The sequence below is a fragment of the Ornithodoros turicata genome, chromosome 1, assembly GCF_037126465.1.
Source record: "Ornithodoros turicata isolate Travis chromosome 1, ASM3712646v1, whole genome shotgun sequence".
In the NCBI taxonomy this organism is placed as follows: Eukaryota; Metazoa; Arthropoda; class Arachnida; order Ixodida; family Argasidae; genus Ornithodoros; species Ornithodoros turicata.
In genome coordinates, this window is record NC_088201.1 from 67,921,536 (window position 1) to 67,993,193 (window position 71,658).

General features: G+C 45.6%; 4 protein-coding genes across 5 annotated transcripts; 2 read left to right on the forward strand and 2 right to left on the reverse strand.

Moving 5' to 3' along the window:
- Positions 1-3,067: 3,067 nt before the first annotated feature.
- LOC135400170 (uncharacterized) lies at positions 3,068-5,849 on the reverse strand. Its single transcript, XM_064631909.1, has 2 exons — positions 5,077-5,849; positions 3,068-3,797 (listed from the first exon to the last, which is right to left on the reverse strand). Exons 1-2 carry the CDS (start codon positions 5,805-5,807, stop codon positions 3,248-3,250), a joined length of 1,281 nt encoding a protein of 426 aa, XP_064487979.1. The 5' UTR covers positions 5,808-5,849; the 3' UTR covers positions 3,068-3,247.
- Positions 5,850-9,007: 3,158 nt separating this feature from the next.
- On the forward strand, positions 9,008-10,048 carry LOC135400177 (GPN-loop GTPase 3-like). The gene has a single exon (XM_064631917.1). It carries the CDS (start codon positions 9,150-9,152, stop codon positions 9,978-9,980), a length of 831 nt encoding a protein of 276 aa, XP_064487987.1. The 5' UTR covers positions 9,008-9,149; the 3' UTR covers positions 9,981-10,048.
- Positions 10,049-15,443: 5,395 nt separating this feature from the next.
- On the reverse strand, positions 15,444-27,224 carry LOC135378358 (leukocyte receptor cluster member 1 homolog). The gene is made up of 7 exons (XM_064611371.1): positions 27,054-27,224; positions 26,803-26,902; positions 26,562-26,732; positions 22,524-22,641; positions 19,702-19,765; positions 19,415-19,529; positions 15,444-15,828 (listed from the first exon to the last, which is right to left on the reverse strand). Exons 1-7 carry the CDS (start codon positions 27,074-27,076, stop codon positions 15,559-15,561), a joined length of 861 nt encoding a protein of 286 aa, XP_064467441.1. The 5' UTR covers positions 27,077-27,224; the 3' UTR covers positions 15,444-15,558.
- A 205-nt stretch (positions 27,225-27,429) lies between these two features.
- Positions 27,430-44,096, forward strand: LOC135400188 (small nuclear ribonucleoprotein Sm D1). 2 transcript variants are annotated; one of them, XM_064631928.1, is made up of 4 exons: positions 27,430-27,532; positions 27,935-28,011; positions 42,982-43,173; positions 43,876-44,096. In XM_064631928.1, exons 1-4 carry the CDS (start codon positions 27,519-27,521, stop codon positions 43,944-43,946), a joined length of 354 nt encoding a protein of 117 aa, XP_064487998.1. In that variant the 5' UTR covers positions 27,430-27,518; the 3' UTR covers positions 43,947-44,096. The 2 variants fall into 2 exon arrangements, with proteins under 2 accessions (XP_064487998.1, XP_064488007.1); XM_064631937.1 differs by lacking the exon at positions 27,430-27,532 and adding an exon at positions 27,698-27,839.
- The last annotated feature ends 27,562 nt before the right edge of the window (positions 44,097-71,658 follow it).

Genomic DNA, 71,658 nt, shown 5'->3' on the forward strand with positions numbered 1-71,658 from the left:
ACCCGAGCACCACCCACCGCGCGCTGGAAAAAAAAATTCGTGCGAGAAGTCGGCCCAGGTTGAAAGATGCCCAACAGTAAACGAATTCCCTCAGCCAACTCCACCGATCACTTCATAAGAATCTGATTGTGCCATATTGGAATACTAGCTGCTGTGCTTAAAGTTACGTACATCTGTCAGAACTTTGTAATTAAAACTCTGCTATGGTGCTCACGTATAATAATGTTAGGCTTTTTATAATAAAACTTTTAATTTTGATTGTAACAGTATTGATTAAAAATATCTTCTTTGATTAAAATGTTCTACCCCTTCTGCTTAAAACTTGCGTGATTATCACTAATAAAAAATATTGTGTGTGATGTGTGATACCCCTTCAATGCTATTGCATCATGCCTGTAATAGGTACAGTCATGTCTCGATTATCCGGACAGCTCGGGAGTCGTCGGTTTTGGTCCGGATAACGAATTTCCGTATAACCGAACCAAGCAAACTTCCGGGGAAACCCGAAAAATTTGGGAGACTTCTTTATAGTTCCAGAAATGGAAACAAGGAAAAGATCGTTACTTCAAAAATTCATGCGGAATGAGATGCTTAAAATTAGTAGACACGCGTGTGACAAAATTTTGGCTACAGCCACGATATCCGTTGCGTCACCCTGCTGTTCAAATGTTATCGAAAGTTCGTCCGGCACACATGTTTTTGTCTTTTTGAAAATGTCTTTGGCTTAGGCCAAAAGACAGGCGATGCTTTCAGACGGCCTGGACGTTGACGGTCAGATGTTGATTTCTTGCGCCCAGTGGATACAGCGCACCCCTTCAGCTTATCGTGTAACATCTCTACCATGTGCCTGCACACACCAAAAGGGAATGACCTCTGAAGAAAAAGGTTTCAGGCAGCGCAGAATGTCCCAGTACAATTTCCTGGTATTTTGCCGGAACAATGCGAACACAGCACATGCCAGGGACAGAGGACGTTCACACTTTTCCGGACAAGCGAATCAGAATGACCTAGGTCTTGGAACATTGGGCCCCGTACTTCCTGTCCGAATACAGATAACGAGTTCCGGGTAACCGAGACAAAATCCAATGGTAACAGGTTCGTTCCCGGTAATGTAGTCCGGTTAACGAGTTTTCCGGATATCTGAACTCCGGATAAACAAGTGATGACTGTATAACCTTTGTTACGTGTATCGTATTGTGTTTCTTCTGCATCAGGTTTTTTGGCTGGGTTTTTCTCCTTCACACAGAGTCATAACATAATTCCCGACACTAATGACTAATATATTTTCACTTGTACTTTTGTAAACCGCCTACTGCACACCTGTTGTAGCGGGGAAAAATTTACGATTGAGGTCGGCCCAGGCTGAAAAATGTGCGAGGGTAAGCGCGCACGCAGCCCTGCGGCCGCACGCCGCACGCCGATAAGCGCGCGGACAACCCTGCACCCTCGCGCCGCGCGGGAAAAAATACGCGAACGGACCAGACGCGACGGTGGCGCTGCCCTGGCGAGGGTGCCTGCATTTCACGTTGCCGTAGTTTCTATTCCAAATAGTACTAGGTACTTACATACTTACGAATGAAACGTTATTCCCATGACAGAGCTGCTTTCTGTTGAACGACAGCCGCAACCGCGGTAAGAACACGTTAACAAAATGTTGTTTCCGCAATGACTTTGGAAGAGCATATAAAAGCACGGAAACCAGCGCGAGCAACAAAGCGTTGCTAAACCGAAACTTTAGAGAGGATCACGTGGTGGACAGGCAGAAATGGCGGTTTTGACAGGGGCGACCACCAGAGGTGTCCCACGGAAATCTGTTCAAAACGGCCGCTCCTGTGTTACCTTCCTCCATGCGTCAGAGTCGTTGTTGCACCGCCCAAAAAGCCTGAATCCAAGTGGAATCCGCTAATCAGCCAGCAGGTGGGCGCCATTGTGATGCAGTCCGCTAGCTAGCAGACACATGCTTTGTCGCGCTCAACGTAATCTACTCAGAATCGCCGGCTTGTGACATGGGGGCTTTGTTGCCAAACTGAAAGAATTCAAGGACGAAAGGGTTCTCGCAGGACGTGATACGCACATGTATTCCCACTTGCATTGTAAACAGCGTTCTGCGAACATTGCGTCGGCGACGGGACAACAATAGAGCACGACGACGGAGGTCGTTCAGCCATGACGTTGCATGACACGCTTCAAGTTAGGCTCCTCCTAATGGCCAAACTATTTCTATATATGGCTCAGACGTTGGAGAGACGTTGGCATTAGGAGAGTTTGGCCATTGGGAGGAGCCTGTGTCAAAGCGTGTCATTTGCTATCAAATGACGGGCGGCGCCAAGGCCAGTGCAGCCATTTTGGATCAGAGCTACCGCCTTGAAATCTCCCATTCCCCCATTTTGGAGCAGAGGTACGGCCTTGAAATCCCCCCCGTACCGCCACGGCTCGCATTTCATTCCGGCTAAGTGGGCGGAGCGATGACATCTCTGATGTCATGTGCCCACAAATAGACCTCTCCCTGTTTGTAAACAAATGACGTCATAGTGTTCGACAGCGCCACCAGTTTGGTAGAGTTGAACTGGGCTTGAAGCTATGGGGTGAACAAGGCCGCGTGTGAAAGCCATGGTCTTGAGGGGATTACGATGATCCCTGAAAGGGACGCGACCTTCGGTGCTACTTTTCTTTCAATAGGAGGCAGCGAACAAGTGCCCATTCTTGGAACTCCTTTCCCCTTCCGATCTGATTCGGTCTCTCTACCAACGTCATGATGACGTTTCTCGGGTAGAGGTTTATTGCGATGATGCCATGTTCTGGAGAGGGCACTCGTCTCCTAGCAACGACTCCGGCATTCGGAGAGGATGACGTGGTGGAGAAGTCATGTGAGGCTGATCGATGTTATGTTGTAGCCATGCTCACTCCGTGGTGTCACCGTGAGATTCCTTTATTCACGCACGTGCCAAGTAAGCACTGCCTCCGGGAACCTGGGGAGCCAGGTACATAAACTGTGGGGGGCGCCACTTCTCAACAATTATACCTCTGCTAGTGGCACCACTTGTAATACATAACATGCCCCTCTTTTTTCTTTTTGTAACAAGGCAAGCTTTCACAATCTTTCGAACGCTAATTCAAACAGTAATAACAAACACTAGACCAACAACAGTGAGAAGGACAGCAAAACAACATTGGAAAGCACAGTGGTTAAAACTAAGCAATACACAATTTCAAAAACAAAGCGATTATGGATATATTGAGCAACCATTCAAAATGCACTTTGGTATCTTGCAGGTGGTACACTCAAACGACCACTGCGAGTAACGTATCCACCTTGACTCCGCGTTTCATCCCTGCAGAGTTCAGTATCTGTGTGCACAACAGACGCTGGTTCCTCATGCACAGCACGCTGTTCATCTTCAACTTGTTCGTTTGATGTATCATCACCTAAGTTGTAGTCATTCGCTGTTGATCGGAAGGCTGGTTTGATGTGAAAACGATTGCGACGATACCAAGAGCCGTCCTGTGACTTCATTATGTATGACCTCGTTCCCGGCCCTGCGCACGCCACAGTACCTGAACAGCACTTATTGTTGTGTCGAAACCATACGTCCTGGCCTTGAGTAACGGGACGAAGCGGCTTGGTCTTCAAATCACCGTGTATGTGCTGACGCCACTGGCGCTGCTGCAAAACTTTTCGGGTGCCCTGACAGTCAAATCGAGGCGAAAGGTTGCAAGACAAAGTTGGCACCAATGTCCTCAGCCTCCTCCCCATCAAAAGTTCAGCTGGAGACTTCCTTCCACTGATGGGGGTACTTCTGTAATCCAAAAGGGTTTCATGTAAATCTTCGCCGTCTTCGAGCGCTTTAATTAAGGACGTTTTAACTATTTGAACAGCTCGTTGCGCTTGACCGTTAGAACGAGGGTTGTATGGCGAACAGGGGGTGCACGCGATGTCCCAGTTCTTCAGGAACAGACGAAATTCGGAAGACTCGAACGGTGGGCCATTGTCACACACGATTTTGTTCTGGTATGCCAAATCTTGCAAACGATGCTTCTAATCCATTAATCAGTGGCTTCGCATGAGTAAACGACATTTGCTGAACATCAACGAACTTACTATGATAGTCAATAAGCAAGAGATACGTCACAGTCCGCAAGTGGAAAAAATCCATCCCAAGTTGTTGCCAAGGTCTTTCGGCCAATTCCCGGTCCGCAAGCGGTTCACGCTGGTTACTTCGCTGGTGCCTCTGGCAAACTTGACACGCTCGAATCATGTGTTCAATGACGCGATTCATTGAAGGCCAGTAAAGTGCCTCACGAGCTCGATTTTTACACGACACTATTCCACGGTGAGCATTGTGAAGCCGTTTAAGGGCATCAGGTTGACAAGCCGATGGCAGCACTAGACGCTGGGCTCTACACAGGAAAGCATCTGCTACGTGCAATTCGTCCTTGACGTCATAGAACGGTCCAACTTCGGATTCTACTTGAGACCTATGGCCTGGCCAACCATTTTTAATGTAGCCAATAACACCCTGCAGGACTTCATCGTTGGCTGTGGAGACACGTATCTCCTGGAACTTCGGCGTCGACGCCGTCGCAAGGGCACATATTGTGATGGGGTATTCACAGTCACTAGATTCCACAGTACATGAGGGATCAGGCGCACGAGATAGTACATCAGCAATTGTCAAATATTTCCCAGGAACATAGGTCAGCGCAATGTTGTAGTCGTTCAGTCGTAGCAGTAGTCCTTGTAACCGTGCTGACATTTTGTCATATGGTTTCTCCTTCAAGCCGATCAGAGGTTTGTGATCCGTTAGAACTTCCACACATCGGCCAAAAATGTAACAATGAAAATGTTTACAAGCAAATAAAACAGCATTGGCAAAAGTTCTCCACTAAATATTCGTACTTTCATGGTCGTGGGCTCAATTTTCGGCCTTCTTAAGCAATGCTGGAGTAGTGTGTACGGTATCACATTAACATCAGCACCGGTATCCAGCTTAAAATTAACATCATGACCGTCAATGCTAACGACTTGTGTCCAGTCAGCCAAATATGAATTCCACAAAGTGTCAACGGTTAGCTCACCCAAAAGCAGTCCGCTGTTCACCGCTGTCTCGTCGGTGGCGTAATGCAGTGCAGCAACCTGACGAGGGCTTGACCCCGAATGTCCTGTCTTTCGGCACATCCGTGCGAAATGTCCAAATATTCCACACGAGAGACAATGTGTTGCATATGCAGGGCACTGTCGCGGTCGGTGCACTAGTCCACAGCGTGAACAAGGTATCGCCTGTGGGTTGCCGCTTTGCTGCTGGTTGAAGCGACACTTTGAAGCTTGATAGAATCGCTGCGTAGCAGCTGAATATTGTGGCGAACGTGTGGCGGACAGACTGTATCCCTGTGGGTGATGGTCCTTGTTGTTGACGTAGCACATCGACAGATAACGGGATGTCGTTCTTCCTCGTATTTTCGATGTCCTGCAAGTGTCTTTTTGATATTTCAGCTGCTGTGCAAAACTGTATAGTCTTTTCTAATGTGAGGTTGCTCTCCCGAAACAACCGTTCACGGAGAGCACTGTCTCGAATACCAAGAATGATTCTGTCTCCAATAACTCGACTCGCCTTTTCCCCGAAATCACACTTTTGCGCCTGAAGTTGAAGCTCCATGACGTATTCATCAATGGTCTGTCCTTCGCGCTGTTTCATCATATTAAAGATGGCTGCACCGTGGGTCACGTTCTTGTAAGGCGAATAAAGTTCATCGAACTTCCCTAGAATATACCCTACAGAATCTTGAGCTTCATCTTTCTTTGAAGGCATCGGTTCGAGCTCGAACGTGTCACAAATATTTCTTGCAGCAGGTCCAAGGGAGTGAAGCAACAAGGCACGCCGAACGTTATCTGGCTTTGCTGAGAATTCACACGCTGCTTCATAAATCCGATAAGAACTTTTCCATTCATCCCAGGCTTGTGCGGGATTTCCGTTAGGCACAAAATGTTGCGGCGGTTGCACAAAAACGTTCGTCATGGTTAACGTTTGCACTTACGGCCTTGTGGGAGGTGGATTCGATGAAACTGACACTTCTGACACCATGTTATATTGTAGCCATGCTCACTCCGTGGTGTCACCGTGAGATGCCCTTATTCACGCACTGCCTCCGGGAACCTGGGGAGCCAGGTATATAAACTGTGGGGGCGCCACTTCTCAACAATTATACCTCTGCTAGTGGCACCACTTGTAATACATAACAATCGAAAGAGGGGAAAATTGGAGAGATGATTTCTCCCTCCTTTGTGTTTTCGCGAAGGCCGGAGCAGTCGGATGATATCTCACGGGGGGCTCCGCTAACGAAGTGCAAAAAGTGAGTCTCCCCCGGGAGACGCGAAGGGTAACAACGTTGCCAGATGAGAGCAGGGCGCTCCGTGGGAGCCTAGCATGACGTCACAGTTTTCAAAAATACAAATTAATTTTCTCTAGCTTTCGCGTCACGTAGAGCCGAAATATTTTGTAGGAATGTAAAGTGAGGCAAGAAGATTTGAGTGGGAACTTTCGTAGGATTCTGAGGACACGAGATGTAACCCCTAGTAGCACTTTAACTGAGCAAATTTCGGTATTACATGCGTAAAAACAGCGATCATAAAGCTGAAATGATAAAGAAACAAGTGCGTGCGCACATTCCCCGACACCCCTCCTCAGAAAAATTCGGTATCGTCTTGAACGTGATTTCCATTGTGTAGCGCAGAGGACAGGCCAGGCTCTAACTGACTTCATAGCTAAGGACGTCACACTGCCGGACGCCCCTTGGTCTCTGCCTGTGCCACCAACCTTCGTACGTCTTCCGGACCTCAAGGAACGAAGAGATCAGGCTTCCCCTCAAGTCGATCCTTCCAGCCCATTTTTATGCTCTGGTAGACGCGAAGTTTTCTACCTCTGCCGCAGCATACATCGATGGCGCATCTCAAAATGGCAAGTCCGCCTTGGCGTTCGTCATCCCATCCGAAGGCGTGGTGGAAGGACGTCGCTTTCGCATCAAACCTCATCCACAGCTACGGAACTGTATGCCATACTTTTCTTTCTGCAGCACATCGTTGATTTTACCCCGCAGGAACGGGTCGTGTTCACTGACTCTACATCTGCGCTGAAAGCAATTGAAAATTCTGGCATCCGAGGCACATCCGCACCGTTGGTTATGGATGTGTTAATGGCTTACAACCTTGTCTACGAAGCAGGGCTGGTTCTCTAATGGGTCCCAGCCCGTTACGGTGTCGCAGGGAATGAACTGGCCGACAGTGCCGCAGAAGCAGCTCTTTCGTCTCATAGACGGACGCGTATTACGCTGCTGCGAGGAGATCGCCGTTCGACGTACTTCGACTCGTGACTCCGCTGTCATCCCGCCAATAGACCGCTGATATTCTCCCCCCAGCTATGCTGAGCACAGCTGATCCAGCGCTCGCTTTTCTGCATGCTTAGGGGCCTGAGCCCCCCGGAACTTCCCGGGGGGGGGGGGCAGGCCCCCTCCGGCAAGTCTACCCAGCTGACACTCAAGATGAACGTTTCGAGGGATATCCTAAGAATCGAGTGTTTCATGCGAGTGATCATGAAAATTCTGTAAATATATGCCTTACAACGTCACAACACGGAATTCCCGTCACCCTGCACGACCTCTGTGGATGAAAGGGGGTTGTGCTAAGTCCCCTTCGTCAGATTGAAAATTATGCTGACCAGGGAGGATTTAATGGGGGCAGGGGGGCGACCGCCCCCCCCCCATACGGCTGTGTTCCCTATGTAAAAATCCTATCTCCTGGATGATGCTGTGCCGCAAAGCACGAAATTTCATTGAGCCCCCCCCCCTCCCCATGACAGACTCTTAAATCTGCCCCTGATGCTGACGCAGCTTTCAATCGCTCTCCACAGAATGCAGAACGTAAAACTTTGCAACTGAGTGATTTCATTTTCGTCTTTGCAAAGACGCCGGCAATAATCTTGCACTGTTTTTAAAAACAGTCATGTTGTCAAAAATTGCTCTATGGGCCTGATGACATTCCGCAGCAGAGGCGGAGAGTTTTCATTTTCCCAAGGGGGGCAAGGGCGCACCGCGAAATAAGTGCTGTGGCGGGGGGGGGGGGGGGGTATGTTTATTAAGAAAAAAAAGAAAGGTAAGCCAGATGGATGTCGGTGTGTTATTCCAAAAAAAGAGTGAAATGGGGTAGACAAAAAAGGCAAAGAAAAAGAAAGCAAAAGGAAACAAAAAGAAAAATGAAGAACACAAAACTAAAGCTGAAGAATCACACACTCTGGCGGGATCTTATGATGTATGCAGAACTGGTATAGAAATAAGAGGAAGGAAGAACAGAAAAAAACAGAGAGAACGCAAACAGTGAACATGTGCACAACTGAAGGCATTACGCCTTTGAAAACTGACTGCAAAAGGAACAAAACGCATTGAATCCTCGGTGTTTGACCCGAAATGCGCGCCATATTATGAATATGGTCAATGAAATGGAGCAGCGGGAGTTCAACCCGCTCCCAACGGATATGCGTTCCGAAGATTCTACTGTTACACCTCACTGGCAGCTGCTGGTACCTTTTCGACTGCTTCGTTTCATTGATCTGATTGCTTTGGGCGAAATTCAGGATATGTGTTGTGTTTTTCTTTCTTGTCTTACTTTCTACTGTGATGAGTATGGTGGGCGGATACATATTTTACAAATTGCAAGATGCATTTTGGGGGTTGGTGCCTCTTCGCTCTTTTGACCCGGGCGCGCCGAGCCCCAAAGGTTGGTGTCAGTCTCTTAGCGGGACTTCCCGGGGGAGGCGGCGCCCCTCCTAGTTCATGTTCCGGGGGGCAAGGGCCCCCGAGCCCCCCCGCAGTCGGCGCCTATGTTCCGCAGCATACTAGCTGTACCAAAAATGACGTAGAAGTACGACCCTGCGCTGTGCGCAAAAGCTATGCCTCCATGTATTTCAGCCGAACTTCTCGTTGGAAACGTGCAGTGGCGCTACAGTAGACAAATGTTGTCTCTACTCTCCGTAATCGTGTGCTACAGCAAAAATGGCGCTCCCCAGACGGTAGCATGTGCGCGTTTCTCAAGTTGTTTACTTCAGTCTTTTAGATCGCCTTTACATATCGCTTCTTTGGAGCGAGTGTGTTACAGCCTGATTATGAGGTACGCGCAGCTCGTCATGGGACCCGCGGGGAGCGGGAAAAGCACTTATTGCAGCACGATTGCCAAACACTGCGATGTTATCGGCCGCACTGCTCAAGTGGTGAACCTCGATCCTGCTGCTGAATACTTCAACTACGACGTCGCATTCGACATCAGGAATCTCATACACGTCGACGATGTCATGGAGGACGAAGACTTGCGTTTCGGCCCTAACGGAGGGCTCGTGTTTTGTCTCGAATACCTCGTCGAAAACAGTGAATGGTTAAAGGAAGAGTTGGGTGAAGACTCCGATGATTACTTTCTCTTTGACTGTCCCGGACAGATTGAGCTGTACACACACCTCAGTGTGATGAAGAGATTGGTGGAAATGTTGCAGTCGTGGGAATTTCGCGTCTGCGGTGTCTTTCTCTTGGACTCACAGTTTATGATCGAAACCTCAAAGTTCTTTTCGGGTGTGTTTGCAGCACTTTCTGCGATGGTGAATTTCGAGATACCGCATATAAATATTATCACTAAAATGGATCTTCTCAATAAAGCCGGGCGACGGCAGATCAGTAACTTCTTGGAACCAGACGGCCGTACGCTACTCGAAGAAGACAGGCATTTTGGAACTAAGTACAGTGCTCTGACTGAAGCCATCGCTAAAGTAGTTGACGAATATAGTTTGGTGAAGTTTATGCCCCTCAATATCAAGGATGAGGAGAGTATCGGCGACCTGTTGCTCGTTATTGATAACGCCATTCAGTATGGTGAGGATTTAGACGTAAAGGTGAAAACTTTGGAGAACGAGAGAGACGAAGATGTGGAGGACAATGTCGGTGATTAATTGCTGACGCTAAAGTTCTGTACGGCACTTTAAAAATGAGATTACAACGTGGTATGTTGCTATGCTCAGTGCACTGATTCTTTGTATCTGTTTATAATGCTGTTGCATGAAGACCAACCTTTTAGACAGGTCGCTGTTGGCACATCCAGAGACAAACAAGAAAGCATGCATAGTATGCCTACAGGGAGGTTTCGTGTGGCTGCATCAGGCCCAGCATGGAAATTGTGTCAGCATCACTGAAATAGACGTGAAAATAGGCATCACACTTGCGTTCTTCGATGTGACTGCACAACAACACAAAAAACATAAAAATAAATTAAATGACTAAACAAATGAATGCTACTTACTTGAAATGAACAGCAATTATTGCCGTTTTTCTCCTTCAGGATTTTGGAAACATATTTTAAACCCTAGCATGAATTAGTCAGCAGTTCCAACTAGGGCTACGCAAGTGGAAGGTCATGCTAGTGGAATCAGATCTTCAGTAGTTATGTATGTGCACAACAAAAACACATTTGTGCGATTGTTCGGGTAATTTGTTGATTAACAAAAACTGCATCCTACTGTTCGGCTACACATCATAGTCAAGGTCGATGCAATATACTGTATCAGCAATAATTTTCACAAGGAACCAATTTTCTTGAAAGTCACAAGCGTTCTTTTCTTCGCGAATTTAAACTTCCGTGAAATATTCGAACCAGTGACAGAAAAATATGCGAACGAAATGTGTAAGAAATTTGACCCAGGACGCTGGAGGCAACTTATGTACACATTTACACTGCATTGCCTCACAAAATGTTCAGTTCTCTGCTGCAAGTGGAGAAGGTAGTCCAGCCTTCACGAATCATGTGCGGGTGACGGCGTCCTGGGACTCCAGTTCTGTGTAAGCCTGGACCATCCAGCAAGCATGTATGGGTTTAAGCACTCTGCCACGCAGATCGGCCTTTGTAAAAGTTGCAGCACGACTATCGAGTGGCAATCGTACCTGCTTGATGCGGTGACAAGAATGACGGGAGACTGGGCAATTTGGTAATGACCTCGACACCAGCCAAGTGAGGACCCCCTAATTGCAGCCCTCTCAGTGAGAAGGGCGATACGTTTTGGTGGAGATGGAGGGCCCGTAAGATGCCTGATGCAGAGTCAACACTCCACGGTACCGCAAATTTAAGATTCCGCAAGTCGTTGTCTAGCGTGGTGCCTCACAAATTAGCGAATTATTGAGCCCGCGAATTTAACCACTTATACAGTAAGTGCACATTTCTGCGGTTGCATAAACAGCAGTTTCACCTATGGCTTAATTCAGTTACATTGTTCCTGGGCATTGCTAATTTTTAGCCACAGAGATTACCTAACTTTGTACCATGAATGTTGAGATTTTTAATGTTCAAAATAAGAACTAAAAGCCATAAGAAAAGTGCTGATCCATTCGCAGCAGAACCATATATTGCACATTCTACGTGGCAAAGCCAGTTTCCATTCCATAATTGTTTTCCTGATCAGAACATGTTCTGACACCCTATTACTTGCAAATGCTGTGGGCCTGAAGGAGTTCACCATGGAAAACTCAGTTTTCCTTTTTATCTTTGCTTTCTGAATTGCGAACCGAAGAAAAGAGAAGGTCAAATGTTGACAACGAACTCCTTTTTGCTCTTGGTCACAGCAATGCTCCAAGACGTGGATCATCAAATAAAAATTTAGTTGCAAAGACAGTAAAAATATGTGAATTTTGTGTGTTTCCTTGACACTGTGTCTGGACCACAAAGATGTGGCTGCCTCGTCTTTGTTGCAGCTGTGTTGCGGTTTCAGTCATAGGGGTATGTGGAGTTACTTTGTCCTCATCTTAACAGCCTTATCAATAATTAATAATAATTAACATGCAGGGACAACTGGGAGACATTGCCCAGCATTTTGTTTCCCCCAAGGGTGTCAACTTTTCAGTAATAAAAATATAAAGAACAAGGTTAGACAGTTCAATGCTGAAAGCATGCAATTGTACAACTCGGTTACCCAGTTTAAATGGAGAAGACTGCTTGAAAGGTAAGGGTGTCGTTGATTAAGGTTTATGTCTAAAGATCTAAACCTTAAATTTTTGCACCTTAACAAATACTCTTTCCAACACTGCGGGATCAAATTTAACTTCAATATCGATGTAAGTCTGCTAAGTACTCGGCCTATAGGGACATCAGTCACATTTGTACATATATTTTCATTCTTTGACTCTTCAAAACACTGTCATTTGCTGTGGCTTAGGAGGAGTTTATTAGTGAACAAATGGATGTGACAAGAGCATACAAATGTGAAAAGTTCACTTTTTTAGACCAAACTACATGTGTGCAACTATCTTGAGCAGTAAGTGCATAGTGAGGATTGGTACAGTTCTAGTATAGTGATGATATATGGATATTTCCTGGCAAAATGGATTGAAATTTTCAGTCTGGTGCACTAGTACAAATGGCATACATGAGTACTACTGTGTTTACTAGCAGATAATTGACGAAGCTATGTACCTTCATACATACCTCCCCAACAAACAATAACTGACTGCAGAGCTGCACTTTGATTGTTGCGTTGTATTGCTCCATCATTATTTGTGTTTTTTCAAAAGCTTACTAAAAATATACCACTGATATTTTCATCTTGAATAAGTGTTTGTCTGCAGCTAGTATGGAGGCCTTTCCAGGAAATTGAGCATGATAAGATTTCAAATACTTACTGCTACTGACACAATAGCTGGAGGCACGTGGCAATATGCAGGGGTGGATTTTGGGAGGGGATCTGGATGTGAGCCCCCCTCAATTCCAGTCGTCACATAGAGTTTTTATTGACCTTGGTAGTGTAATAGCATGCTGTCCAAGGCAGGACCCCCCGCAGAAAAATCCTTGATCTGCCCCTGGCAATATGTAGTACCAAGTGACAGACCGCAGGTGTACGCACAATACTTACTGCGACCTTGACCTTGAGACGGCAGCAAGTGCAATATGAAGTGCAACTGCAGTGAACTAATCCCTGAAACACAGTGCAAAACCGAATAAAGTGATGAAAATATTGCCTTCACTTCGAAATGTTGCAACACTTGCATACAAAATACGTAAAACAATATAAGAACGAGGTAATGGAAGTAAAGGAGACAAAACGTAGGACACACCGAAAGACAATTGAGCAGCGTCAAACGAGCATGTCGCTGGAGAGTTGCAAAGCTGCGGAGTGCGGTGTCAACGTTGGCACACACAAACGACACTGTCACAGAACGACACTGACATATTCTGTGTAGTGGATGTGTCCTCAGCACTGCTCTGCCCGCATTTCTTTTTACTCCTTTTTTTTTGCCACAGTTTTACACCGCTGTCCTCAAGCGCATAAAGTCATGCCAATCTTTCCAATGGCCGAAGCCGACACCACCACGACATCTCCTTTAGCACCTGTAGCAAATCCATTTTGCGTAGGCATCAATCTGTTTGGGTCCCTAGCCCATCACTGAACAAAACAATCATTGGGTTGTGATGACCATTGATCGCCCAACACGATACGTCGAGACAGCACCACATCACCGTCAGGAGATACAGCCATGTTCTTTGTCCGTAACATACTTCTTTGTCACAGAGTTCCAAAATATCTTGCCCATTTGTTTCATGAAATGCAGTAAACCCCACAGTGCTGGAGACAAGACTGACACAGCATGCACACACTGATGTTTGCTTGAGTTCTTTTACAATGATACAGCAGGTTAGACATGTAGATAAATCACAATGTTTCTTTCCACATAAGTCGGGGCTGCAAAATTCTACAGAGCTTTGACAAAAGGGCTATGCCACTATGGCATAGGACAGGGGTTCTCAAATTTTGTGGAACCCCTTTGCATTTTTTTGGCAGAGCGAGGAAACCCCCCCACCCAATCCAATGACATGTTTGCAAAGGATAACATGCTAAAATATATTTCATGAAACAATTAACAAAATGGACATTTCTACACACATTCATACAACGATTTGCTAAGACCTCACTGGAAACAACACACTGTGGGTTCTTTTCATGAAGCATGAATCCATACTTAATGTACCCTTCACAGTATAAACCGCAAAACCCGCATTTAACGACACATCATATTACGATGCCCCTCATACAACATGTGACAGGAAAGGGTGAGGTTAGATGCTCACACCAGTTCCTAACCAATCCCAGACTCTTTCTTGATTCTGTGACTGTGGCCAGTCGCAGTACACAGCTTGCTCCTCGCAGTCGTGCTCTTGACGGTACGTATGAAGACACGTCGTATGCTTACTGTTATGCACACTCCATAATGCTGGATGACCGGTAGCAGCAGGACACGTTGGGAGTGGTAGTGCCACCTTAGCAAATTTTTCGATAAATTTAGAGACTTTCTTGCTGTGCTTAGACTTTTCCTCGTATACTGGGATTAGCCACTGTTTAGCAACTTTTCACTGTTTATTGTGAGATTTTTGGCAACACCATGGACTGCAAGAACTCTGGATAATATTTGGCGTGTACACCTTCCAAAAATAGTAAGTGACATTCGATAAATTACATACTTAAGTGCAATATAGGGCAAAGTATTGTTGCACCTGCTGACAACACGGCTATGTACTACACCGTGCCGGAGGGCTGCTCTCCCACTGGCATGCAACTGATTTGCGGATGCCATAAACATGCACACTGCAACACTGCCAGGCATTGTGGCACAGAATGGGAAACAACTCGCATTAAAGAAAATAAAAAAATCTGCGAGCCTTCAGGTTGTAGTGTTCATTGGCTTTTACGTAGCCTGTTTCTCCTTTCCTATGTATAGCAAAGGTGGATTCACACCACTGTACATGTATTTATAATTTCAGAATCCAGTCGTAAACTAACTATAGCATTATCTACCTCGTGTGTAAAAGTGCTATTGACCATCACAATATCTAATCAACCTGACTCACACTACATCGTTCTTGCCTATTTAGGTGTAGACTTGATACTTGGTGATTTCTAGCGACTTTTTAACTCGATTTTGGCTACTTTCACTCCTGAAAAAGTGGTAACACTGCTCAGGAAACATCACAGAACCCACTCTGTCCACCAATCAGAGCAGTGTGGGTTTGAGTTCCAGTGTCCAGGGGCAGATTCAGGATTTTTCTGCGGGGGGATACAGTCTAGCACAGCATACTACATACACTTACAGTGTATGTAGTATGCTATGCTGCTAGTATACTACATACACTTACAGTGTATGTAGTATGCTGTGTCATCAACATTTTGTATGCAAGTGTCAAACCAATTGGAGCACATGGTGACAGCAGAAATTGATGGGGGAGAGTCAGGCCAAAGATCCACCCCCTGGCTTGGCCCCTTTTCATCAACTGCCATTCTCTAATATAGTACTGTTTGTTTTTGCATGAAAAGTGTTATATCACAACATGCAGTGAGGCTGCAATATGTCATTTTTCCAATTAATGGGCTGTTGAGAAATGCAGTTGTTCTTGTCTTTTATTTCACGTAGTATACGTTTTATAAACAAACAGTATGTACAAATATGCTCTTTTTACAGCTTCTTCCAGTCCATTAGGTGCTTCTCTAAACACCTCTACTTTTTAGCGAGGTGTGGGTTATACTGCGAGTTGTATCCTCGTAGCCGCTCATCCACGATTACCTCTGGTGCTTGCTTCGCGTCTTTTTCGTTGCGTACCCTCCTCAGCAGCTCTTCTGCCCTAGCCTTTTCCGCTTGTTCTCTGCGCAGTCGTTCAGATCTCAACTGTTCCAGTGACTTCTGAAGCCTCTTTGCCTCCTTCTTGTGCTTCTTGTGCTTGTGCTTTCGATGTTCAACATGCTCCGTAACTGGCTTTGCCATCAGCTCCTTCAATGTTCAATAAAAGCTTTATGAGCACCATATTTTAGACACGTTTAACTCACTAACACAGTTGTCCAGTTCTGTGCTTGTGCATTTAAAGGGACAGTTCACTCACCAGGCATCAATTTCTAGATATTTCTTTAATCGAGCTCTATAATTTATCATATTTACTCGCGTATTTTGCACACCCCTAGTTTAGCAGTAAAAATGTCAAGGAAACAAAAAATCTCGGAATTTGGGCACCCGAGTTTTGATTGGGTGATGAACGATTGGGCAAGTTGGGCGATGAACGATACTGTCACTCGAACTACAAAACGCGGAAAGAAACGTTGGACAAACACGCTACGACAAACCTTAAACCACAACATGGTAAAGTTGGCGATCATAGCGTGCTTTCGGTTTTCGAGTGCGACTAGCGGAGTCTTCCAGTAGCATCTCGACATATTTCACGGGTGTACGAGCAGTAGTGGGATGCGGTGTGTTGCCTCCCAACCGTCAGCAGTTGTGCAGTATTTGGGTACTTTCGTGCTTGCACAACGCAGGGATAATGTCAATATCAGCTCTACCGAGAGCCTATATGACAGTCATACTAAATTTTGCGTCGTCTGAATAGTGTGACGAACGTTCCCGTGTAATCTTTTTCCCCCAAACTTTTCAGACTTTCTTTGGGGACAAAAAGTGTACAAATAATGTAAGTAAATATGGTATTATCGGCATCATACATCACTGAAAGCCAGAAGGATTGGAATTTTGCATTCAGAAAGACGTATGCGCAGCGTCAGGGTGGATTAATGTGGGTGCCGCCTTTGAAAACCTGAAGTACCTTACGAGCATTGAGCCCTGCTCTCAGGAAGTTACAATGTCAATGTTACAGAATGTCGCCTGTGAACATGAAATTTTAAGCATGTAAAAGAGGCAAACAAGCCTTCTGTTTTAGGGATAACCTTTCTTGGGGTTTCCATCATCGTCACTTTCCAGACTTTCCAGAAATTGGCCAAAGTGTAAACTCAGCTACTAACATAGGCACTGGAGAATGCTAAGCACTGCACATTCAGCATAGCCACTTGGCATCTCATGTTTATCTGAATGTGAGGAGTGATGTTTTATTATTAGAGTCGACCCCAGTTTATCCGGATCTTGTGGTTCCCACCGAACCCACCGAACCAACCGAACTTGAGATGAGATGAGCCATCAGCTGTGAAAAAAGCACGTGTTTATTTCGGAGTGCATAAGCAATCATCCACCGTCACGCGTGTAAAATTACTGCAGACATTCAGCTCCTGTAAAACTGCTATATATTATGTCGTTAACTCGAGAAACATTAGTCTTCCATTCAAAGAATGCTAAGCCGTTTCCTGTGCACTTCGTGCACTGTCATGTACCACATCACTGGATTCCCCACTCATTGATCCGGAATCTTTGTGTGTGCACGTCATTTCTTCTTGCATATTGCAGCTTTGCTTACCATGCTAGTTACTAATCTTTAATGCTTTTGCTGACAAGTGGCATGCATAGAATCACTCCAAGATAATACAGCATAGGTGCAGGCAAGCTGGTGAATAAATTCCATAGTTGAAGAAACCTGAGCTTGGGCACTTGGAAGAACGACAGACACACCTTTCCTAACGATGTCAAACACTAAACTGGTCAACGTGGTGCACGATGGGAAAGGTAGAAATTTTCTGAGGTTATCGCCCTGTCTTGACGAACTGTAAGTCACACACTGTCTCTGATTCAACACTCAACACAAATGCAGCACACTTTGGTGCTGAGCCCTTGTTACAAAAGGCCTCGCCAGGGGTCCCCTAATCCATTCATTCAACCATCCCAATAAATGAAGGCAAACTGCATTTACTCGAATTTGTCAACATGTTTTTGTCCGGATAGCGCAGGAAGTCCGATAAGTGAAGTCCGGATAAACGGTGGTCCACTGTGTTATTAGTACCGTATTCCCCTGCATTAGCCAACATGCCACATACAATCGGTGGAGACCAGCATGCCACACATCCCCGTACTTTGCAGCATGCCATAAAATCCGAGGTGAATTTCCCTTGGTGAGAAGTGATAAAGTAGCAAGCACCACAGAATGTTCCTTCCAAAGAGGGTTGTCCCCAGGAATGACTATGTGACGCATGCAAACACATTTGTACGTCACTGATTAAGGTCGATAGCCACAGTAACATTTCCGCCTTTCAAGTTCAGTGCTAGCACAAGAAGCAATGGAGCTGGACGGCAGAGATAGCTCTCTTGACAATCGACAACACCAGCATCAGAAACATCGGCTATACTAGATGGTGAGCGGACATGTGGGAAACAGTGGGGACGATCTCGTATTCAACACTGAAAAGACAAAGAAGCCTAAGGTAACATCAGTGCTTCTGCAAGAGTGTTTGGAATTCGTCGTCAATGTGTGCAAGACTGGGGCAGATGTCAAGAGCAGTTAAAGGCTCGCAACGCGGCCAACAACTTTTTCATTCGGAAAAGAAGGAACCTGCCATCCAGCAAAGAAACGCAAAAAAAGCAAGCGAAGTTTCCAGAGATGGAGGAGGATATCGCTCCAACGAAAAAATGATTTTCACTGGGAAAAAAATGAACCTCTAATTTTGCAGCATGCCAATGAAGACCAGCTTTTGGAAACCTCAAAGTTGGATTCCCTCCACTTTTGTGGCATGCCAGCTGAAGTGGGAGAATACGGTATTTTTGTTGTTTTTTTCTTCCCACTAGAAAATCTGCTTTTCTACCCAGTATGGCCCGATTTTGAGCTCCTGCAATAAAACCCCAAACCAAGGTGATTCCATCTGGGTGTCTAATTTAATGCGTCAAACTGAAACATGTACTGATTCGCTTTTTGCACGGAACATATCCAAACATTTGCCTGACACTCAAGTATTTGCGGAATTACATTTTAAAAGTTCCCTGGAAACATTTTTTGTGCCTCTGATTTCATCGCACACCGCAGATCCCATTATACAAACTGATCCCTGTCTTAATTGTTAGATATGCATAAACTACTGCAATGAAGAACAAAATCACCTAGTTTTTGCCTACCTTCTACAAGCATTCAGTAAGAAAATTCACTTTCCAGGCCAGACAGTTTTCCCGCCTCCCAACATCATCTTTTTTTTTAACTAGATCTTCCATTTCCGTGAAAAGTATTTCTACAAAAAGAATGACTCCCATTATTGACAACACTCAGCTCTGTTCTAAAGATATCCAGTGGGCCCACCAGCCACACTGCACTGCCAACTTCACAGTTCTTTTTTTCTTCTAAAGCAAATCTGATAACAAAATGACACAGGTATTCAATTCTAGAAAAATTCTACATTTACTAAAAAAACGTACAGTCCTCCCAATATCTTACGGCCCTCCCAGTTATATTACGAATAAAAAAATGCAGCCAGCATTAGCAGTGCATGACTTCAACACAGCTACACAGTCAGACAATAACATCATGCATGAGCTGAAAATTAGACATCCAGTGCAACAGCAATCGTTTCACGCCCAAACAACTCCTGTAAAATCTCTCATGCATTCACAAAGTTCCAGTAATAATATTATGAACACTCTTGTGTAATTATAGACCAACATTCACCTTAAACTGTTTAATTTTCTTGCTATTCTCCTGCAGCCCATGTTTTGCATCTACAAAGCGTTTGAACACCTTTAGTGGGTCCATACTGTCTTTCAGTTTCGTGTCTTTAGTTGACCTGCCAGAAAAGCAGAATTATAAGAAATATCAGTATTGCATAATACACTGTTCACACGTGGTTAACAAGAAAAGTGCTGCAATCAACTTAAACCAATTGACCTGCGCATAATTTGCCACACACTAACTATTCCTAACGTGAAATAGTTTCAGTCGACTATGGTACTACCCACCTTTGTGCATCATAGAACAACTCCATGCGTTTCTCGTGGGACTCGGAATACCATGATGAGCTCCCTGTTGAAAAAGAATAGTACAGTAAGATGATATGCTTTTTAGTGTTTTGATTGAAGTTCAACAATATTTTCCAGGTATGTCACTGAATTTCTAGAAACTTTGCATTTATTACTTTAGCACTCATTGCAGGGCCATTCTAGGCCAGATGGTCGAATAGGGCCGCTCGACCGTCTCGGATACTTTTTTTTTAATTTGCACACGTAGAGGGACTCCGCCGATAAGTAGTTGTGGAGGTCCCAGAACAAAATATATTTTCCACAATGCTTGGAAGAACCCTATAGGTAGCACAATGTCAAAAATGTGCATCCGATATTTTTGCCATTTATTCGCCCATGCTTTTCAACAAACTACCTGATTATGTCTATGTCATTAGAAGCTGCAGTACTACACTCTCCATAACATACACAAAATTTGCCTGCCATTCACCATGTAAAGCTGTTTACGGAAGACACAATTTTCTATCTCTCTAATTTTTTCTCATTTCTTTTTCCGCCATCAACATGGTCGAGTGGATAAAAGCATCCGCTCATTAGTGGTTACTCCAAAGGTCTTGCAGTGGGTGGCGTTGGGTTAGAATCCTACCACTGACTGTGCAGTATGACGTCTGCCCTGGGTTTTCCAGCAGACTTTCCAGATGAATGTCAGCAGAGTTCCGCTGCACTGTCCCGCTGCGGAACCCCGGTTGAGAAACACTCTTCTAGGACATGAAGTGGGCTGCCTACACCCCTATTCCAAATAACATATGACAAGATTCTTTTTCTTAAAGCGGTTGCGACAGGTCATCCCAAGTTATCCCAGATAAATGTAAAAAACGGTGCTTTGCATCGATGTGAACCTCCAATGAAAGCTTCACAGCGAGGAGGACAATAGAAATGGACAAAATAGCAGATACCGAAACTCACGCGGCTCTGACATCACAGACCTCACCGCCGCCAGGGAGGCAGCGCACAAGAAGTCACGTGCTTACAGTTGCCAATGGGAATGGACGCAACTGAGGTCTGTGACGTCTGCGCTTTGCCCAGGAGTGCATTCGAGGGCTTGTATCTCACTATGCACGACACGTAGAAGAATAATTATTTTTCCTCTGTATTCTGGCGTGCAATACAATGCGCCCATAATGTAATGAACCACATCTCTGAAAGTGTCTCAACCCCTTTAAGGCTTCAACTATGTGTCTAGGACTGGTTGCTATGCAAGCATCACCATTAATGGAAGGCACTCTTCCAATGTGTACAGGCATTGGTGAAAAAAGAAACATAGTACTGCTCGGCGCTTCCAGCATTTCACAGCGGGTAGATTCTGGACGTTCAAGCTGTTCAGCACAACAGACTGGTCATGGAGAAACACTGTATTAAGATAAATGGACATGATGTACTGTGTTCATGCTATTAACCGCTGGGACGAGAAGTAGTAGCCAGAGAAGCCCCTTGTGTTGGAATAGTGTGCTATACAAGAGTTATTTTGTGAGTTGCCTTCACTATGTAAATGGTGTGTACCATTCCCTCTCACCGTAGTGGTGAGTCTTTGCGATATGAAATGTCATTTTTACTAAAAAGACAAAACACACAAAGATGGACAAGACAAACACAAAGTATTGATTTAGGGGTCAGAGTGAGATTGCAACACCCAGAACTTCTTCCTTGCACAGTTGTTCAGTATAGGACATGTTTAGAATGCAGACTCCAATGTATTCCTAAAGTGCCAAGTCCAGAGGGAAAATATTTACTCACATATTTGAAATGTAGTACTTTCCAAGCTTTTTAATCTCATGTAGTAGGACCCCTGTTCTATCAAATGAGGTACTGCAGTTATAACAGAACCTCGATGATACAATCACAGATTATACGAATTTCAGGATGATACGAATTATTTTCCAGTCCTGTCCAAAATGTCTATTCTTCCCATGGATTACATTGCGGATTATAGTGTTATCTTGCCTTCACGGGTGATACGAACGAGCCGAGGAGGCGACAGAGGTCGTTCCCACATGACCCGCATGCGCCAGTGTGAGCGCCAACCACGAAGCCGTGTGACGTTGCACTGGTTTAGAAAAAGAGCGACCAGAACATATGAAGGAAACATATCAGGACAACTTCCGGCAACATAAAAGAGCCTTGGGCACTCCTTTGCTAGGCGTCATCATTCTGCAGATCAGCTTCACCTAATGCCTGCGTGCTTTATGTGAAGCTCGCTTTACGGCACTGTTGCGCAACTCGCGAGTGGAAAGCCTTGGCCTTTTGAATCATCTCGCTAATTTTGGCAACGCTGACCAAAAACAGAGACGCAAAAGAAATTACAAAAGACCTCATTCACCGACAGTAATGGAAAATGAACAGTCACTGTCTATTTTCTTGGCTCAATTTTTATACTTGGTTTCACTCTTTTGATACGAATTTTGGATTATACGAATATTTTACGTCGTCCTGAGAGATACGTATCATCAAGATTCTACTGTATTTTGTCGAGACTGCCACATTACAAAAATTGTGGAAATTCAAATTAGTTCATTTTCAAACATTTTATTAACGCAAAAAGAATTTGTCATAGAAGCACAAAGCTTTCTGCAAACACTCCTGAGATGCCACTGAATAACGAGCAGCACGAGTGGAATATCTGGCGCGGAATAGCCTTGCTTTGACATGACTGACATGTCTTTTCATATTAACCTCCACTTTTTTTTTGTCCAAATTGTCTCTACAGATACACTACCAGAATGACCCAAGTCCTGCTGGTACATTTTTAAAAAAGCCTCAATCACCTGAAGCCTCTGAGGAGCCTTGTCCAAGGTATGTCAGTAGGCCAATCTTCTTTTCATACGTTTCCTGTTCCTCCTTTTTCTCTCTCTCATGGTCAGCATTTTTGCCATGCAAGCTTCTCTGCAAGGTGATGAAGGTGACACTTTGTTCACATGGCTTTTATAGACTGCTGATGATGATGTTTCAGGGTTTAATGGCACAAGGGCAACTTAGGCCATAATGCATCAAGACAGATGTTGAGTATGACCTTAAACTAAAAATATGATGATTATATTAAAACCAAACAAGACCAAAAAGGCACAGTGAGAGAAATTGGATGGGTTACAGATTATGCAGTTGGCCGACGTCCAATGTAAGAATAAAACGAAGCCGCTCCAACTTCAGCAAACTTGGTCTCTATTGGTGCATCGCACTGCAGGTCAATCGTTTTCATTTGTTAATCAGGAACACTGTTAACAACTGCGGAAAACGGCGAGCCAAAACCTTCCGTTGCAAGTCTCCAGCACTCAAAGAATCTTTGCCCGAATTCACTCGGGAGATCACAAAGCCTGTGACTGAACTGGTCCGTTTCTGGTGGCATTGAAGGTGCCAATATTACAAACTGGCCATGTAGGGTTTGCTCAGAAATTTTGGTAAGAATATACTAGTAATATTAATCGTGTAAACATAAGACGCAGGGACAGGTTTAGAGACTCATCAGTGAAGATGACGAAAGCAACAGAGAGAAGACAGGCAACGTCAAAACTTTCAACCTATTGTCGCATGATTAAAGGTTGAAAGTTTGAGGTTCCGTGGCAGTCTTTGTGTTACTTTTGTCGTCTTCGCTGTTGTCATGTGCCAACCAGCCCCGCTCACCTCTTATAGTGAGAGAGTCATCAGCTGTTACAGGTCAATGGCAACAGTTTTCTATCACTGACTAATGCCAGATAAGCTGCACGAGTACAGAGCCCAGTGATAACGCTACAACCGTTCATGAAGCTTTGGCCGATTATTATTATTATTATTTTTTTTTTGGCTCGAGGGCCACACAGGCCGCCACTTTGGCACCCCTGGTCTAAACAATCACAGCATGTAGCATTGTTTGGACTTCAGTGCTTGGCTAGTTACCTTCACTACATTTCTACTGCGTGCGATACCCGCTCTGCATTGGAGTGGTGCCAAGAATACGAGGATGTTAAGTACAACTCGTGGCAAACATTAAATAAAGCAATGAATGTGTGCACACAGAAATATATACAGACAATACACTAGAAATGCCTCCATTTAATTCTGCACACCTAAAAAATGCAGTGAAAGAACATTCAACAAGTGGTCCCTGCTCAAGTCATAAGCTACGTGCTCCCGACTCTGGGAAGGAGATAGATGCACATGCAGAATAAAGGCGGACCTCGACAAACATTTTCTTTCATTCTCAAAAGAAAAATTTCTATTTTGTGCAAACATTTTCAAATTTGCACCTGAACAGGTGTGTGACATCCCTATCCAGTGCAATATCCTGGCATTGCACCAGTGCTCACATTTGTACTGTCAGACAAGATGTACAACAAGCCTCGCAAATGTACTGTTCCACAACAAATTTCTCTATGGTGCTAGTAAGGAAGTGGGGACACAGTGAAGTAATAATGTATCACACAAACACACAGTTTTTATGCACTGCTCAGTCTTGCGGATTGTAGTTGCCACCACTGGAGGCACTGTGGACAGCCTCCAGCACCGCAATAGATGTGTCAAATTGATTTCGCTCCGCGACGAGTTAAATGTTATTTGTACCAAGGACGATACAAAGCTACGACTAATAATTTGTGGCTTTACGTCGCGAGACAACTGTGATCATAAGCCTGTGGATTAATTTTGCCTACCTGGGGGTTCTTTAAGGCTGGTGTACAGTCTGGCGGAACGAGGCAGCACAGCGTGCGGCGGGGTGCTGCGCGATGCCAGCGGCCATCGTTTAGTTCATAGTTCAGTGGTATGAAGCAAAACGCTGCGGGACAGCGACATGCGACTACGCCAGCTGTGATCCAACAACTAGAACACGTCTCTACTTCTGCCGTCAGCCGGCGGTAGCTTCAACTACAATGCACTGCTCTTGCCGTCCGAAGCCGCAAATGATCATCAAAGTCTGCACGAAACACGCCGAGTGAATGACAGAGATTTTAAAAAATGGAAGTAATGCAGAAAAAATGCGAACGTGAAAGCTGTGCACCCTGTGACTCCGCCTTCAATTGCATTGTAAATACGGTCATTGTCCATCGTCGCTGTTGAAGTAATGACGTGTCATCCCATCAATTCACGGATGCAAGAGGTATTGGAAGGCTGTTTGGGACAGGTTTGTCAAAGGTTTGAAGGCGAGGGATGCTTTGACAAATAAAGTGGTACGGATGGAAAAAACAACATCGTGGCGCTCTATCTCGTCAGACTATGATGAAGTGACGACGGCGAAGCGTGAGGAACTTTGGCGGGTGCCGTGGAATGCGGCAGCAACGACGAAACTTTGCGTCGGACTGTAAACCAGCCTTTAAAGTGTGACAAAATCTCAACACACGACACACTGTATTTAATGTCCCTCGCGAAAAGACAACGTGTCAAAGTAACTTGTACACTTGCCACCAAGGGCCCTATCCTGGTCAAAGTAATCTACCTGGATTACTTTAAATTTCTTCTGTGATTGGTGCACAATCGAAAAAGGCGTGAACATTAAAAGTGGTTGGAACACTAAAAAAACACCTATCAACCAATCGCCCCACGTGTTATCTTGGAAAGCGACCCGCCTTATCGGTGTTTCCTCCTGAGAATCCGAAGGCCACACCTGTGATCTGCCCGCCCTGCCTTGTTGCTTCGGTTCTTTGGTGTCGGAAACAGAAAACTCTATCGCCGTAAAACTGAATTTTGTGGAAAATGCGCGGAAAAGCACGCTCGTAATTTCCTTTTTTGCTGTTTGTCATTTTTCTTGACGTACAGGTGTGCAAGACGGCAATGTTTGTGTGACACCGTGACTGTACTTGGCATTTATAATTTGGTATGTGCCCGTGAGATGGCGCTGATGGCAGGCAACAAAACGATAAAAGCGTGAACGATCATTGCAAAGTGTCGAACGGACAGTGCGTCGCGAGCTGTAAACGCGTTTATGAGAAATCGGTTCGTGCTTTAAATCTTGAACTTTATTATGAGCTTTTCTTTATATTTTTCTGTGTGTTCGTGTGCTCAATATGCGAAATGATAATTCGCATTTCAATATGCTTCTTTTGCTTGTGAGCTGTGGGGGTGGTAATGATGCTGCAAATGAGCGTTGATAGTTTTACTCAACAAACAGTGAACTTTGACCGATGAGATTTTTGTGTGCAAACCGCTATGTTGGAATAACATTGATTGTACGACGGCTGTGACGACGCTTCGAAAAGCCCGCCACTTTGACGCATACGATGTCGTGATCGGTGCAGAGAAACAATGTTACGCAGTGCTTTTCTATCGTTATTAAACAAAAACGAAGAAAGATATGAATTTTTTGTTGTGACGAGCATATACAGACTTTATAAACACAATAAACGGAAATGCACATGCGGACCCATCATGAAACCCATCGGCGCTCAAAGTAATCGACCCTCTTTCGCTACATTACTTTTCAGCTTTGAAACTAATCTTTTACGTCATTGTTACGTCAAAATGACGTAGGGTCACGGTCCGAGATTAGGGCCGAGGCAGCCCCGCCCTACAGCTCGTGACGTAAAGTAATCGAGGTCGATTAGTTTTGACGAGGATAGGGCCCAAAGTTGCTAGCGTCCTCGGCCGGGTCTGAACTTACATCCTTGAAATCACTAGGCAAACACGCTACCGAATAGGCCACCTATACCGGTACAAAGCAACGGTAACATGATATTTCTCTGCTACCTCTACACGGGGAAACAGATCACGCCATAGCTTTTGATGTAACTGAAACTCTGGGTTAGAAAGTAACTTTGATAGGACTTTATCCATGGTACATGTTCTACCGGTCAAATATGCCACTCGAACCCAATAACTATCGCCGTGAAATTGTTACTTACTTGTGCGCTTTCGACATCATCGAAAAAATTCACATGTTCTTTCTGCTTCCGCTCATCTTCATCTTCCTGTGACAGAGACTCGCGCTTGGCACCGTCTACTGCTGAATGACCCTGTCCACCACTGCGAAGCTTTGCCTGTTCGCGGAGTAGGTTAATACGTGCTTCCGATTCCTGCAAGGATGCAATCCTGTATTTGTTCTGCAAGCGGTCCTATAAAGGCACTTTCAAATAATACACGTACTGCGAGCTGAACACGTCTCTGCTGTTCTTTCTCCTCTTCAGCTGCAAGCGCTTCATCCCTTCGAACTCGTTCGATGTTCCTCTTTGTGCGAACGTGCCAGCTGTAAATTTTATCAGAGAAAATTTGAATGTATTTCCGACATATTTTAACAGCCCTTAACGGTAGCTGGCGCTTGTACCACTAGTATGCTACAACACAAGCAAAGATCTGTTCAATAAACCTGCAATGTGCAGAGTAAGGCAAAAATGCACCTTTTCTTTGGCAATATATTCATGGTCTTCGATGTTGAACAGATACCGTAAGCTTAAAGGCAGCACAATGATATGTCACTCTTCGTTTAATGGCTAGCTTTTTAGTTTGCTACTATTTTTTTCATGAACGATTCTCGATTACGTTTGCTTCGTTCCACCATCTTCGTGTATTTTCTGTGTACGAAACTGCGTACGACAACCCCAATAGCAATACATTCTTTTCATAATTCAATTTAATATTCCAGTATATTTACATTGCTTGTACACATTAGCAGAAATACTTGAATAATTTGTTTGCTACACAGCTAATTGTTTTAGATTTTGAACATGCTGTTGAATTGTTGAATGTTTCACATCTCTGACCACTAGAGCACCGGCGCCATTTTGAAGCCGGCATAGTTGTAAACTGTCGTTGTTCTTCATATATGCTATCTTTATAATCCAGGGTTTCAATCGCATTCAATCATGAAATTAGTGCGGTAAGGTGCTTGTTATTCTTTTGAAGAACTATAATATAAACATTGTGTGTCTCAAATTGACCGATCGTTTGAACGTTTGTGCACCGATGGCCGCACAAAAGCGGATTGTTTGCCGGCTCTAAGATGTCCACTAGCTACAAAAGATGTAGGGTATCTATCAGTTACGGCTGACTTCGCCCTGACTGATGGGTATCACACAACTTTTCTAACTAGTTCGGAAAGTGAGCACTTGTTTACATTGGCATCAGGGCTGAATATACATATATGCCAACCTTCCGAATACTATTTGTCTGTTTTGTCGTTAAATGTATGTACACACAGCTTCGGTCAGCCGCATTTCACCAGGTTTTGCGACGGGAGCAACTTCATACGCGTAAGATCGGTGTAATATTTCTCTTGCAGATTTTTGATGAAGTTGAGTCATGAAACTGTGACCATCGAGTTAAAGAATGGAACGCAGGTCCATGGTACGATAACAGGTTAGTGAAATTGTTTTTCTTGCTCATTGTCGCGGTATTGAACTCCACATCACACACGTTGTACATTACAAATTGCATTGCAAATCGATGAAATATTTCAAGCACACGCACAGAAGTGCCTGTTAGGGTATGTGGCATGCATCTGTGATGCTTTCCGCTCACTGGTGAGACAACCTTATGATTGGAGAATGCAACTGGAAATGATCAACCCGTTTCTCGCTGCACCCTTCAATCATGAACAGCCAACCTGAAAAATATAGTATATGTTGAATTACTCTGACATGCTTGAAAAACACTTTACTGCATCTTTTTGTTAATATGTGCTGCCATGTTTATAGTGATCAAAACAAAGTAAGATAATGCAATCAACTCTTTAGCTTCTGTTACGTGTGTTGTGCTGCTAAGATCCTTGGACAGAGTAGTGACAAACACCTATACCAGATGTAGTACATGTTGCCATCAGCATGTTGCACCGCTTGAACCATTTAACAATAACAAAGTTTCACCGTCTGCAGCAGAGCCACCTTAGTGGCGCTTGGGAAATTTAAAGGAATTGCGTCTTTAGGCTAGGTCACTCCCATTGCAGGAAAGATTGTCATAGCTGGGTTTGCTGCGTTCTGAGCCAATACATTTGGTTCACGATGGACTCCTTTCTGACAGGAGTGTCGTATGCCAGACCCTCTCTCCTTTCATCTTTCCCAAACGCCGCTAGGATGGGTCTGCTCCAGTACTGCCTGATGAAACTGCATTATTTTGGGGCACTGTCTATTGTCTTTCAAAATGATAGTTATGTGGGAACATCTACCTGTAGTAGGCCCCTGCAGATGTAAGCCCTTGCGTCGAAGGCTCAGTAATGGTGCTAGAGTGCTTAACACGATTAAATCGTTATGAATATCTGTCTGCTACAGTAGGGGGATATCAGAATCAGTTCATCATTCCCAAGGTAGATGTGGTCAGAGGCAGACAAATGCTTTCTCTGGAGCTCCTGAAGTGCAAGGGAGGAGCTTCTGAAAAGCAAGGAAGCACCAAGAAATGGAAAAAGGAATGAAAACAAAATTGGTGGTGTGTCTGAACGGTTTGTGCTGAACCCTCATTGCAAAGAGGCCTGGCAGTGGTGCCCGTACCAAACATCCATCGAGGCAGACGTCGTATTTGGTATTCAATGGATGCTTGTAGATGTATGTTGTGGGTCACCATGCGTGGGCACTGACATCTGGTATGTCAAAGCGTTTACGTACTTCCACGTGACAAAAAAAGAAAAAAAACTGTGGCAATAGCTGCGGGCCCTCGGTACTGCGTCATATTTTGGAACCCTCGACTCATCCCACGACTTGTAAAAATGTGCTGGACCCATCCTGCACAAAGACCGCAGGCACCCTGTTCCGTGTGCAAGGAGACTAATTCAGTGACATATTGTTCCTTAGCATCCTTGACTAACCAGGTTCGATACACTTCCCACGAAAATGGAACGGCTGCCAGTTTTCCTGCATGAAGTGTGGTGTCTGCAGGACAAGTGCCAGCAGGTTGTGTACATTCCCTCGTGACCTTCGTGTGGCTTTATTACTCATCACAGGACACTGTAGGTGGCATGTGGAGGGCAAAACCTGAGGTTTGGAGCTACTAGCATCTCAAACATGGCCTTGTTCTTCCACTGGAAATGGAATTGGTCCACCAGTTTGTGTGTCAGCTGATCTTGGCAGAATTACATCCACATAGCTTCCTATGGCTCGTATCATGCACACACTTTACACAAAGCTTATGTGCTGGTTCGTGATGTATGCTCTCTACGTGTGTGTGTGTGTGTGTGTTCGTGTGCTTGTACACGCCATAAGAGGGTATGCAATATGTGGAAGAACATGGCAGCGACCCTTGTTGACTAACAGGTGTGTGCAAGATGCTTTCGCAGCTGTCTAGCACTGCATTGCTCAGCTTGGGTGTTTCGCGAGAATTGACATGGTCGCACTTTTATTTCGAATGTTTCTATTCTCATTGAAATGTTTCAACCATCAGAGGGATGTGCTATGGCTCGAAGGGTCCATGCGGATCCCATTTCTGGGATTTGTAAATCCGTGGTGGACACACCACAGCCCAGCATGTGTGAGCTTAGTTGTTTTTAAAGAGCTCATGTGTATAAGTGCCAGTGAAAATAGTAACATGAGCATTGATAACAGGAATCTTGTGGAAACAACTGCTGCATCATCTGCTAAGTAGCAGCACTGAATACGTTTGGGTATGGTATCTGCTACAGCAGCACCAGCGGCATGACCAAGTGGGCTAAGACGGCCCGCTCTGTGGTGGTAGCTAGAGTCATGTTGCGACGTGGGTTCCGAGTCTACATGATCACGAGCTGACACAGCCAGGAAAGGAAAACTATACAGGTTTATTTACAGTGACATGTTAGTATGCGAGAGAGCAATACAAAAAGGCGCTCAGCGCTTTTAAAGGTTTGAACAAAGGAGCCATCGTTGACCTTCACTGGATATGGCACCATGGTTTCCCAGAAATCCCTTGGAGCTGTGGAAGCACTTGGACTGTGTCCCTTCCTTTCCAACTTGGGGTAGGCCTTAAAAAAGCATCTGGCAGGTGCGTGTCCTTGTCTTGCCGAAGGTTCGAAGGACCTCTAACTTCTATTCCTTTCACCTTGGCTCTTTCGTAACATCACCCCGCTCCAGGTGGTCCATCAAGAGGAGGAGTGATCTTGTGTCTTGCTCCTTTGGATTGATGCAGAAGCGCACTTTATTTGCCAGGATGTCCAATCGTGGCACGAGGGAATTGGATGCTCTGTTGCCATGCTTTCAATTTGCAGAGGTGTTTGGCGTCGAATAGGCCAGATCAAGAGACCTCCCTGCTGTCTTCCTTCTTCGAAAGGCGACTCACTCATGTAGCAACTGCAGGTAGAATGAGCACACAACAAAGGTAGAACAGTGACAGAATCGACGACTCCAAACTACAATCCCAACACAGACATGTGCCGAGTTTCTCGCATCGTCCGCCAGACAAATCCTGCTACATTCCCAGCTATCCCCAATGATCAAGACATGTCCCATCAGTGCGGATCACAGCCAACCTCCCAAAGTGAGACAGTTGTCTGTCAAAGCATGCCAATGCGGGATCCTTTCAACGCAAATGCAAAAATGCAAACATTCCCCCAACTATTTACAGAATTTGGTCCACTCGGAGAGCACGTCTTCTGAACTAGAAAGAGCGACAACCATTGTCAGCTCCCTTCTTATACTTTATCTGATTATAAGCCCGTAACGCTAAGCTCCGTCGGAGCAGTTGACCATTCTTCACGGACGTGTTTTTCAGACATGTTAGCGGGCAGTGGTCAGTCTTAATTACAAATTTGGACCTGGTCAGATAGCAAGAGAGCTCTTGAACTGCCCAGATCAAGTACGCGCACTCTTTATCTGTGGCGCGGAACGCTTCTTCCCGGCCCATAAGTTTGCGGCTTATATACAAAATTGGTCTTTCACGACCACCTTCATCTAACTGACAAAGGACAGCGCCAGTGCGACGATCGCTGGCGTCACACTGCACGAAGAACGTGCGGTTGTAGTCCGGAGCCTTTAAGATAGGCTTGTGTTTGAGCGCCTCTTCTAACTCTCAGAAAGCCCTTTCCTTTGCGTCATTCCACTTGATGACATTTGGTTCAGTCTTTCTCAAAGCATCAGTTAGGGGACTAGTGATACTGGAGTAACTTCTGATATAATGCTGGTAGTACGCCGCGAGTCTAAGCTCGGTGTTGGTAATTGGTCGCAGGTACTCTGCTACAGCTGCGACCTTTGCGTCGGCTGGACAGCGATATCCCTGTCCGATCACATGCCCTAAATAAGTGACCTCAGCCTTCCCAATCTGACACTTTTCCGCATGTACCATGAGTACTGTGTCACGAAGCCTTCCCAGTACAGTTCGGAGATGCCGAATGTGATCTTCCCAGCTGTCCGAGAAAATGGCGACATCATCTAGATACAGGAGTGCGAAATCTCCCAGCGCTTTTAGCACGCTGTCCATAAGGCTTGAAAAGCAAAAGGGAGCATTCTTTAGTCCAAAGCTGAGCATTTTTCGACGAAACGTTCCCAATGGGGAAACAAAGGCGGCGTATATCTGCTTGCGCACTCCGTTAAAGGGACCTGCCAGTACCCGCGAACGAGGTAAGGTGGAGATGTACCAGCCCCCCAAACCTCTCGCAAACTCTGTAACAAAATGTGTGTTACTGCGCACGGAGCAATCCGTGGCTCTGCATTGGTCGGACGCCACAGCTGTGTGCCATTGGTTTCCAGAATTTGAAAACGGCTCTTCGCGCTTGCTCGTCTGTGTGCTGCGTACACTCTCGGCGGTTTCATTTGAAATTTGAACGGTGGACGCCAGGTCGGCGGTGTCTTTCGTTGGGAGACAAGTGCTTTCGCCATCTTATCCGTGTATTATGGTGTCTGATCGTGTTGTACTGTTTCTCGTCACAAGCATTGGTCTACGAACAGCCGATCGGATTTCAAACTGAAGTGTTGTCGTGAATTCTGGCTCTACGAACACGTTCGAGTGACCCATAAGACGCAGCAGAACTTCAGTCCCATCAGCAACTTTTTACTTTTCCTGCCACTACATGTCTGTAGGATATTCTATGGGGATGTCCCTCGTGTAAATACACGGTTATAGTACTACAAAACGCCAGAGATTAATTCAGATGGCACCCGGATTAAATTGAATGGCGCCTGGATTATTTCAGGTGGCGGCTGGACTAAAATGGGTGGGAAAACCTGTAGTATGAGTGGGGATGTAAAATTGCTTTCCCCATGCTCGATGATACCTAGATCTAGCATGCGTCTTATCTCGCCCTCCATGATCTCTTTCTGCTGCGGCGATACTCGGTCGCCCTGTCGAGGCTCGTCGCTCACTAGCTCGATGTTGTGTTCCACGAAATTCTTTTTTGCCTGGTCTGCTGGAATACGTCATCCTGGTATTCTGAAAATATTTGTTTTACATTGCTCAACTGACTTTCGGGTTCACTGTTATATCTGGTATCTGGTCACTGTTGTATATCACTGTTCACTATTTTTCGGAGGAGTTCTTCAATGGTAAATTCTGGGCTACCCACCACCGTGGGTATGTCCCGTGACATCTCCTCTGGTGCGTTCAGAGTTTGGTTTACCACTGTTTTGCTTTCCCGATACGGTTTCATTAGATTACAGTGAAACAGCTGGATGTCCTTAAGCTTGCCTTCCCACCTTACATCCAATTTGTTTTGTTTAGACGGTTTCAGAAGCATGACCCTGTCGTCTACTTCAAAGGTCCTTGCTTTTGCCGATCTGTCGTAGTATTTCTTTGATTTCTCCTGAGCAGACTTTGTTTGCTCTTACTACTTCTCTAGCTCTGTACAAATGATCGAGCAGATCTAAAATGTACTGGACTGCATTTGGGTCTTTCCCTCCCAATACTCCTTCAACATTCACAAGGGTGTTCATAGTGTACGCCCTTACAGGACTAAATCCCATGCTCACGTGTGCTGCAGAACGCAGTGTCGCGCCATACTAAATTTATACTTATACTTGTATGGTATTTTTGAGCACCTTTTTAAGAGTACAATTCCAATAACCACATATTCAGACAACTCCACTATCATGACTTACTATATAACTGTTTGCCAATATTATTGCCTAACTCTTTGTTCAACTTTCGCCTTTCCCGCCAACGACTTTCTCCTCCTTTCGTAACTGTAACGCGAAACCACCTTCCGGCGCGCACTCACTCCCCAAGTGTTTGTTTTGTATATATTTAGTTGAATAAAGTGTAGCCTCCGCAGTGGCACAGGACCATGCTCTGGACCTATATAAGCAGCGTCCTGGGCCACTGCCGGGGGGTCGTTGGTTGGATCTCTGGAAACTGTCTCGGCCTCTTGTCACTCTGCCTCTCTAGCACCGCTTCCCGCCTTGTGTGAGGACTTGTATCTTACGTCGGCTGTGGAAGTCGCGAAAGAAGTAGACTCCCCTTCCGGCTGTGGAGGCTAAGTTTTTCCCGCCTGTGTTGTGTGGAGCTTCGGCTCCCCTTCCGGCTGTGGATGCTTAGGATTTCCCGCCTGTGTCGTGTGGAGCCGGTAGGGTTCTGGGCAGACTAGTTCCCGATAGAGCATTACTAACCGCGACAGCAGTGCAAACATCGTTGCATGCAGGCATGACTCCCAGTTAGTCTTGTGCTCAAAACATAATGCTCTCAACACTCTTTTGAGGATGAATGCATTCTCTTCACGCTATTGGATTGAGGATGATGCACTGAGCTGTGGATCATATTCATGCCACATTTCTCTAGGAAGGTAGTTGTGAGGTTTCTTGTGAAAACACTGCCATTATCGCTCTGGATTTCTGCGGAGAAGCCCACCCTAGCAAATATGGAGAGGAGCGTGTCCACCACTTAGAGCTACGGCCTCTGGGAACTTCGTGGCTGGACACAGCGCTGTTAGAACGTAGCTATGTCCTTGATCTGTTGTGCGTGAAGGACCGACAATGTCAATCACCAGTCTGCTGAATGGCTCTGTGATTATTGGCACTAGACACATTGGGGCCTTTCGCTGGTCTGTCGGCCTTCCCACACGTTGGCATGTATCGCAAGATTTCACCCAGTTTTCTATGTCTTTTCAGCAACCTGGCCAGTAATACTCCGCAGTTGGCGAGCCTTAGTCTTTAGAACGCCTAAGTGCCCTGACCACGCATTGCAGTGAGGCAAATGCAGGAGATCTTCCCTGTACTTTTGCAGAACGACTACTTGGTCAAACACTCTACCGTTTTTATCCCTGTATCGCCGATAGAGCAAGTTCAATTTCTCGTTGAATGAAATGTTCTTTCTAGCAACACCCTCTTTAATGCTATCACACAGGTTACATATCGATGGCTCGCGCTTTTGCTCTGCTGACAATGCAGCTCGATCTACTTGCGCCAGTGATTGGAAACTGTTGGATACTGGCGCCAAGATCGCCCAACACTCGTCTGAATCTTGAGTGTCTTTACTAGACTGCATATCCGAGTCTTTCTGGCTAACTTTGATATCTCTGGTCGGATCTGACTTCTCAGGAGCGCTTCTGTCATCAGTTCTGTCTCTCAGCGTCATCTGTCCGGCTAGCTCACATGCCTTGGAGCGTGTCAACGCCTGCACTAGTTCTAGGGAAAAGCACCGTCCCCTATCCCGCAACAACTGATCCAATTTGTTGGAAAAGAGATAAGGATAATGCGAAGGGAGGTTCGCGGAAACTGCTGCTTCTGGTGCGAGTACTCCGAAAGGTCACTCTGGCTACACGCACAATCACCTCTTAGGTCGTCGGGGCGAATGTACAAGGGATGGATTACGTCCATCGTGGCTGCGGAGTCACGAAGTACTCTGCATTCCTTGCTGTTTACTCTAAAGGTTTTCGTGTACGGGTCAAAGAGCTTTATATTCTCCTCACTCTCACTCACGGGGGCTGGTGCAGGTGGTAGGTTGAACTTACCTTTGGTGAAAACAAACTATGGGAGGCGCTCATTTTTGTTCCGAGGAGCCTGTAAGTAGAACCAATTGTCTTAGGATACAATAAGCATCCGTCATTTTTTTTTTTTTTTTTAGAAATGGAGTGAGGCATGTGTTAATTCGTAATGCAGTTTTATTTGTCTGGTTATTAGTTACCTCTTGAATTCGATTTATCTGTCCTGGTTTTGTTAGTTTATTGTCTTATTGTATTGTATACCTTGTAGCCTTACCTAACTAGTGCTTTACTGACATTTAGATACTTTTCATGAAGGAACCTTTAACAGGGATTTTCCCACTGGTTCCTTCAGTTCTATGATATTTTGTGCATTGTTTGAATGAATGAAATAAAAAACGATTGATTGATTGATAAAAAAGACTAGAGATAGGACGAATCCAAAATCTTTCGAATTTCCGAATCCAAGAAAGGTTCTATACGAATCTCGAATCTTTCGAATCCTTTCTTTAAAAAGAGTTTTAAAAGCAAGGAAAAAACACTTCTTGTGAAAAGGGCATTGACGCAGAATATGATGTGTTTGTTTAATGAAAAACAAATTAAATCATGCTTCAGTTTCAGGAGAAAATATACCCATATAGTTCTTCTTAAACGTAATTTATTTAACATGCTGTTCAGCGACTACAAGAAATACATAAATTATCGAGTGTGTATTATTTCCATAAAACTAAGCAACAGTCAAAACCGAAACCAGATTACTTTTAAACTTGTAATGTAACAGTTCCTGCCTGAACTCTTTCAGTCCAGAGCAATGGAAACAAAGAAACAAGAAAACACCTGTCGGCCAATGATGCTTTTGGCACACTCCGGAGACGCCAATTTGAAGGAACAAACAAACGTGGTTTGGTGGATTCAAAAGATCCGATTTGCCGTTTTGGGCACTGGTATTCAGATTCGCGAATCTCGAATCCCTGCCTAGGATTCGTGGATTCACGGATTTGGTTGGCACATACCTAGAAAAGACCATCTTTCTCTCACACTGAGCCACCAGGTGACCCTGGTTTCTTAGTTATAACAAACTTTCAGCTTTCTGGCTTCAAATACCCTAATGTTCTCTCGACTTCCCTTTTCGTGGCTACCATTTCGTCCGTCAATCTCTCTGTGCTTGACGTGCTACACCCTTCTTCTTTAGCACACTCTCCTCATTTGAGAAACTCTGTATGGTTCTCCCTACTGTTTTTAGACCGAACAACTTGGTCCTCTTTAAGACTTCTCCGAGTCGCATATTCCTCTGCGTATTCAGACGCCGTTTCGATATTAGGCTCTTTTAGCGAATTGAAAATTCATCTGCATTAAATAACATATTTAGCCTCAAATTTTGAAATTCTACTTTCCTTTGTGATCCCTCTTTCACTCAGAAAGAGAACCTCCCGCCCAGTTTCTAACAATTCTTCCTTTCGCAGACACAAAATAGCCGCCTTTGGAAAGGTTGCTGATGGGCTACTTTTCTTCGACACGCTATTGGTTTTCTTGCTTTCTAGCAGGGCCTTCTAGCTGTTTGTTGGCTCAAGCAGAACTGCTATCTTATCTGCTGTGATGTATGGTGTTCATGTTACCATATTTGGCAGCATGCACTGTGTGGGTATCATTACTACGTCAATGTTCACTTGTGTCAAGGTCATCGCAAACTAAACACTATCGGCAATGCCTTTTTTACCATGTCAATAAGCACCCATGGTGCAATGCGTGCCTCATACAGCACTGGGATTCCTTGAAATGGTCCATTGTGAAGCCCATGTAGTACAACTTTAAAACATTTTTTGGGTTTGAAATAAAGGACAGTAGCTTGCAGTGATGTAAGTGCTGCGCCAAACTGCACCAATCCCGGGTTGCCGCGCCAGCCTGCGCCGTAGAAGATGTTTTTGCTGCATTTGCCCCCAAAATGCGGAGCAGGCAACTACTTCGTAGTCCACGGAGGTCATGTGCATTACAAGAATGCGAAACCCGCAGTAAACAAGGCGAACCAGTGCTTGACAGTTTAAACATGAGAGGAAGCTGTCGCAGTGACTTACTGGCAATCTCGGGACGCACATGTGCACCATTGACACTTCAGCGATTGTGCTGTTTGTTTTGTGTTATCTTTTCTGTTTTTCCCAAGGACATGTTGCCAACCTCAAGTATACACCAACTAGCTTGCATTTTGTTTGTGTTCATCGTTATCCAAGCTGAGGGGCACCAGGTGATCTCCACGCTAAGACAGCTTTTCGATTCCTAAGGGTAGCTCACTGTGTCCGTAAAGATGTCGTATAAACCTATTGTTGACGGTCACTAACTTGCTACTTTTGAGGATCGCTAGGCTCTGAGACAACAAAACACGTTGCGTATGTGGACACTCACTGCACTGACCGCTACGCACTGACTTCTCGGAAGCAGGTTAGGCTCATGGCTCCTCGAGTTGGCGCCTCTGAATTGTGTGAAAATTGCCCAAGACAGAATGAAACCGCAATTAATGTGGAAAGCGCTCATTCCACATCATAAATGAGTGATCATACACACCGGAGGCCCTCCGATGGAGGATCGCTATGCTGTGCCAAAACCTGATTCTTCCTGTGCCAGAATGCTTCACTTCCATCACTGAGCTTGTCTTTAGTAGTTCTGTAGAACGTGGTTAGTAAAGTTATGCTCTGTACTCTCACTATCAGACGGGCCACTGAAAGCACTCAAGATTCCTTTCGTTAGGAAAGTGTTGCAGATACGCATTCGGTGTTGCGGCTAGCGGTAATATCACAGCATCGTTCCTTTCGTCGAAGAATCAGAGACACGTCTGTACTCGATCTCGTGATAACCAGGAAGTGCACGAAGAGCGGGCTTCTCGCGCCTCCTGGTCCTAACTTTATTTTTCTCATAATAAACATGTGGCAAAGAAGAAAATACACAGAATAAATGTTATAAACAGAAGACATATCAACGCGCAAAATAATATTTCAACACACTCCCACTCGCGTTGAATGTCGTAAAGTCACCAACAGACAGTTAATAGTTAAAAGATCAAACCACATCCCTTTGAACACAGCAAGTTCTTCTGTTTTGGTACTGCCTTGGTGAGCCCATCTGCAATCATGTCTCCCGTCGGCAGGTACTGGATCACGAAATTTCGGTTTTCGACTTGTTCTCTGATATAGAGGTATTTTAAACCGATATGCTTTGAACGTTAATGCTTTACGGGATTTTTCATCATCTTGATTGCTGACTGGTTATCGCACATCAGCAGCATTCCTTTACCGCCGTATTTCTGGAAATTAAGTTCTTTCAAGAAAGTCTGCAACCAGGTACCTTCCTTCATGGCTTCTGTTAGCGCGACGTACTCTGCCTCGCTAGTTGAGAGCGCTACCGTTGGTTGCTTGACAGACTTCCAGCTTATTGCTCCTTGCGACATTGAAAAAACGTATGCGCTCCTTGACTTTCCTGTACTGGCTTCATTCCAACTTGCGTCAGAGAATCCAACGATTGGCTTTCCGCATGCAGTGTATGTTATTGTTGCATTTTGTGTCCCTTTTAAGTAACGCAGTACTCGTTTTGCCATCCTCCAGTGCTGTACTGTGTAATTCTTGTTATACTGGCTCAAATAATTCACGGCAAATGCGATGTCGGGCCTTGTGCCCTGTACTAAGTACATGAGGCTCCCGATCAGACATTGGTAAGGTAGCTGACCTGGCGCTCCAGTTGCCGCAGTTGCTTGTGAATCATCTTCCTTGATCTGGCTCGGCTCCATAGGTGTACTGATCGGCTTACAATCGTCCATTTTGAAGCGTCGCAATATTTCTTGAGTGTACTTCCTCTGACTAATAGTAACCTTCCGTTGTTCCTCGTCCTGATTTACTTCCAATCCAAGAATGTACCTCTGTTCTCCCAGGTCCTTCAACTCAATTTTTTTCTTGAGAGCCTTGATGGCATTCTCCTTAGCCAGTCGACTGGTGGCTACCATTAACATGTCGTCAACGTAGACCCCTAGGATAACCGTCTCGGCTCCTCTCGTGTGAATAAAAACGCACCTGTCTCTTTCTAGACGCTTGTACCCTTGTTCTTGAAGTATAGCATCCAGGGTCTTGTACCATGTCCGTCCAGATTGCTTTAACCCGTACAAAGCCTTATTCAGCCTACATACTTGATTACCGTTCTCGCAAAATCCTGGTGGTTGCTCCATGTAGACGACTTCTTCTAATACTCCATGTAGGTAAGCGGTTTTCACGTCTAGCTGACGCATCACCATGTTTTCCTCGTTTGCAATTGCGAGAAGTATGCGCAAACTGGTAAGCTTCACGACGGGCGAGAAAGTCTCGAAATAGTCAATGCCTTGTGTTTGTGAACAGCCGACGGCTACGACACGAGCCTTGAACTTCTCTATCTCGCCAGCATTCTGCTTGATTTTGTACACCCACTTGGACTTTACTACTTTCATATTTGGTGTTCTGGGAGTAAGAGTCCAAGTATTCATCTGTTTGTGGGAAGCCATCTCTTCTTCCATAGCTCCCTCCCACTGAATCCGTTGAGGCGATGATATTGCTTCGCTGTATGTTTTCGGTTCCTCGAGCTGTTCTTTTACTGCTGCGATCTCACAATAGCTCTTCTTTGTTGGATCCACCTGTAGCCGGTCTGGTGGTCTGCTAACCCTTGTGGATGTGCGCCGAAACAAAACTTGTTGTATGTCGTTCTCGTCGCTCCCACTTGTTTCGTCTCGAGATCTATCCTGAACTGAGGAGTCACTCCCTTGACGGTCGACTGAAGCGCTTTGTTCATCATCTTTGTCTGATGTCTCTCATCAGATCATTGATGTCTCTCGGTTCATTTTCGACATTATCGTTGGCTTCATTGCCTTCTCTCTGTTGAAGCCGCTGTTGATCATCTCTCGCAGTACTATTTACGTTGACGTAAACCATATCGTTGTAGTTGTCTTTGTTCCTGGGCTGTCCTAACAACATATATCCCTTTTGGTCCTCCAAAAATCGTACGTCTCTGCTGATGAAGATCCTTTTCTGTACAGGGTCGTAGAGCCTGTATCCCTTGACATTTTCGCAATATCCAACGAAAATAGCTTCTTTGCTCTTGGCGCTTAACTTGGATCTGTTGCGGTCGGGGATCCAAACCCATGTCATGCACCCAGAAACCCTAAAGTAGCGGACAGACTGTGTCCTTCCTGTGTACATTGCCTCTGGAACTCCTTCGGACAGAACAGGCTTACTGCATCTGTTACGCACGTAAGCTGCCGTGTTTACTGCCTCTGCCCAGAATTCCAGGGGCAAATTAGCGTCCTCCAAGAGAGTCCTGGCGGTTTCAACTAGCGTTCTATTCGTCCGTTCCGCCACGCCATTTTGTGCTGGTGAGTACGGGACTGTCACCTCATGCACTGTGCCTTTTTTCTTGAAGAAATCCTCTAGGTGCTGGTTCGTGAACTCTCCTCCATTATCCGTTCGTACTCTTCTTACGTGTCTGCCACTCTGAACTTCGGCCTGCTGTATATACTCTGTGAGGCTTTCAATCACTTCGCTCTTGTGCTTGAGGAAACGTACTGTTACCCGACGGCTGTAGTCATCGACTACTACAAGAAAAAAACGGCTTCCTCCAATAGACTGGACTGGGAAGGGTCCTCATAAGTCGACGTGCAATAACTCAAGGAGTTCACTTTCTGGTTTGTCAGCCGACGGCTTGAATGGATCTCTCGAATGTTTTCCCTTGATGCACTCAGGGCATTGTTCATTTACATCCCTTAACTTCTGCATTCCTCGAACCATTCCTCTATCAGACATTCGTGGCAGGTCTTGCGTATTCAGATGACCCATGCGGTGGTGCCATAACATCGTTGGATCCAGCCACGCTGTACGAGCTTGATGAATGGGCGAAGTAACTTTGGCATACAACCTGTAAATGCCTCCTTCCTTGACAGCGTCAAACTTTTCGATCGGAGTAGACCTTGCAATGATCACCGCTGAACATTACGTCCATTCCATTTTCCGTGAGTTTCGATACCGAAAGCAGGTTGTCTTCCATCCCTGGAACATAGAGGACATCTTTTGCTGTGAGTATATTCGTTACTCCTTCGGCTGTGACCTCGAATGTGACCTTTTCAACCCCTTGAGACTGGATCGTGTTGCCATCCGCTAACGTAACCGCCGTTTTTTTTCATTTTGGTCACGAAATTCACTCAGTAAAGTGCGATAGCCTGTCATGTGACTACTAGCTCTGGAGTCCACTGACCATCCGTTCCATGTTGCGCTCCTGCAACTTGACTCCTTCGCCCCAAAGGCGTATGATGTAGACGAACCTTCCTTTTGTTCATCATGAGATGATGCGTCAGCATGAGCGTCCCCCACTGAAGCCAGCCTTGCATTGTGTCTTCCCCTGGGCTGATTTCGACGAAACCCGGTGTCATTCCATTCCTTGCCTCCGGATCCACGACCCGCATTGTTTGCCGGACAACGTCGAGCCATGTGCCCCAGCATTCCACACCTGAAGCATTGCAGACTGTTCTTTCCGCCATTTCCTCTTCCAGGTGTGACCCTTGCTTTGTGAGCGGCTTCGGCCCCGTAACCGTTCTGACGGTTCTCCTCTTGTGCTAATGCATACCTCACTTTTTCCATTGTGAGATCTGCCAAAGCGCACACGTCGAAGGCCCGCGCTACGCCATGGTAGCCCCTCGGTAGTCCTCGGATAGCTATTGATGCTATCTCTGCATCCTCGATGGCTTCACCCAGAGCTCGAAGCTGTTCGCCGAGAGCTGCAACTCGTTGCATATACTGAACTGCATTCTCCTTTGCCTTCCTTTCCTTTCATCCTTCCTATCCTTTGCCTTCAAGTATACTGTGATCTTGAACCTCCAAGTGGGGTAGTTGGCTCCTTCTAACCTTTAGAACTTTTCGAAGCCTTCCGCCATTTTGAACGATTAAGAACACCTGCAGGGACGTCCATTCAAGGGGATGCTTACCGCTGCTCCACTCCAGTCTGGGCCCATAACCTTTGTTGCAGATACGCATTCGGTGTTGCGGCTAGCGGTAATATCACAGCATCGTTCCTTTCGTCGAAGAATCAGAGACACGTCTGTACTCGATCTTGTGATAATCAGGAAGTGCACGAAGAGCGGGCTTCTCGCGCCTCCTGATCCTAACTTTATTTTTCTCATGTAAACATGTGGCAAAGAAGAAAATACACCGAATAAATGTTATAAACAGAAGACATATCAATGCGCAAAATAATATTTCAACAGAAAGCATAAGCAGAGTTCAAAACTATCACTAGGTAAAGAAGGCGGCCTTCTGATGAAAATAGCGTTTTCGCTTCCTAAGGAAAGTGTTATTAGAAAATTTAGGCCTTAGCGTGTATAATTGAGGATTTCGTAAGAAAGAAGGAAGGTTAGCAGATGAAAAAAAAAGAAATTGAGAGGTGTGGCTTAACACTGTGTAAAACCGATTAACTTCATTTTGTAATTTGAGTGTCATAATTTTTTTAATTCACACAAAATGCTGTATCATTAGGTGTGGACGTTGCGATGAACACCCACTTGAAGGCCGTCAAGATGACATTGAAGAACAGGGACCCAGTTCAGTTGGATAGCCTGAGCATTCGTGGGAACAACATCCGATACTATATCCTTCCAGACAGCCTGCCCCTGGAGACACTCTTGATAGATGACACACCCAAAGCTAAGGCAAAAAAGAAGGAAGCTGGTAAGAGTGTAAAAGGAATTTATAATCTTACAGGTGAAACTCCTGGAATAGCTGCCAGTGATTGCGTCAGCAGATGTTGTGTGTGCGAAGCTTTTTCGTTTTCTAATTCCCGGTTCACCAACGCCGATTAACATTTGAACCAAGATCAACTGTCCCTTAACTTGAATTTAATGCTTAACTCTGCTTCACTAAAGGGAGTTACTGCAACTGAAACATTTGTCATGTCAACAGCTAACGTTTGTAATAAAGAATTGAGTGTGAACTTCAAGTTTTAACAACCCTTAATCTCGGTTGCTAACCAGTGTTGCTGAAACCGGGCCTAAGTATTAAAGTGTTCACATTTTCTAGTGCTCCTGGAGATTATATTCAGTTTTACTTTTTTTGTGTGTAGTGCCTTTTACAAATTTGGGAGGTCAACATTGGGGTGCGGTTTGTCCGTAATCTGGTATGACATTTGGTGGTACTGTATGATGCATTTGGATCTTATCAGGTTAAAGTAAAGTTTCTAGTCAGACAGGGATGTGCTATTTATAGTATCATGGACATCAAATCCCACTATTTGAATGCAATAGTGGATGGGCATTTGACACTAGGGGCAATATGTTACTCCAGGCCCGGGACAAATGCCCACATCACGCAATCGAAGGAAATCTCCCGAAGGGCATATCGTACATTTGTAAATTGTATTCACTTTTTTTGCAGCTCTTGGCCGTGGCAGGGGCAGAGGACGTGGCCGAGGAAGAGGACGGGCCAGGGGCCGTGGCAGACGATAGTAGCAGAGTGTCAAACATTATCCGACGCCATCTCGGGGGTGGCAAGAAGTTCACAAACATCCCACACCATACTCTTTTGTATATATGTGTACTGGTGTTCATCTCTCATACCTGTACTGTGGTAATTAAAAGCTGCTCCGAAAAATTGAATGTGTGTCACTTTTTTTCTTTAAGATTTGTTTGACAAGACTTGTACTTAATACCGCATGAATGTGGGTGTCTCAAGGCCTTACGGTTGCAGTGGCAAGGTTGCCATAAATGATTAATCGACTGAAGACATCAGACTTTAAATGCTTCAATTAAAATGAGTGTGATCATGGTATTGGAGTTACTTCGTTGGTAATTTTCTAGGAAGTTTGGTATTATCAGGGACGGGGAAGTTACTCCAACAAAAGAAGCTCTATGTTATTGTATGAGAAGTGTAAGATGTAATGAAGTTACATGGTCTTGCAATATTTAGCTTTTGATATTTGTGTAATTAGTTCTGATTGTGGTGAGTGCAACCACTTTTGTGATGTATACAGGGTGCTTTTTCTTTTTTTAATCCTTTCCAGAATTTTTACGAAAAAGCTATCAGAGCAGCATAGATGTCGTTTTTGTAGCCGAGTTATACGGCCTGGTGAACATCCTCTTGAAAGTATGAAGCTACAGGGTGTTACCCTATAAAAGTCTACCAGCGCCGGCATGCTGTGCTTTGCAAATACTCAATGCACGCGCAACATTGTGTTGTCTACATGTAAAGCTCTTAAATTTCAGCGCGATTGAGCTGCGCTGTGTGAAGTTATAACGCGATATGTGTGATTCCCGTAGTCAACACAACCAAGATGGCGGTGTTGCGAAGAGCACTTCAGATGTTGCCAACGCTGCTCCCCAGACGGCGACGAGTCGCACATCATCACGCAGCCAGCTGTGTGGAACTGCGGTTCCAACCATTGAACGCCATTCCATGTTCCATTGGCCAATCCATGGAGACCGAGAGCGCACGCAACACTGCTCATTCTACGTGCTTTAGAGTGGGAGATGATTGGAGTAGGTGCTGAACTACTGGACTGATCAAGAGCTTTCCGGCCCAGATAAGCCTCTGTCGGCGAATGTGATGCGCTCCTGAGAGGCGCTATTTTGGTTTCGGCTCGTTTGCATAGCGAAATTCACCGGTGGGTATTTTGTAGCACGTACTCGTTTCAGGATTTTTGAAAGGTAGAATAGCTTTGAATGAGGATTGTCTCTCACTCTGCTATCTCGCTTCTGCCCGAAATTCTGCAACGATCGAATTTTAGGTAATTGGTTAATTTGTAGTTAAGTACATTAGTTTTCCCAAAATATCGGCTGGTACCGAGGCTTTCAATGGGGACAGGGTATATGTTTATGGATATACATGTTTATAGGTTTTTCTACTGCTATCCGAGCTGTATTGGGCAATCTCGGAAATTTCCGGAGGGGGGGGGAGTGCAAAAAAACAATGGGGGTGTAGGGCAATCCCTGGTTCGCCTGGCCGTATATCTCGACTGCAAAAACTACATCTATGCTGCTCTCATACCTCTTTTATAAAAAATATGTAAAGGATTAAAAAAAAGGCCCTGTATGTAAAGAGGAAGAAAGACGTCAACTGTGTCTGTGTGTGAGCGAGCAAATCAAAATCAAAATTGCACCACTCTTCACCACGATGAAGCCGTGCCTTCATGTGTTCCCGTGGGCTGCCGTTTAATTGATGTCCTAATCAACTTTGTCTAGAGAGCACAAAGCAGGCATGTGCAAAATTTTCTCCTCCTTTAGATATACACTAATCGCCGCTATGATGAAGGGCATCTGAGTCTCCACAGTCGCTGACCGATTTCTCGGGTGCCATTCGGACGAGCTCGACTATTTGGACACCGTCACGGGACGGTCACAAACCCCATAGACTCTATGTACGACAGCGCCGAAATGTTAGACGCTGTACAGCCTGTTGCTCGATTTTTCGGACTCGGTTTGTTCCCAGGCAGCGACACACACTTTTCGAGACTCTGCGCTCTACCTCAGCTCATACCAAGACACCTGATAACAGATAACTCATACCAAACGAACTCATACCACACTTAACTCTTTCTTCTTCTTCTTTTTTCTGCGGGAATAGGTGTTGATTCTGGTATGGTAACCTAATTCTGACAGTAGTTCTTTTTCCTTTTTTACCATTCAAATTCAAGTCACGCCGGGGAAGGCCATATCAGGGAAACATGTCACAGAATTGCGACGGACATTTCGGTGCGCGTGTAGAAAAATAAAAGAAATGGGTCTTGCTATGCTTGACTGTGTTGAGAGTACTGGATTTGAGATATTATTTGATATGGTATTAGTTCGAAGGTCAACGGAGGGTAGAATTATCGAACGCGTTCTCAGGCAGTGTAATACGCATAGATTGAGAAGTTACCCGTCAAAAAGAACTCGTTACAAGTTACCGTGTGAAAAATGTAACTAAGTTAGTAACGAAGTTCTTCAGCCTGAAATGTAACTCGCAGTTACTGAGTTACTTAAAAAAAAAGAACGAGTTACTTCCAAGTTACTTTCGACACGAATTAGCATTACGCACGTGTAGCGCGCGTGAGCAGTTGAGTTAGACCTTGAGTTACCTGCGGAGGGATGCGACACGCTTAGATCGTCTTCGTCCAACATTGTACCGTCATCCGTCATTGGAACGTCATACCCAACAATGGACCTCTCCCTGTTTGTAAACAAATGACGTCATAGTGTTCGACAGCGCCACAAATTTGGTAGAGTTGAACTACGCTCGAAGCTAGAGGTGAACAAGATCGCGCCCGAAAGCCACGGTCTCGAGGGGATTCGATGGTCCCTGAAAGGGACGCGACCTTCGGTCCAATTTTTCGTTCAATAGGAGACAGCGAACAAGTGCCCATTCGTGAACCCAGCCCTCTCCTTCCGATTTGTTTCGGTTTCAGTGTGTCCACGAACGTCATGATGACGTTTCTCTGGTAGAGTTGTCTATTCGAACGCTTTGCATCTTACTCCCTGTGGGCGCACAATGGTTCTGCTTCATTTCAATGGCAGCGGTTCTTACTTCCTGAATCAAATACTGTCATTGATCGAATATCACGTTTTATGGCAATAAATGCCAAGAAGGAACCGGAGAGAAAGCAAGAAAATATGCGCACGTGAGTGAAAAGCGAATTAAAAGTAACTTGGAACTTAACTTAACTTACTTTGGCAAAGTTACCTGAAAAAGGAACGAGTTCCTGTGAAAGTTACCACGGCGCAAAAGTACTGAGTTAAGTTACAAGTTACCAAAAAAAGGAACTTAGTTGCAGTAACGAGTTACCTCGAACTCTGGTAATACGTAAATGACGAACATGGGCTATTTGCTGACAGTAGAGAAATTCAATTCCATATACATGGTGTCCGAAAAGTCACTATACACTTTTAATAACTTCCCAAAAATTATGCAAGAAACTGGGTTTATTCATGTTTTTACCTTCAACAAAGGAATCACTGCAGTCTTACTTGCTAGGCTTGCAGTCACGTTCCTGGAAGATAGCTGTATACCTCCACGTGGGCGCCTCCCAGGGCTCTCCGACGTTTTGCGGCATCTCTTCCCCGACCTCGCTGCAGGCCGTGCGGATTCTTTCCTCAAGCTGTGACAGGTCATGGGACTTAGTGGTGTACTCCTTGCCCACAGAAAAAAGTCACAAAGTGTGAGGTCAGGGGAGCACGGAGCCCATTCGAGGGCACCCCTTCGACCGATCCATCGGTCAGGAAACTTGATGTTCAGGAAATCCCTCACTAACCTGACAAAGTGGGGAGGGGATCTGTCTTGTTGAAAAAATACATTAGCAAGATCACTCTTCGCCTGAAGTTGTGGCACATTAAACTCCCATTGCATCTCCAGGTGATTTTCCCCTGTAACGGTGGCCGTGTTACCGGATGCAGTGCGGAAGAAAATGGTTCGGGATCCGGAAAAATCGTCCCCAGAGAAAATGTCCCCCGGAAAAAACGCCCCCGGAGAAATCGTCCCCGGTGGGAACCTAGGTTAGAACCGGATCCTAGGTTAGTTTTCAGAGGTTAGGTTAGTTTAGGCTTGTTTTTGACAGTTCACCATGCGGTTGAGGGGGCTACCCACAGCTGGGACGATTTCTCCAGGGGACATTTTCTCCGGGGGACGTTTTCTCCGGGGGACGATTTTTCCTACACCCAAATGGTTCAACCAGCTGGCACACCAAAACAAAAGCTTTGGAGAGTCTCGTTCATGCTCGAGAATTTCTGCTGGGTTTGATTTTTCCCAAATTCGACAGATGTGTCGGTCTACCCGACCAGAGGGATGAAAGATAGGCTCGTCGCTGAACCGTAAGTTATCATAATTTTGCGACTCTGCTGCAACGTCAATTTGCGAGCCATGGGCAAGAGAATGATGTGCTTACAAAAACTGCAAAGCCTAAGCTGCCAAATGCTGATGGCCTTACGTCTCTCCGAATGATACCTGAAATGAAATAGAAAGAGGGAAGTGTATAGTGACTTTTCGGACACCCTGTATGTTATTCGAAAAGGGCGTACTAGTACCAGTTAAACAAAATCGGTTAAAAGTGACAAACGGTAAATGTGAGAATTTAAGGTATAAGAATCAAAGGAAGAAGAAAGCACTTAATGCAAATTTTGCATTTGATGTCAGCAATTAATTTGATGTGGCAATTGCTGAGACACGCCTGTTTCCGCGAGATACATTAAATATTAAATAAATAACAGCCTCCACGTCGAGTGAATCGGTCCGATTCTCACGAACGCTTTCTCGGCTTGGCCGCAATTAAGGTCACCGAGGGATAAGCCTCCTATTCTTGCAAGCAGTCAGGCGTAATACCCTGAAAAACTCAGAGGTATTCCACACGACCACGAAAATGTGGGACAATTTCGATTTGATTTCTTCTCAAAATTCCCTATTTCCCATAACCATTGTAGTGTCGGTTGAACTAACCTTAAAGGAGCAGTCTAGAAACACACAACTTTGTTTATGTTTTTGGTCGGTATGGAATGTTAGGCGCCCGAAAACAGCTATCCCACAATAGACGAGTTCAGAAAATCCCAGAGTGCTTAGCGTCGCTTTGAACTGTGGGAGTTTACTAATACGAAAGAAGCGGTTGACCTCCAAACTGTTCCGACCGGTCCATTGTCCACGACGTGTCAAGGTCAGCGAAAGCGAAATGCGAACCGCGGCGAAATTGGGACGCCTGCAATAGCCCCCCCCCCCCCCCTATCTCTTGTGCGCGAAACACCCTCCTTCGCCGTCACGATAGACACGTAAAGCGCTTTCCTCCTCTCTCACGCGGTCTACGTCGTCTCGCCTCTTTCATAGGGCTGTTGGGCTGGGCCAGAGGGCGCTCCTGATTACGGCAGTCAGCGCCACTTGTGGCGATAGTGCTAAGTTTTCCAAAGTAACGTGTTCTCTCATCACGCGCATGGCATGTGCTGTGTCAGAATGGCCAAGCTGTGTTGCGCTTTTTATAATGCAAAAGAGACCGATGATTGTTTCCCCATCAAGTCGGTAGAAGGGAAACCGTCAACAGCGGCGCGTTTTTGGCGCATGGCAGAATATTATCGGAATGGCTCGAAATACGAGTAAAATGCCGGTGCTGCCCAGGTGCCGTAGATCTACAAGCTCTGAGCGAAACCTGACTCCGGAAGAATAAAGCATGAATGCATACAGTTGGATATCCCTGGTTTCAAATGTTTTACTCGGGTTTACGAAGAAGGTGCGAGAGCCGGAGGAGTAATGATTTATAAAATGAACGGAGCGAGCATTATGCATACTTGTCAGTAGCCAGTAGTCAGCTCTTTTTATGAGTGTTACATTCCCTCTTTTCCCTCTTTGCTTACTCCAAACCACGCTACCACTCTTCTATTCTCTAGAGATCTGGCCTAGGATTTTCCCTCTCCCTCGCGCGCCCCGCCCACCCGGAGCGCGCCAATGGGAGGACGCGTGGGCGGAGTCGACTTTCATTGCCATCTGGGGGCAGAGGTTCGAACGTAGACGGAGACGTGCTTTTCGCGATGAGATGGCGCTGCTCGATCTGTGAACCTAGGGACGCGCGTTCCTTGGGACCACGAAAATGGTCGGCGAAGTACTGCGTCTGAGCGATGCTCGCGTTTGTCTGTTTGTTTGTTTTTGCTTTTAATGAACGTTTTATGATGGCTTGTTTTTGCTTTTAATAAACGCTTCATGATCGGCATCCTTGGGCGATGCACGCGTTTGTTTGCTTTATTAAACATATGGAACACGCGTTGTTAGAATGATCTTGATAAGACGTCCGCGGAATCGTTGCGCCCGTGTTTGGGTGATAGTAGGGCGTTCTTTGGCGTGTGCCTTCCCTTTTATTGAGCATGTCATGCGATTCGTGTGCGAGGCGCTGTGGACCGGACGCGGGCGGTGAGAGGTATGCCCCGCTTTTGTTTTGTTTTTTTTGTCGTTTCGCGGGACAATGCGTCATTATGGACTGTTTCCCTCTGCGTTTTTTTTCCTCTCTCTTTCATACCCCCTTTATGTCTTCACTGCGCCATGCGACACGTACGTGTTGTTACTAAAGGAATTTGATAAGATTCCATGCCCGTGCCGTTTTTGTGCGTACGTTTAGGTAATGCCGACAGAACCCAAGCAGCAAAATGTACTGAAAGTCGAGTGCAATAGGGGTGGACGGGTAGGTGGAAGACCTTGAACAGACTCGTGAAACTAAAGAACATTGATAAGACACATACCGTCCACCCCTATTGCACTCGACTTTCAGTACATTGTGCTGCTTGGGAAGACTCTGGTTCTTTTCCCCCTTTTACTGAACATGATAACACACGTTGTTACAGAAGGACTTTGACGAGACGCCCAGGCCGTTTCTGTGCGTATGTTGGGTAATGCTGGCTAATGACGACAGAAAACTACTGTTTTGGTGGTTTCTTTCATTAAACTTTGGTGGCACCGTACCGCTGTCAATCGACTGGGCGCGCATCATCTTTCTATGTGAAACCAGGAGACGCATGCAACTGACCACAGCGGGCTGCGAAATTAATGCACATGACATTTATTGCAAGGAACTGCATGGACAGGCTTTTGTTGGCGATGACAACAGTACATGGGGTTGAGGGCTGTCCTCTGAAACCCTGTTGTCACACTGTTGTCAGGGAAGGCACACGCCAAAGAACGCCCTACTATCAACCAAACACGGGCGCAACGATTCCGCGGACGTCTTATTAAGATCATTCTAATAACGCGTGTTCCATATGTTTAATAAAGCAAACAAACGCGGGCATCGCCCAAGGACGCCGATCATGAAGCGTTTATTAAAAGCAAAAACAAGCCATCATAAAACGTTCATTAAAAGCAAAAACAAACAAACAAACAAACGCGGGCATCGTTAAGGGACGCCTATCATGAAGCGTTTATTAAAAGCAAAACAAGCCATCATAAAACGTTCATTAAAAGCAAAAACAAACAAACAGACAAACGCGAGCATCGCTCAGACGCAGTACTTATCGCCGACCATTTTCGTGGTCCCAAGGAACGCGCGTCCCTAGACTCACAGATCGAGCAGCGCAATCTATGGAACACGGGCCAACTCAGGGCCATGGTGAATGGAACGACCCAGTGGACGTAGCATCGCGAAAAGCACGTCTCCGTCTACGTTCGAACCTCTGCCCCCAGATGGCAATGAAAGTCGACTCCGCCCACGCGTCCTCCCATTGGCGCGCTCCGGGTGGGCGGGGCGCGCGAGGGAGAGGGAAAATCCTAGGCCAGATCTCTAGAGAATAGTCGAGCGTACGCTCCGGTGCTCTTTGTGCAGTTCGTACGTGGTCCAGGCGCTTTTATTTTTCCCGTTCACAGGGCTGTACATTCTCAGATATTGCACGGAAGCAGGTGGAAGGTCGTACACAGCGCATGTAATCACATTCGTCGCCCGACAAATCTATATAACGATGAAAGATACTTTGAAACTTTGCCTCCCCGTACAACCAGGGGAGAAACGCGGCGCTATAGTGTCGCGCTGCCAAACTCCAGGCGAACGTCCCTATTGGGCTTTCGCTATCACGTGGTGCGGCGCCTCTTTCGGAGCCGCCATTCCGGCCGCAGAAAGCAGGAAGGCGTAGGGAGTTCAAATGGCAAACTATACGACTGCGCTACGCTTGTTTCTGAGTCTCCCTGTCAGTGTTTTATGCAAAAATTAGTTGCTGTGCGTTCGGATGTCATACCGGATATGGCGATGGCAAGAACTTTTTGCGTTGCCTTTTATTGCAAGGGTATTTATAATGGAACGCCACCATCTCAGCTGTGCGAAGGAAAGTCTTTGCAGTCCTTTCAGTTTTGTCAAGCACTTATTGCTTTTATCCTGGCTTACCCATGCTGTCGCCGTGCAATGCTTCCATCATCACCGCGTAGCCACCTTTTGCGTCCGGTTGCGCCGCTGTAGTTGATTTTTGTTTGTGTTCAGGACCATTTCACGGATGGGTAACGCTTATGCGGTCAGTGAACATATTGCATGCATTCTTGAGAACGTAAAAGAGTGCGGGTACCCCAATAAACCACTAATATCCCTAGGGCATCCATACAAGGTCGTGAACGTCCTGAATATCTGGCCATCCATGCGATATCTGTGGGATGTTCCAGAACGGCATTCGCGTTTCGGTTTTACCTAGCGATAACATATGTCTCAGGTACGTCTGAACTCTGAAGGATATCGCGCTTTGGACGTTTGAAAGGAAGCAGCCTGCATTTCCCTGGGATATCCATGGTGAAAGATGAAAGTCACTGAAAAGGTTAGCCAGCTGTAGGACTCGAACCCACATCTTCTGGATTGCCGGTCCAGGGCTCTACCAAACTGAGCTAAGCTAACACGCCTTCTCAGCGACTTCCAGGGTGCGTCATCTGAAGGGACAAACCAGCCACTCTCTCTCACTCATCCTCCTTTCACTCTTACATTTTTGCTCACTCACACACACATTCATACGACGGGAGCGACGCAGGCGGCAACTGATGTTCTGAGGCTGGAACAACTTGTTCCAGCCTCAGAACATCAGTTCTTTCATATCCATGGAAGGTTCGGTAGACTATATTTTGAGTATCGGTTGAACGTCAGAGGAATATCGCCAGGACGTCGCCTGGAGATATACGGACCGACGGCAACGTTTTTCCTCTGCTGAGAGCAAGCAAAAACTTCTGTAAACCTTACTGGATATTGGGAAACAAGTAGAATCATTATATATTTCTATCGTTACATGAGCTGTCCGTGCAAAGTATTTATCTGTGCGTACTACTCGTCAAGCAACAGAGGAATTCGATCACTTTTACAGCTCCGCTCAGCAGGTAAGCACATTATAGACAATAGCCTGAATTAAAAACATAGTATTAGTTAGGAAGGAATGTCGGAAACGTTATTCGTTATACCTTGCCTCTGCAGATACGTGAGCTAATTTCAAAGACACCCCCCCTCACCGTAACAAACGTTTTACGCCCAATACACTTATAATGAACGTGCCCCACAATTTGTACTTCAGTATCTGCTCTGGCCTCTGGCCATTATGCCAAGAGAGGCCATTGCGAATGCTGGTCTCCCTTCAAATCCGCGTTCGCGGTGGAAGGGGCAAAAACGGAGCCTACTGGATTTCTTTTTCGTTTTTTTAGGGTGACAGCATTTTTAACAATAACGCCCTGAATAATAACCTTGGCTATGATACTATAATATACAATATATATATATAGTACTGGCATGGCGACGTTTGACTTAAAAACATATGCTTTATACACTTGACTGGCTTTGCACTGGGCTTTCAGAGGTGTCTTAGGACACTCTGACGGTAGGCATCACGTGCCACGTGACCTTCTGACGCCATCCGCTCAAACGTTGCCTGCCTGCGTACTACTGATGAGGCCCAAGAAGGCCGAAACAGCTGTCCAGTACTGGCATGGCGACGTTTGACTTACAAACATATATATATATATATATAATACTATACTGATAAAACTACACACAGTATAAAAACTACTGAATTACGGGATTTATTATACTGGCACCGTACAATATCCACCTCATATGCACATGTCCATGAAAGACATTGTCTGGAGATTCCTGGGATCAGAAAACAGGGGTAAAGACCAGTTCCCATGGATATCCATTGGACGCAAGATGGACCCTCACGAAAATCCACTGGATATCCATGTTGCGACGTCTTATGCACGTCTGTGTGCCGTTGGTGGTTTGCTGGGACTTGACCGTACAGTATACCGTTCTCCTGTTTCTAAATCAACGTACCTCACACAACAGAGTCGTTTGCTGAAATTCATGTTGACGTATAATGCCATTTTGACAGTTACTTTTTTGTCCCCAACCACTTCACTTTATTGAACCAAGTTGAACCAACTCATTTGAGCCAAGCAAGGGTACTGTTTGAATCGAGCGGCTTTTCGAAAAACATGGCAGGCCGTACAAAATTTCAAGATTCTTCGAATTAACCCTAAGTATGGCTTATCGGAGCATAAAGGTCAGCCTCAATGCCCTACAACAGCTACTGATACATCTATTCTTATCCCATCGATATAGCTCTACTATGGGAAATAGACGTTGAGACGACAAACAACTGAGAAGCAAAATAGAACAAGCAAACGAGTATAAGGGCGTCCTATCAACCAGATTCTTCAATGAGGAGTTTGTAAAAATTGATAAATAATAATCCGTCCAGCGGCCATCATCTATACAACGCGTGTGATGACGCACTCCAATGTATCTGCTCATTGCCACAAACACGTGGGCGCTTTATTTCATGCGTTTGTTTAATTATTTTTCCCTTGACACTTCAGTTGTCATAGCGGGACTAAATTTCACGGATCATTTGATGAAGAGATATCCAGAACGCGCAAACAAAGCAAACAGTAGTGTTCTGCTTGCCTGAACACGGCTATAACACGGCTGCCGTCTGCTACGGTGTAGCAATCCAGGCGGCACCACTGTCGAGGCTCTGGGCGAAGGGAGAGAAGCGTGTGGGAGAAAGGGAAGGAGGAGTTGTCGCTACTTTTAGTATTCAGGGACTTTAATCTATAAAGTCCCTGAATACTAAAAGTAGCGACAACTCCTCCTTCCCTCCCTCAAAACTCGGTTGTCTGTCTCCCTTCGCCTCGACAGTGGCGCCGCCTGGATTGCTGCACCGTAGAAGACGAGAGCCGTGTCGTAGCCGTGTTCAGGCAAGCAAAACATTACTGTTTGCTTTGTTTGCGCGTTCTGGACACGTCTTCGTCGAATGTCCTCGTGAAATTTATTCCCCCTATGAAAATTGGAATGTCAATGCCTACAAAGGCCCTGTTTCACCAACGCTGGTTAACTTTGAACCGAGACCAAGAGTTGCTAAAACTCGCAGTTTACACTCAGTTCTTTTTTACAAACGTTAGGGCGACGTGATGAATATTTTGGTGATAATCACTCTCTTCAGTGACGTAGGATTGAGCGTTAAGTTCAAGTTAAGGGACCGTTGATCTCGGTTCAAATGATAATTGGCGCTGGTGAAACCGGGGCAGAGTCTTTCCTTCGCAAGGCTGAGATGGTGGCGTAACCAGGCGCCCACAGCTCCCCATAGAGCCCATAGTTTGAGATAATTCAGGCAACACTGGACATACGACCAATGAAAATGCGTCGTGATGCCTAGCAGCCAACCAATCAGCAACCTCTCAGTTTGGCTCGGCTTTCGGCCGGCCCTGGCTGGCTGCCATTGACTTCTACTGGTTTTCATACCTGGCGCCCGTTATTCCAAAATAACTAAGACATTTTTGATAGGCGAAATACATATTTATTGATGCAACGTATAAACTCAAATGTTTGACTCATATATTCACCGTGCGTACAGGACGTTTCGTTCCTTGAATAGACAGTAACCAAACCAAGTTCGAACTTGCAAAGCACACATACAGTCTACTTCTGGGGGCGAGCGAAGTCCACGAGTGCGTGCGTTTCACAGATGAGCATCGTTTTCTCATTTTGGCGACGCACCGTAGGTCACACAGTCACGGGAAATACTTTTGTCGTACGAACACTCTCTTCTTTGTCACTGTATTTGAAAATGCGACAGCGCTCGAAAGTGTTCCTCAGGCGTCAGCTCACCAAGCATTCCAGTTCCGACCCGGCAAGAATGTCCGTAGGTTGACACTTTATCGGAGATCAGTACATGGCCAGAGTCACTATAGCTCACGAACAAACCCGCGCGTACACTTCCTCTTTGGTCGTTGTGGTCAACCGACATCAGCGAGCCGCGGAGACGCAGCGACCTTGCTTGGAGCTGCCCGCCTGGCCGACTGCCCAGACTGCCCGCGAAAAGTGAGCTGTCAGATATTTCGAAACTTTATCAACCAATCCCGGAGCGCGCATCCTCCTTTGGCCAATGGGCATCCGTCATGATGCCTGACGATGTAATACCACGTGACTGTGACGTGATTTTATTTTTCTACTGCCGCAAATGCGGGGAGCTGTGGAGGCCTGGCGTAACCTTATAAATACCCTTGCAATAAAAGGCAACGCAAAGAGTTCTTGCCTTTCCCATATCGGGTATGGCACCCGAACACACAGCAATTAATTTTTGCATAAAGCACTGACAGGGAGACCCAGAAACAAGCACAGTCGTATAGTTTTCCATTGGCACTCCCTATACGTCTTCCTGCTTTCTGCAGCGGGAATGGCGGCCACGAAAGAGGCTCCGTACCACGTGATAGCGAAAGCCCAATGAAAGAGGCAAGACGCCGTAGACCGCGTGTGAGAGGAGGAAAGCGGCGATCCTCAAAGGTTTGCGCTACTTTTACGAAGTATAGGGGCGTTATTATAGATACGTGATGAGCGCCGCCAAGCGCGTGCGTCACTATGTGACGTGTGTTAGGGCCGCTCCCCATTGGACCTGGGATCACATGATCGAGGTGAGCAACACCCACTGATTTCTATGTATAAAGGCTGGATCGCACATAGGAGAGGAGCTCGTGGGAGAGAGGTGCGGCACCCGGCCGCCATATTGGTGGGCCCAATGGCGCAGGCTCCTCTCATAGGAAACAATGGGAAGCGATTTGATTTGGAGTATTTGTTGCGCTTTAAAGGACTAGGACCTAAGGTTAGGTTAGGACCTAACCTAACCTAACCTAACCTAACCTAACCTAACCTCGAACCTAACCCAACCCAACCCAACCATAACCAACCAACTAACCAATCCAATTTGTGGTGTCGTGCTGATGGTGAAGATTTTTCGAAACGAAAAATGGGCAAGTACTCAGCTCGGAAAGTTTCGAAGCAGGGGGGTCGCTTTATTCGATCTTATAGTCGTGGAGCGCTTTAAAATCGCACACGGAATTCCAAGCCCTTACAATGATTTGCGCCAAAAGGTGGACATGTAGGTATTCTACATGGTAAACGCGCTATTACTGCTTTAAACGGTGTCCCACCAGTGTTATTGTAAAAGCAAGTACTTGAGAGGACGTCAGACAATGGAATGGAAGTGTGCTAGACATCCTGTTATCGTGTGAAAGGATGTGGGCATTTCCTGTGAAATGCGAGACAATAGAAGGAAGTCTTTAACGAAGCATCGCTCGTTTCCTGGGAAATGCCAGACAATAGAAGGAAGTCTTTAACGAACCATCGCTCGTTTCCTGGGAAATGCCAGACAATAGAAGGCTTCGTCGTCGTGCTGATGGTGAAGATTTTTCGAAACGAAAAATCTTCACAATCAGCACGACACCACAAATTGGATTGGTTAGTTGGGTTGGGTTGGGTTGGGTTGGGTTGGGTTAGGTTAGGTTAGGTTACGTTAGGTTAGGTTATCTTACGTCAGCTAAATAGGGGCGGAGAGAGTGATGATTGGATGATGTTGCTCAAATCCCTTTGGGATTTCGGCAAGTACTCAGCTCGAAAAGTTTGAAGCGCCAGGAGCACGAGAGTATATAAGGCCTCAGTCTCTACAACTCTGTAACAACTCTATAAAAACTCTCAACTCTACAACTCTATAACTCTATAACAACTCTATAACTCTATAACTCAGCAAGTCAGCAAGTCACCATAGCACCAGTCATCATTGACGACTGGATGTAGTGGACCACACCTTACATTTAATAAAAGGTATATATATATAAATTATTTAAGCTCTGGAACTCAACACCATCAAGTCGGCATAGCAACAGTCAGTGTTGACGACTAGATGTAGTCGACCATACCTTACATTTAATAAAAGGTATATATATATATAAATTATTTAAGCTCTGGAACTCAACACCATCAAGTCGACATAATAACAGTCAACTTCATTGTCTGGCAACATGCTTTCACAGGAAATGCGCACATCCTTTCCCAGGAAAGCGATGGTTCGTTAAAGGCTTCCTTCTATTGTCTGGCCTTTCCCAGGAAACGAGCGATGGTTCGTTGAAGACTTCCTTCTATTGTCTGGCATTTCCCAGGAAACGAGCAATGGTTCGTTAAAGACTTCCTTCTATTGTCTCGCATTTCACAGGAAATGCCCACATCCTTTCACACGATAACAGGATGTCTAGCACACTTCCATTCCATTGTCTGACGTCCTCTCAAGTACTTGCTTTTACAATAACACTGGTGGGACACCGTTTAAAGCAGTAATAGCGCGTTCACCATGTAGAATACCTTGTGTAGAATACTACATGTCCACCTTTTGGCGCAAATCATTGTAAGGGCTTGGAATTCCGTGTGCGATTTTAAAGCGCTCCACGACTATAAGATCGAATAAAGCGACGCCTGCTTTGAAAGATTGAATAAAGCGACCCCCCTGCTTCGAAACTTTCCGAGCTGAGTACTTGCCCATTTTTCGTTTCGAAAAATCTTCACCATCAGCACGACACCACAGATTGGATTGGTTAGTTGGTTGGTTATGGTTATGGTTATGGTTGGGTTGGGTTGGGTTGGGTTGGGTTAGGTTAGGTTAGGTTAGGTTGGGTTGGGTTGGGTTGGGTTGGGTTGGGTTGGGTTAGGTTAGGTTATCTTATCTTATCTTATCTTACGTCAGCTAAATAGGGGCGGAGAGAGTGATGATTGGATGATGTTGCTCAAATCCCTTTGGGATTTCGGCAAGTACTCAGCTCGAAAAGTTTGAAGCGCCAGGAGCACGAGAGTATATAAGGCCTCAGTCTCTACAACTCTGTAACAACTCTATAAAAACTCTACAACTCTATAACTCTACAACTCTATAACTCTATAACAACTCTATAACTCTATAACTCAGCAAGTCAGCAAGTCACCATAGCACCAGTCATCATTGACGACTGGATGTAGTGGACCACACCTTACATTTAATAAAAGGTATATATATATATAAATTATTTAAGCTCTGGAACTCAACACCATCAAGTCGGCATAGCAACAGTCAGTGTTGACGACTAGATGTAGTCGACCACACCTTACATTTAATAAAAGGTATATATATATATAAATTATTTAAGCTCTGGAACTCAACACCATCAAGTCGACATAATAACAGTCAACTTCATTGTCTGGCAACATGCTTTCACAGGAAATGCGCACATCCTTTCCCAGGAAAGCGATGGTTCGTTAAAGACTTCCTTCTATTGTCTGGCCTTTCCCAGGAAACGAGCGATGGTTCGTTGAAGACTTCCTTCTATTGTCTGGCATTTCCCAGGAAACGAGCGATGGTTCGTTAAAGACTTCCTTCTATTGTCTCGCATTTCACAGGAAATGCCCACATCCTTTCACACGATAACAGGATGTCTAGCACACTTCCATTCCATTGTCTGACGTCCTCTCAAGTACTTGCTTTTACAATAACACTGGTGGGACACCGTTTAAAGCAGTAATAGCGCGTTCACCATGTAGAATACCTTGTGTAGAATACTACGTGTCCACCTTTTGTATGTCCACTCATTGCTGATTAGCACGCATCTTTCTTAGGAATCAGTGTGCTGATGTATTCCAAACGTGCTTCAGCGATGTTCCTGTAGTTTTTAATGGTAATTACCTTCTTTTTCTTCTTTGCTGCCTGTGTTCCGAATAGGGGGTCGTAAGTGTCGTGCACGGGGAGCATACGCATGAAGAAATTCGGTGAATGTCAACCTATAAAATTAATTCTTTTTTGCTCAGAAAGGGTTCACACTGTTTGTTATTGTAAGGTAGTTTTTTTTGTGTGTGTGGTTTTCGTTTGTTCGGTTTTCGTGTGGTAGGGTTTGCTTCTCCTGTGGTGTTCTGTGGTTTTCGTTCATTATTGTGTGGTTTTCCTGTGGTGTTCCGCGGTTTTCGTTCGTTATTGTGTGGTTTGGTGTTGTATGGTTCTCATTTGGCTTTTTCCATTATCGTATCAAGTTCTACGAGTGTGTGTGTGTTCTACAATAAGACCTCGTTCCTTATTGTGAAGGGGCTCATTATTTTATTCACCACATTACCACCAGCAATGGGGTGGAGTATCGCCCCTGGCAATGAAACTCCCCATTACTCATCTTAAAATAACGTTGTTGTTACGAGTGTGTTGCAGTTGTTCAGCTGTCAGCGCAGTTCATTACAGAAATTCGAATCGCTGTGCACGAAGAGCATGCACATGCATGACTTACTACACATGCTGTAGGAGCGACTGCACTTACGAGGTTAACACAGGAGTTTATTTACTTCCACCCTACCTCACAAATTACAAGAAAAGTGGAACAAAGTGGCATATTTAGCTTCGCATTGCTGCAAGTCATACCGAGATAAAATTGGATGAAACGGCACAGTAACTTCACTGTAAACATGACATGTAGAAATTAAAAAATAATATTGAAACACACGACTTCTACGACCATGAGTCATTGTCATTGATTGTTGAATACTATGATTCGTGAGAGCTTCTTTCATAGCCGTGGTCTGTCATTCACGTTCTCTGTGTGATCCCTTGCAAGATGGTGAAGTGGAATCTTGCCATAGCAGTTAGCTATAACCTTCATGAGGTGAATCACGTGGTTTTCTTCAGGAGGAGGGCACTCAAACAGGTGCTCGTGGGGGTCATGATGGATGTCAGTGGGCACAGCAGTGAAAACCTAGAAATTATTATTTTTTATTCATTCACTATTATTATTATTACTTTTTTGCAGTGCATGAGAAACACCTAACGAGCTAGTATCTATTGTCTATATGTCCGAATATTACGCCACAGGACCCTTACCTTAGACTTCGACTATCTTGAATAATCAAATCGTGGACCTCACTTTGAAGGTTTAGGTAGTGAATGTAAAATTACATTGCTAGGAACCATAAAAGCAAAAAGCAGTGGTGTGTCAGTTCAGTCCAGCAAGTGCAATGTGATCGAGTTCCTAAAAAAATTGTATAATTCTCTGTGACTTTGCGCCCAGCCTATTTAAACCTGATTTTACGGGATGCACAACTTCAGAGCTGTTGTAATCTCCACCAACTAAAATTGAGAAATTGTGGAACCTCAATATAACAAAATTTTGTTAGGAAACTGTTTCTTTCATTGTAATGAGCCTTACAAAAGTTGACACGTAGCCTAAGAGGGAATGTAAATTATTTTGTACCATTAATTTTGTTGCATATAGTTGTGCCATATGTATGTTGACTGATGTTATATTTCTGAAGACCTGTACTGAGCTGGTTGGAAAAAACTACCACGTTTAGAACTACCGCACATTTCCACAGGTACCCCAGCAAATTCCAATGTGTTACTATTTCTTTTAGGAGGTGCTGCGGAAAGTCAAACTTTGTAGGCACAGCGTCACTCTAGAGTCGCACAAATTGCCCTGTACCATCGAAACAGGTCTTCTCAAAGTGTCTGCTGCAGAGCACCGAAGATTTAGATGGGACCCCAATTTTCGCGACCCAGGTTCTGCACCCGCTTCTTCGGCACAGCTGGGCGACTGTGAGGGAACCTGTATAGCACAAGCACATTGTTTATAGAAAATACATGGTTTTGAGATTGATAAGAGAAGCCAAACATAATTTCTTAAGGCGCAGATATAGTCCAACGTTTACGGCGTCACAGTCAGCGACAGCCGAAGTCAGACACGCTGAGCAAGCGATCCGCGAAATATGCGTTTATAGTCAGACGCGCGTCAGCAGTGGCCTGCCACCGTTGCGCATGCGCAAAGTCGCTCTGAATGCAACAGCGCGACTGCGACTGCGCTGATCTGACTGCGCGAGCGCGGTCGGCGAAAAATAGAACATGGTCTATTCTGCGCGGCCGACGTCCTAGCGCGTTGAATGCCGCCGGCCGCGCTAGCCACTAGACTATAGAGGGTGTGATTTCCCCCGGCGTAGCGCAACTGTGGAGCGCGCGTACGCGCAGCACAGTTACGTCGGACTATATCTGCGCCTTTAGTACTTAATGGCACCAGCGAAGTAGCGGTGCAAGCAAGTCCGAGTTGTCAGATGCATGCGATACGAATAAACACGATTTTTCCTCAAAATGAAGAGCTTACCTGTGAAAAGTTATTCCCCTTTCTCTGTCTGTGCGTGAAGTGCACCCAAAACTGCAACAAGCTGGCATGGAATGCCCTCTAATTTAAAGGAAATTTTAAAAAAAACGCGGGCAGGCCCGCTTGAACCAAATGCAGACGACAGGATGCGTTGTGCCCACCAATATGGCGGCCGAGATCAGTGGGTGCCGGGAGACTCTTTTCGGCTGTAGTTCGAGTCACACAGGCTCCGCCTCATGGCGTGCGTCATATGTCACGTGAGGAGGGAAAGAGAGAGCAAGGGATGTGGCGGGAATGGCGGGAAGACCAAAGACGGGGAGGTCAGATTGGTATGTGCCCGGCGGCAGAACTGTTTGCAAGTAGGGCAAATTATGCGACTTTTTTGGGAGTTCTAACTTTAAAAAGTATTAAGAGAGGTTATATGTACGCAGCCCGTCAGACTGAGAACAGGATAAACATTCCGTTAAATGTTCCGTTGAAACAGTCCGCACTTTCAACGCGTCATGAAATATTATTTACGCCGTTGCCTGTGTACCGCTGTCCGACGTGTGTTACCCATTACGGCTTCTCGAATTCAGCATTAGGTATTCGATGCACGGCGATTTTCACATTTATTTTACTTCACAAAATAGTATGGATTATCATAGCTATCTGGAACTTTTGTACGCGTTTCCTCTCACATCAACCTCTGTGAAGTAGGGTAGGGTCCTTTGGCTACCAGGGGTAAACATCCCATATCATCATAACTTATCTATCATTTATTGTTGTTGTTGTACGTGCTTCCGAATTTCGAGATATAGATATTAACAACAGATACAGAGAAACTCTTTCATTAATCGAATACATTAATCATATGTATATTGCTCTCAGTCTATTCGTTTGCTATTTTCTTTTCTTTTATGTTTCCAGCGATTTGAGCACACATTTGAATCACACATCACAGGCACAACTGCTTGCTCACACCTATCGCACTTAGTCTAAATTGTATTATGCTGCAGTTGTCCGGGTGACAGAAGACGAAAGTTCAGGGAGTTCAGAACAGTCCTCTTGCGATTTGTAGTTGTTGATCACAAATTTTTCCGAAGTTCAGCAGCCGGCACTTTTGTTGCCGTTCGGCAAACACTAATCTCCATGTTTCGTTTCCTCCCCTTTTTTTCTTTGGTCTAAGAAATATATACCCACCCACCCCTCCCCAACCTTGCCTTCGAAAAAAGGACTAGAGAACGAGTTACTCTTCTTCTTGCAATCTGGAATGATCTGCTTGGTTTAACAAACGAACAGAAGCTTTCCTTGCCGTATGAATTATTTTGAGTGCCAGATACCCAGCGCTGTCGCCGATCGGCTTCCCTAATTTGGCCGGGGCAGTGCCAGTGCCGTGTATTACGACTCTGGCCCGGGGAAGCGGTGAAACTTCAGACACTTCCCAGTTTCGCTCGAGAGGAAGAACCACCTGAATGCACTCAGTGTAGCGAACCTCTGTCGGTTTTACACAAACTCATGTCATGTCCGTCCAGCAAGGCTATGCAGTACTACGCGTAAAACACATTTACCTTATAAAACTACGAGCACATGTCCACACTCCCCATCTCTCTGCACCTAGAAGAATCCCCAGCGGCCAGCGCGCGGGCAGAAGGGACCTTCTCACGTGACATATGACGTTCGCCGAGAGGCGGAGCCCGTGTGACTCGAACTATAGAGTCACTGTACCCCGGTACAGTGACTCTATCGAACTACAGCCGAAAAGAGTCTCCCGTGGGTGCCGCACCTCTCTCCCACCAGCCCCTCTCCTATGCGCGATCCAGCATTTATACATTGAGATCAGTGGTGTGCAGCCTGTCTGACCGTTTTCACCGCACAGTTAGGTTCAGGTTAGGTTAGGTTCAGGTTCGCCTAATCCCTTTCGACACAGGACAGTCACAGTTGCTTCAATGGCTAACAGGTGGCGCCACAATAGCGCCGTCATTAAAGTCCCTCGATCGCTCATTGCGACTATTCTCTAGAGAGCTGGCGTCAGATTTTCCCTCTCCCTCGCGCGCCCCGCTCACCCGGAGCGCGCCAATGGGGGGACGCGTGGGCGGTGTCGGCTGAGTACTATCTGGGGGCAGAGGTTCGAGCGTAGACGGAGACGTGCTTTTCGCGATGCTACATCCACTGGGTCGTTCCATCTACCGCGGCCCTGAGTTAGTTAGTTCCAGTTCCTATTCCCTTTTGCGACAGGGCGGGTGTTCTTTTTAGAACGCCTCAGGAAAAAAAAAAAAAAAACACGCACACACGATACAAAAAACGCTACACTATCTTGAACACTAACATATAGTCTTTGCAGTCCCAGTTCCTCTCTTCAAGGATTGTGTTGTTCTGTCCCACTCTCGCAGATAGCGCTTGGTGTGGTGGATGGGGAGAGTGGGGCGCTGAGGGGAAGGCGGCGCGCGGGGGCTCCGGTCTCCACAGCTTTCCAATGGCACTGTATCAGATTCGTTGTTCGTTGAGGTGCAAGGAGCGGCGTCCGTTACGATTGGGCGAAAGTCACTGAAGCCCAAAAGCATGGCTTTACGTACGATCTTGGCTTTAAGTACGATCTGGTTACCTGCGTTGAGCAACACAAATACGATGCGCAGTTCACCGCAGCCGTGTTTCTTGACATCAGCAAGGCGTTCGACACAGTACTACACCACGCGCTCCTCTCTGAGCTGATGAATTCCGGTGTGAAAGGGAAGCTCCTACGCTATCTCAAGAATTACCTAAGCGATCGATTTATTTTCATGGATACCCCGAACGGACCCAACGGCAAACATATAAGATCACCAAGGGGGTTCCCCAAGGTGGCGTTCTGAGCCCGCTGCTTTTCAATTTCGTGATGCACAGATGCGTGATGATGTGTTTTCCGGCATCCCTGATGCCGGAAAACACACGAATATAAATATTCGCCGATGATGTGTGCGCGTGGACATCTCACACAAACCGTCGGTGGCTGTCGCGTCGCCTCCAAACTGCTGACCACAATCGGCTTGTCCCTCTCCCTAACAAAGACGGTGTTTCTCCCATTCACCACCGGTACACCAGACGGTATTACAACAACTTTCCCATCCTGATTGACGACCAGTCAGTTCCTATTTTGCGCGACCACAAGTTCCTGGGTGTGCACCTGGACAGGCAGTTGACTTGGTCCAAACAGGTGGAAGCCATCGGACGAAAGGTATGTCTGCTTCTCAGTGCAATGCGTGCATCGGACTTACCTGGGGCTCCAGACCAATATCCTGAAGCAACTCTACACGTCTTTGGTACTACCACATATCCCGTACAGCCTCCCGGCCCTCCACAACCTCTGCAACACTAACAGAAACAAGCTGGAATGCCTTCACGCCTGCGCGATTAAAATCATACTTAGTACTCCGCAAACTGCTGCACTGGAGGAAGCCAACCAACCTACATTGCATGTGCTCGAAACAAAGGAGGTCATCAAAGTACACCTGCATGCGCCACCAAGCGCGTCACGCGGCTCACCCACTGGCATACTTAGATGTAACCCGACCTAACTCTGGCTTTGGCACAGCGGTCAGAGACCTCCAGCAACACATCCCAACTGAATACAAGAAAGACAGGCAACCAAACACACCTCCTTCGAGAGAGCCTGTGCCAACTCCACCATGCACCACTATCCCTGGCATTACCAAAAATTGCAACATGCCTCCTGAAGTTGTTAGGCAGCTTGCGCTGGACGTGGTAACAGAGCTAGGGGAGCGCAATACCCCCGTGTATACTGACAGCTCCGTGTCTGCGGATGGGGCTTCCTTGGACGTCTATGATCCCCGTAATGCCAAGACTTTACAGAGCAAGCTAAGCCACAAGACTTCGTCCACAGCTGCGGAACTTCACGGGATATTCTCGGCGCTGAAGTACATGGCGACTCACCGGCCGCAAACGTGGGTTCTTTTTACTGACTCCCGATCTGCCATACAGACATAGAGTCAAACAAGGAGACCACCAATGACGCCACGCGGAGCAAAATTACTAAGACATACGGTAAACACCATACACCTCTCAGTAAGTGTGTCCACTCCCGTTCGCTGGTCGCTCCGATCAAGAAATACGTCGCTTTGGTGTTCCGTAAACTTTTGTCGGGATCTGTACAGAAAAGAAAATCTCATGGACACAGATGACGGCTTTCAGTGTGAATACTTTTGCCCTTCAGGGTTCAGAACGATTAAAATTCATTCCTTTTCGGACCTGTGCCATAATTGTCCTGGCACCCGTGCTTGTCGATCAAGCATACTACAACGCTAAGAAGCTCATTCAATACAACAACGGTAGTGTGTATGCATTAAGGCTACGGTCTCACGGTAGCCATCTTGAATTTACTTACGGACTTCCTACGGCGGAGTATGACTACTCTACGTTACATTCACAAACAATACAGAGGGGCAAAAAGACGCATCTTGTCGCGTTCTGCCATACACAAGGTCAACCAGGGACCTGAAGGAAACTCCAGATTGTGTTTTTCGGGGTTCAACCACTGGTGGAATTTGCACTGTTCTTCGCATGCTTTGCTAATGTGTATGAGAATGAGATGAAAATAAACGAAAATTTAGCCTATAGTTCGTGTCCTAGTCTGTACGAAACTGATTACTGATTCTTGTACAAAATTGATTATTTATTCTAGGCACAACCTTGTTATGCTACAGAGGACACTCCTATTTGCTTTTCGTATTAGAAACCGATTTGACTGATCAGTAAAATAGAAATGAAGCAAGCGCCTTCTCAGGTACACGTAAATTTTGCAACTTCGCCTTGTTGTCTCCCTGAAATTTATTGTGGCAACCATCTAAGTGGCTAGACCCACGAACGTTATCGGGTTGGTTGCATCTAGACAAACTATGCGCGGATTAACTTAGAGGGTGCGGACATCGAATAGAGACCTTTTACGAACAAGATACAAGCACAAGATAGGAATAAGAACAATTGTGATTCTGAGATGGGCGAGCAACACGCCCTGATTACCACTCCAAAATATAAGCCGGAAAAATGTATGCGGTAGGCAGTCTTCTTAGTGTGAACCTTGCCGTAATCTGCAGTTACGTATTTAATTCATCTTAATTCCAGTAAATATGCTGATAATATTGACAAGCTAATCCAACTTTTCTTTATCGAAACCAAAACTGCACGGCAGATTTTGTGGAGAGCGAAAGGCACAAAGCGCACTGTTAGCGATGTGGATTGAGCTTAGGAACTTTCAGTTCGCGAGTTTACGAGCTTTGGTATCTACCATTCGCATTTTGTCTAAAAATAATAATAATATAAAACACGAGGAAGATAAATACGGTTGAAAAGGAAAAAAGTTTGCAGACTGACGCCTCGGTTACAGGGACTGACGGCAAGTTCCCGAGTTCAATTCAATGAAACCAATACACTACAAAAAAAGAATGAAGAAAATGAACGGCATAATTCACAGAAAGTTCATGTCAGAAAATAAAAAAAAATAGTAAAGAAGACAACGGAAAGTGCAGAAACAGCTGTAACAGAAAACGTCTCCTTTCGGTATTTGCCTGCGACATCTCTCGGGGAAGGCTGGGACTTGCAAACCATGGTTACCAACTTACGCGGTAAATCTCGCTTGCCACAGCCCATCAGTTTCGGTTTCGCTGGGCGGTGAGTGGGTAGCTTTTAGGCATTCGGGCTTCCCTTGATACACTCCGATTACGGTGAAAATTTCAGGATTTGTTCTGTGCATAATTGTTTCTCTTCAGTGCGGATTTGGCTTTCAAGCAAGCACTAGAACAACCCGAAATGACAAGTTCAAAAATCCAATTTTTCAGGGTTTCTTAGGAGTGTTTATAAATTACCTACGCCAAATATCAATAATACGGGGCTGTGGCACACTTTGTGTATCCCAGGACACAACGCTGCAAAAAACTACATAGCGCTATTTTCTTTTTTGTTCGCGTAAAACCTTGGCAAAGATGAGCAAAAAATGAGAATATGGTCATGCTCCTCGCTTTATAGTAGAACAGCTGAGCGATGTATAAACAAAAGGGCGCTGTAGCATATATTTGTATAGAAAAAATGCTTTCCTACGGCATCAATACTTCCACCGTCAGACAAATAGGAGCGGCGCAATCTCTTGGCAAACATGGCCGTTTTCACAAGAGGAGTGGGACCGAAGCCTTAAAGTGTTGAAAGTACCGCTCCGTGTGTGTGTGTGTTGTCCTGTTTTTTGTGACATGGAAGCTCATTCAGTCAAAATAATCTCGCACGCAGAGGGACGCGGGCATCTAGCAATGCAGAATCTCGCGGCAGCAAACGAAGCAGTCGGACGGGATGGTGTGACGTCACGGCACGAGAGAGGGGAGCACGGAGAGGTCTTGTCTATCCCAACAAACCACGAATGTCCAGGGGGCTTCCGTACTAAGTCCCGAACGTCGCAAATATCCGGATATCATCCCGGTGATGTCCTTCGGATATCACAAAGCGACATTCGCGTAGGGGAATGTCCAGTCTATGTCTGAAGCTGGACATGCCGTGGATATTCGTTTCATACTTTCCTAGCATTGCATATTGCTCTAATGTGGAAAAGTTTGTGTGCTTTTGTTCCCTTTTTCGGCGGAGCAATATAAGAAATCATGACTGTGCGGGGGGATATATTTATTAGAACAAAGAAAAAAGGAGGGAAGGGGTCTTAAATATATTTTCGTTCACGCTTATCGGTGCACGTTTCAAATGCGCGAGCACGAACTTCGTCATCAATTCCAAGGCACATCTCTCAAGAACGTTTGCCTGATACTGTCTTTGTTTTATTATTCCAACACAAAAATCCAGGCATGAGCCGGTCAACCATATCTCGCATTGGTTGAATAACCTATTTTTGTGCACTCTCGCGCACACGTTAAACTTGGGGTGCTTCACGCTCACACAAAACTTCAACGCGCGGTTTGATCTGTGTAGCGGTACAGCACGCATCACGTTCGTGTGGTATTGCATTAATGTCTTGAGCAGGACTGGATGGATAGGAAATCGTGTTGATGTTGAAAATCCACACTGCGACCGTGGTTAACACAAGGTTGGTTAACACGCCGTGAATAACAACTGTAGTACTGGCAAATGGCCGCGGGCAGCCATCATAGATGACGCTGATGATCCTGATAATCACCACGGAGCCCAGTTTGTTTTAATGTAGCTCGCAAACAGCATTCGTTTTTTAGTACACTCATACTAATGCATTTGTGTTCGTGGTTTGATAGCGGTGAAGAATTTTAATGTTGTTCACACTCATCACCGTGGCGGCGTCGCGATCGCTGCTTTCCGCTGCAGGAGTCCGCCGAGTCCGCAATCGTATCCAAAGCAAGTCTGTATTCCTGCAACCTGCGATACAACGCTGCCGGCGTCTCGGTTTGAAACGTAGAACGTAAGTACCACTAAAAAGGTGACTCATTTTCTGTGTTTCAGCATGAGGACTCGTCGTAGTTTCGTTTTCAGCACCGGTAAAGCACTCATCGTGAATCATGAAGCCGGCAAACGTAAATATTTATCATATCTTGTGTCGCGTTTCAAAATGAGCAGCGTCTAAGTGTTACGCGCATGCTGCGACTTTCATGTTGTTTCGCCCTTCCTATAGTCACCATGCCGAAGCATAAGGAAAAATATATGCAGAAAAAAGCTAAAAACTATGCGCGTTTTACAATTGCGACGTTCAGCGAAGCAACTCAATAGACAGAAACGCCAACGTCTTCTGCGGCCAGTTCATGCGTTTCATCTGACGAAGTTGAACATGTTAGTGATCGCGATTGCACAACACAAAATTCTCCAAACACAATCTCAGACCATGAGGACCCAGACATATCAATCGCGGTGTCTGGCCCTTCAGGTACCGAAACAAGAGCCCGTGACTTGCCGACTGTGGTGACAGCACATCAAACGAGTGTAGCGACGCAAGTGACAGCAACGACTTAACCACGACCGCTTTACGCATGAGCTTACAAACCTGGGAAATTCGTCATAACATCACGCACACTGCTTTAACTGACCTGCTAAAGACGTTCAGAACGCACGTGTGCTATCAGGATCTATCAAAGGATGCTCGTACACTTTTGTAGACGCCACGACAAAGCTCTGCACATGCTTCCACAATGCCGCCTGGAGAGTACTGTCATTTTGGTTTGTCTACCTTCTTGAAGCAAATTATCGAATGTGCCGATGAAATTCCCTCACGAGTTTCACTATCCTTCAACATTGACGGACTTCCACCATCAAAAAGTTCAAGACAAGAGCTTTGGCCTATACAGTGCCGTGTTCATGAGTTCGAGAACACACCTCCTTTCATTGTGGGAGCATACGCTGGCCCTGCAAAACCACGCTCGTCAAACAATTTCATCAGAAAGTTCGTAGATGATATGGTTGTTATTCTCGAGGAAGGAATCACAGCTCGTGACTCAAATGTAAGCGTGTCCTTTTGGTCAATGGTGTGCGATGCACCAGCCCGTGCCTTTGTGTATTGCACGAAAGGGCACACCGGCTTTTTAGGATGTCCAAAATGTGTAGACGAGGGTAACTACAGTGAAAACAGACTGCACTACTCCACAACCACTTATTCTAAAAGAACAGACAAGTCCTTCCGTGATCAGGAGGATACGGACCACCATCGAGATACTTCAGTATTAACAGAATTGCCCATTGACATAGTGCAGACAGCACGACGGGATTATATGCATCTTGTCTGCCTAGGCGTTGTCAAGAAGCTAATTGTCTTGTGGTGCTCTGGTCCATTGTCCGTAAGGCTAAGCCCTGCACACAGGAATAAATTTACTGAGAAAAGCTTGACACTTCAGCAGCATGTTCCAAAGGAGTTTGCACGCAAGCCAAGGAGCATCGAGGAGGTCGACAGGTGGAAGGCCACCGGATTTCGACTCTTTTTATTCTATACTGGGCCTGTCATGTTGGACAGTGTGCTGCCGAAGCCCCTTTACAATAACTTCCTCACCCTACATTGTGCTCTCACAATTTTAGCCCGACGCGACCTGTGTCACGTCCAGGATGACTATGCCACATCGTTGCTGTCTCATTTTGTGGATATGTTTGCAGAGCTGTACGGAGAGCATTTCATGTCCTACAACGTACATGGACTGCTACACATTGAAGATGACGTCAAACTGCATGGTCCTGTTGACACGTGTAGTGCACTCCCATACGAAAATAACATGCAGACACTGAAACGACAGCTTAGGAAACCGGGGGGACAACGCTAGCGCAGCTGTATAATCGATTTCATGAAAAACAACATGCTGCTGCAAATACAGGAAAGGACAGGCGGAT

Coding starts and splice junctions, on each gene's coding strand:
- LOC135400170 (XM_064631909.1), bottom strand. CDS start 5,807: ATGCCTTCAAAGAAAGATGAAGCTCAAGATTCTGTAGGGTATATTCTA. Junction 3,798..5,076: donor GAACAGCGGACTGCTTTTGG/GTGAGCTAACCG, acceptor TTTGGATTACAG/AAGTACCCCCATCAGTGGAA.
- LOC135400177 (XM_064631917.1), top strand. CDS start 9,150: ATGAGGTACGCGCAGCTCGTCATGGGACCCGCGGGGAGCGGGAAAAGC.
- LOC135378358 (XM_064611371.1), bottom strand. CDS start 27,076: ATGAATATATTGCCAAAGAAAAG. Junction 19,766..22,523: donor AGGCTCCTCAGAGGCTTCAG/GTGATTGAGGCT, acceptor CTTTTTCAACAG/GGAGCTCATCATGGTATTCC. Junction 15,829..19,414: donor AGAAAATTAAACAGTTTAAG/GTGAATGTTGGT, acceptor TGAACATTGAAG/GAGCTGATGGCAAAGCCAGT.
- LOC135400188 (XM_064631928.1), top strand. Junction 28,012..42,981: donor GGTCCATGGTACGATAACAG/GTTAGTGAAATT, acceptor CTGTATCATTAG/GTGTGGACGTTGCGATGAAC. Junction 43,174..43,875: donor GGCAAAAAAGAAGGAAGCTG/GTAAGAGTGTAA, acceptor CTTTTTTTGCAG/CTCTTGGCCGTGGCAGGGGC.